Genomic DNA, 72,089 nt, shown 5'->3' with positions numbered 1-72,089 from the left:
TCATGAGAAAGGGACTACAGAAAAACAAAATACCAACAAATATAAAAACAAAACCAAAACTTGGACAAATAGCCAACTCAAAATAAAGACAGATACACTAACAAAAAAGGAAGCAAGATATTTGCATGATAACGATAGTAAACCCGAGAAAATCATTAGAAACACCAGAAATCAAATGCCAAATAAATACAAGGATTATGTAATGCACATGAATGGTGAACCAACAACACCCAATACATACGAGGAAGTGTTAAAACTTCCTCACGAAGAAAAAGAAAAATGGGAATTAGCAATGAAGAAAGAGATGGAAAGTTTACAAGGACTAAATGTATTTACACCTGCATCTGCACCTAAAGATAAGACAATTATTGGTACCAGATGGATATATAAAATTAAGAATTTAGAGGGAGGAAATACTCTATACAAAGCTAGATTGGTTGCACAGGGTTATGCACAGAAATATCCAGAGGACTATACTGACACGTATTCCCCCACTGTAAGAACAGAGAGTGTCAAAACAGCTCTAGTGGTAGCTTCAGCACTCAATCTAGATGTATTCCAATATGACATACAGACTGCGTACCTACACGCAAAATTAGATAAAGAAATATACGTGAGAGCACCTCATAGTCCATACACAAACAAAAATGAGACTTGGTTGTTAAACAAGAGTTTATACGGGCTAAAACAATCTGGTAAACGGTGGTATGATTGTTTAGTAAAAGTACTTAAGACCATGGACTTCAACGCTACCACTGCTGATAATTGTTTCTTTGTCAAGAGGGGTGATGATTACATTGAATTTGTATTGATTTATGTGGATGACATTTTATACATAGGAAAACATAAGGAAAGAAGAGAAACTTTTGTAACTAAACTAAATGAACATTTCTCATTGAAATCTTTAGGCAAGGTAAACAAATACCTTGGTGTCCAAATTAATAAGACAAAAAGGGGATTCAAACTTACCCAGAGAGATAAGATCATAGATCTTTTAAATAAATGCAACTTAAACAATGCCAAACCTTGTGATACCCCTATGCAAACTGACTTTCTAAGGAATTCTGATGAATCTTCTCCCGAGTTCAAGGACAATACATTCTATAGATCAATCATAGGCTCACTCCTTTACATATCTAATTGGACTAGACCGGACATCGCTTTACCACTCAATTTATTATCTAGGCATGTCAGCAAACCAACAATGTACCACTGGGAAGCTGTTAAAAGAATTTTAAGATATTTAAAAGGTACACTAGACTTTTGTTTAATGTTAGAACCTAATGATATTAAAGAACCAAAGCTTACGTGTTATGCAGATGCAGATTGGGCTGGAGACATCTCATGCAGAAAAAGCACATCTGGTTATGTATTTCTCTTAAATGACTGTCCAGTCTACTGGTACACTGGTAAACAAGAACTAGTGGCTACTTCAACAACAGAAGCGGAATATGTTTGTTTATCCAAAGCCGCAAATAATCTTGTATGGTTTAATGATTTAATTTCAGATGTCTGGAAAAAACCTGCTCTGCCTTTTGTTATGCATGAAGACAATAAAGCAGCCATTGAAATATCTAGATCTGATGCCATTGGACAAAGGTCCAGACATATAGATATAAAATTTAAACATGTGAGACAATTATCTCAGGATGGATTTATTAAAGCAGTGCATTGTGACACTTCAGAACAATTAGCTGATATATTAACGAAGCCTTTACCTTCTAAACAACATAGATACTTAACCTCTAAGTTGTATGTTTTGTATTGTACTGAATCTGAATGTAACTGGTGTTGTATAACGAATCGGCATTTAGAGGGGGATTTGTCAGATATAAATGCCTTATTCTCCAATGTGTAAATAGTGTACAGACAGGGTATCAGGGGTTAACTTATTCTTCACTTCTTAATGTATTCATAATTCACCACTCCCACATATAGCTCCACCCATTGTATATATAAGGAGCTACCTACACCATTTCCCCTTTTTCTATCTGTGAATATTCAGTGAATATAGAATGCCTAATGTAAATAAAAGAATATATAGTTAAATCTTTAACTCTTGTTGATCTTATTGAGTCTGATCCTGAAAATATTGCAACAATCTCTTTACCGATTCCTATCAAATTGCAGAAAGGGACAACTCACGGAGGCCAACTCATCGTGGGACTACTCGCCGTGGCCAACCTACCATGGGACAACTGAACAAATGCAAAAGTTAAATTAATTTTGACAGAACCGTGGCCAATAATAATAAAATAAAAAAAGTCAATCCAGAAATACAAGCGTTACAATAATTTCTATGAAAATGTGATCACCAATAATAAAAGGACCTGAATAAAATGGTTAGTATAGCGTTGTCTTAAACCAGGGGTGTCAAACTCAAGGCCCGGAGCTGGATCCAGCCTGTGGGGTGCTTAGATCTGGCCCTCAGGGCTGCCATGGAAACAGCAAAGGACCGGCCTTCAGTGCCTCTGCCAGAGAAAATGGACCTCGGGAGGGCCGCACACAGCCCTCCCGAGCTCTGTTTTCATTGTTAGAGGGTTGCAGGAGGCCATCGCAGCCAAAAATGGAGCTCAGGAGCCCATTTTTGCTGGCAGAGTGCTCAGGCCACTACAGGCACCCCGACACGAGTGACATTGAGCTTACCACGCCCATCCTGGCTGCGGCCACCCCAGCCCCCCAAGGTAAAACACAACTCTGATGTGGCCCTCAATGAAATCGCGTTTGACACCCCTTTTCTAGACCCACCAAACTGATCCTCCCTGACATCAAAGAATGCCCCCCACAAACCCACCTAGACTAACAAATAGAAGCCTCCTCACCACCTTCCAAAGGAAATTGCAATTTAGAGGCACCCCAACCTTCCATTGTCCATTAAATGATTACTTCAACCTTTCTTCTTCTTCACCACGGACTTCCACAGAGCTCCTGTGCGTCTAGATCCTGCCTTAGTTTGTCCAAACTTCCCAGCCAACCAGATTCCCAGGATTTCCTCCTTTGTAGTGTGATGGCTCAATGGTTAAAGACCCTGATAGGGTAAGATGGAAAGCTGACACCCCAGGTTCAAGACCTGAGCATCACATAATGGGGTGAACTCCCGTTATTTGCTCCAGATCCTGCCCAACTAGCAGTTTGAAAGCATGCAAACGTGAATAGATAAATAGGTACCACTTCTGTGGGAAGGTAACAGCGTTCTGTGCACCTTTGGCATATAGCCGTGCTGGCTACATGATCACAGAAAATGTCTTTGGACAACACTGGCTCCCTCAGCCAAGAAACAGAGATGAGCATTGTGCCTTAGAGTTGGACATAACTGGACATGGAAACCTTTGCCTTGTTACCTAGTGCTCAACCTCTAGAAGTATGTTTGCTTTCTCATTGTTAGAGTCCCGCTTTCTTGTAAAACAAACCCCAATGATGGTTGTAATAAGCATGGTTCAACTGCTGATATAAATATCACTTTATATAAATGACCTTGGTGATCATATTATAAGCAACTGCGTTCTCTTTGCTGATGATGTAAAACTATTCAACCCCACTGACAATGCTGCTACTCTACAAAAAGACCTTGGTTATGTGTCAGAATGGACAAACAATTGGCAACTCCAAATCTCAACCAACAAATGCTCTGTCTTACACATTGGCAAAAAATATATATATCAGAACATCAAATACAAGCTGGGCAAGTAGAACATAACAGACGACCCCCACTCTGTCAAAGACCTTGGAGGACTCATCTCAAACGATCTAAGCGCCAGAGCTCACTGTAACAGCATTGCTAAAAAAAACCATTAAGAGTCGTTAATCTAATCTTGTGTAGCTTCTTCTCTGGAAATAGTGAACTGCAAACTAGGGCATACAAAACGTTTGCCAGACCAATTCTTGAGTACAACTCATCTGTCTGGAACCCGCACTGCATATCAGACATTAATACAATCGAACGAGTCCAGAGATATTTCACAAGAAGAGTCCTCCACTCCTCTGCTCGCAACAAAATACCTTATGCCACCAGACTTGAAATTTTGGGCTTAGACAACTTAGAACTTCGCCGTCTTCGGTCTGACCTAAGCATAATACATAAAATCATCTGCTACAATGTCCTACCAACCAAAGACTACTTCAGCTTCAACCAAAACAATACAAGAGCACACAATAGATACAAACTCATGGTAAACCGATCCAAACTCGATTGCAGAAAATAGGACTTCAGAAACAGAGTGGTCAATGCCTGGAATGCACTACCTGACTCTGTGGCTTCTTCCCCAAACTCCCCAAACTTTAACCTTAGACTGTCTACTGTTGACCTCACCCCATTCCTAAGAGGTCCCTAAGGGGGCGTGCATAAGCGCACCAGCGTGCCTACCGTCCCTGTCCTACTGTCCCCATTTATTCATACCCATTTCATGTATTTATAATTATGTTTACACTTGTATCTGTCATAAAATACATGCTTCACGAAAAATACAAAATAAAATAAAATAAATAAAATAAATGAGTATTGTACTTCTACTTCAGGCTGAATTCATACGTGCTATCTAAAGACAACTGCAAGGTAGCCAAGTCTGACATTGTTTCCAAAACGTTTAAGGTGCTGGAATTATCAAGGCAGGCATTGAAAGGTTTAAAGTCAAATGTACTCAAACCAGCTATACGGTGCCACCGGGTTTTGCGTTTAAATAGAAGCTGTTTCCAAACACTTACCACAAAAAATATTCCCTCGGAAATTTTTAAAAAATCTTTTCTCCAAGTCAAGGTACGCCTATTATCACACTGTCAGGCTAAATTATCTTTGCAAATTCCAGACAGATTGATTCAATCTGCATGATTGGATGAATGTGTAAATTGGAATGTTGCCCTTTGTCAGATTTTTGCATTTTTGCAAGCGTTGTGACATAATTTTCAGCTTTAAAAATGTATCGGAGTAGGCTTACAACGTGCTGCTTGAAAGAAAACAAGAGTTGCAAACACATTTTTTTAAGTGCAGGGACCCTTTGGAAGGGAGAGCGGGAATACAAATAAAATGAAAACTAGTCATTAATGAACTACCTAGACGAGTCATTACTACCCAGATGGTAGAGAAGTTTTGTAAAATAGATCAATAAAATAATTAACATGCAACAGAGATGGGTCTTTAGCAATCAGCTTAGAAATTGCACTGCAATGTTTTGGCACAGACATTTTGTGAAATAGATTGATAAAGTAATTAATATGCAACAGGACCAAGGGTTTTAGCAATCAGCATACAATTTTGGGCTGTAGAAATTTTGTGAAATAAATCAATAAAGCAATTAATAGGCAATAGGCCTATTTAGTTATCAGTTTACAAAATGCACTGCGATTTTTGGTAGAGAACTTTTGTGAAATAAACCGATAAAATAATTAACATACAATAGGACTGAGCATTAAACAATCAGCATATAAAATGTATTAAGGCATTGACACTTTAGGTGCAGAGATATCAAATTGTCCATATGTTAGTATGAACAGGGGTACAGACATCTATCTCTGTTTTGGAACATGTAGTCGTCAGGAGAAATGGGTGCACCTGCAGACAATTATATAAAGCTAAGATGTAAAGTAAAGTCTGGAAACTAAAACCATACCTTGTCAATCACATGTACAATCTCTGCATAAGTATAGCTGAACAGCCATTGATCCTTTCCTTACCATCATTTCAATTATAGAAATAACAGACAACAATATGATATTGTCTACCTCATTAATTCACTGTTTGTGGCTGAAAATGACAAGAGGAATATGTGAAAAAATACTGGCGTATTGTTCTTAAGTAGTACTTAAATATTAACATACTTAAGATAATAGGAACTTAAGATAATAGGAACATAATTCTAGAGGATATTTGTCAACAAATATTTGAGGACATTTGTCCATCATGTTTGCCTGTCAAATATGAACACCAGCGTCGTGATTGTTCATTTTTCTAGCCTATCAAATCATTTTTGTTGCCTATCAAATCATAATCAAACCATGACAATGAATCTAAAAGGTTCAAAAGTTTAGTTTCGTCACTGAAAAATCATAATCATAAATCATAATCAAATCATGACAATGAATCTAAAAGGTTCAAAAGTTTAGTTTCATCACTGAAAACAAAACAAAACAGAGGAACAAAATTAGAATTTCAACCATTTGGTGAGGTATATTAGGATGGGACATCAATGTATACATCCCTGTTAATATTCTCTCCTATTTAATCCTATATAATTGAATGCCCCTAGAGAAGGGGTCTCCAACCTTGGCAACTTTAAGAGTTGTGGACTTCAACTCCCAAAATTCCCCAGTCCAACCAACAAACCACTAAGGCCAACACTGACAGGGCAAGCCATTGTAACATAAAAGAGAGTAACCCCACCCCTTAATAGCACTGATGATGTTACCTAATTTGGGTAATGAAATGCCTGCAAGAAATAACCAAGCACCCCTCAAATCACTTTCTTCTATTCCTATAACAACTACATCCAGAACAGAGAGTGGGAAACCTTAGGCCTTAATACATTTCATTTTCACTTTTCCACCACTTTCTTATTCCTGCTTCTCTCTCTATGACCGTCTTGCATTTTACTAGGGTGGCTGTCTATCAGTCAGGAAGTCAGGGAAGAGACAAGATCTTAAACAGATACCCCTTCACAGATACTTTAACAAATGAGACACTCAAATAGCAATAGCATTTAGACTTATATACCGCTTCACAGTGCTTTACAGCCCTCTCTAAGCGGTTGACAGACTCAGCCTATTGCCCCCAACAATCTGAGTCTTCCTTTTATCCACCTCGGAAGGATGGATGGCTGAGTCAACCTTGAGCCTGGTGAGATTTGAACTGCCAAATTGCAGGCACCTGACAGTCAGCAGAAGTCGCCTGCAGTACTGCACTCTAACCACTGTGCCACCTTGGCTCTCTAAATAGAGAAATCATGTGTTTTTCTGTGTCTATGCATGTATATACTTATACAAGTAGTCCTCGAGTTACGACCCCGATCGAGCCCCAAACTTATGATGCGAAGCGAAACATTTGTTAAGTGAGTTTTGCCACCGTTATTAAGCCAATCACTGCATTTGTTAAGTTAGTAACACGGGCGTGAAGTGAATCTGGCTTCCCCATTGACTTTGCTTGTCAGAAAGTCCACAAAAGGGGATCACGTGACCCTGGGGCACTGCAACCATCATAAATACGAGTCAGTTGCCAAGCGTCTGAATTTTGATCACACAATGGTCCTAAGCGTGAAAAATGATCAAAAGTCACTTTTTTTCAGTGCCGTTGTAACTCCGAACTTTCACTAAGTGAACTGTTGTAAGTCGAGGATTACCTGCACACCAGGGGTGGTATTCACTTACCTTCGCTACTGGTTCACAAATGGGAGTGCGCACCCGTGCGCTCACTTCGTTCACGCACACCTCCTCCATACATACGCATGCGCATGGCATCAAAAATGGGACGTGAAGATGTCCAGGCAGGCGGGCGGAGCCTCCCGCAGCCCCCACTACCGGTTTGCCCGAACCGGATATAACCGGCTGAATACCACCATTGCTGCACACAGTATATATAGTAAAATGTGTATGTACATGACAGGAGAACATCCTTCTCTTTTCCCTTGACTTTTGCTAAGGAAACACCGGATGCAGCTTGCCATGATAACTAAATTTATTATTAACTGTGTATTTCATGATGTTAGTGACAATATGTTAATGTGATTTTTCACATCCTCCTGCAGCGAACAGATGGCTCCTTTTACTTTACTTTCCACATCAAGTGTGATTATTTCTGGGTGCCAAAAGCCTCCTGCCGCTCCTCGGTCTCCAGTCTAATTTTTTATGTTGGTAAAACACAGCAGGACTTGTTATCCGTTGGATGGCATCTTAATAAAAGGAGACGTGCCAACATATTGACATCATATTCAAGGGGAATATCCCATCCTTCGTAACCCTTACCCTTCGCTGACTTCCACCTTCCCAACATCTTTTTTGAAAGAAAGAAGGAAAAGACATCCTAACAAAGAGTGGTTCCACCAGTTTCAATCTGCTGCGTTACTGGTTTTAGGACCACTGCCAAACTGGAAACCCGGCCTCCTTTTGTTCTCCTATCGTCGTGGCTCCTCACCCGGGGACCTGCTCCCTCTCTCGTCCTGTGTAATGATAATTAGCCATAACACAATCAGAAGTCAAGTGTAAGCAGGAATACATTAACACAGAGAGAGATCGGAGTTTGAGCGAAATTTCAACAGGAGAGACACAAAGAAAGATACCTTACAATTTTGCTTTCATGGAAAATTCATGGCAAAGCCTTCAAACTGTGAACAATAAAGCTTTTACACGATATCCCCTTTAAAAAAAAAATAAAAAAGATTGTGGGCTAGAATTTTTTCCTCAGGAAGTTATGATTTACCATCTGTTTAAAAAAAAAAAAAGATTTCAAAATACCTAAATGCATCCGGTTTATTACAGCCTTATGTCATGGTCTGGTTTGTTTATTTATTTATTTATTTATTTATTTGTTTGTTTGTTTCAATTTGTATACCGCCCTTCTCCAACAGGACTCAGGGTGGTGAACAGCCAGAATAAAAACAAAACATACAAAATTTAAAAACAGTTTAAAATAATTAAATGTTTTTGGCCGCAGTTTAAAACAAACCCAATTTAAAATCAATTAAATTTAACCCAAAACTGTGGGATCAAGCCAGCCCGGCTAGTTGAAATAAATAAGTTTTCAGGGCCCGACGAAAAATCCGGAGGTCTGATATTGTACGTATCTCTGGGGGGAGGTTGTTCCAGAGGGCGGGCGCCGCCACAGAGAAGGCTCTCCCCCTGGGGGTCGCCAGCGGACGGCACCCTGAGGAGGCCCACTATGTGTGAGCGTACTGGCCGGTGGGAGGCTATTGGTGGCAGAAGGCGGTCTCGTAAATACCCCGGCCCTAAGCCATGGAGCTGGTTAACACAACTATTTATTTATTTATTCGCCTATGTATTTATGTATGTATCAGTGGTGGGTTGCCCCCGGTTCGCACCGGTTCTATAGAACTGGTAGAAAAACCGGAGGGAGGCTCTGCCCACCGACCCCGACATCATCAAAATGCTTCTGCGCTTGCGCAGAAGAGCGTGTGCACGGCCCCGTTGCAAACCGGTAGTAAAGGTAAGTAGAACCCATCCTTGGTATGTATGTTGTATCAAATTATTACATTTATATGCTGTCCATTTTGCTGTTGAAGTGACTCTGGACAGCTTACAAAAAGATAAAAAGATTATCTAAAACAATTACATTTAAACAGGTTTTTATAAATAAACGTTAATAAAATAGCTGGGTTCAGAGGTGGGATTCAACTGGTTCAGATCAGTTTGGGTGTATTGGTAGCTCCGACGATCAGCTGGGAGTGAACCGGTTCGCTCTGACGATTAGGTGGGCCTGCCTCTGTGCTTTACTGACCTATATCTTCTCAGCTGATTCATGTGGCAGAGCGGATTGCTGACCCTCAGCTGTGTTACTCCCCAGACGTAACGCGGAAGGTTAGTTTTATGAAAACTGCGCAATCACCGCAATCACCGAACCAGTTGTTAAACCGGCAGAATCCCACCACTGTACCACATCCTCTCCATTTCCTCCTTCAAGCCCTGGTACTTGCACGCACAGTGTGCGTCAGGCGCGTGCGTGTGCAAAGCACCCCCGCGCATCTGAAACACGCAATCACCTAACCGGTTGTTAAACCGGCAGGATCCCACCATTGGCTGGGTTCCCACAACATCTTAAAGCACAAACTGTCTACTCCATGGTTTACCGCTCAGTAGTAGGTTGCGCAAATCCGTAGCCTTGAACTATGCTTAAATTCAATCACGAGCGGAGCAAAGAAACCAAAATTAAATCCAGAAATCCCTTCTGTGGAAGTTCCCTGGAAATCAGGGAGCACGAATCCCTCTCAGATATATGCATCCGCGAATTTCCAACCTCTAAATTGCAGGCCAAAGAATCCCAAATGACAAAGATTTCTGCTCAAAACTTGCAGAGGAGAATTTAAGGAGAACGCGCAGGAACAAATTAGCCTTGCCATTAATTTACTATTAATTATGTGTCTCCTTTAAAAAAGAAACGTCCCCCGTTGCCATTCTTTATTCAAACACATTATCCCTAAATTCATCATGTCTGTGGTTAGGTTTTTTTTTTTCTTCTTCCTTTTTTTTCTTCCTTCCCCTCCTCTTTACAACAGAATGGCTCATTTTCCAAGCCGAACAATGCAAGGAAGCTTACAGTAACCTTAATGACAGAATTAAACTCTTCATTAGGCATCCTGTTGGTGGCTGCAATATAGTCTGCTCTCCTGGTAATGTCTGCTACCATTTAAAGCAAATTAATTTCTCATTTCTTTGCTGATGGTCATAATTCTCAGCGTGGGACACATTACCGATGACCTTAAGGAGGGACAGTCAACAAACATCATTAGCAAAGCAAGGGGCACCCTCACACATCCACCAGCTAGCAAAAGGCCTCCCCCCCCCCTTTGCCCTCTCTTTAGCTTCTCAAACCTCATTTTCATAATTTAATTTATCCGATACTGGTCAATTATATATAGATCGCTTTTTCCCTTCAGGCCTGCTTGATGGCCTCTGTATACTCTATTATAAAACTGGTTAATTAATAATTCCTTTCTATTGCCACTAAGCAGACCTACACGGTTAAATTAAATGAAGCTCCAGCTTCATTACACAGAACGTTCCAAGACACTGAACCACGGACCTAATTTCACAAGCAACGGATTTCTACTCAGAGGAGTCCCAGATCCATTTTACTACAGCCCTTTACTCCAATTTTAATAGAATGGTCACCTAGGTGAGCAGAAGGAGCTGTTGTCTTGAGAAAGCGCGATCTTCTAAAGCCGGGTTTCTCAACTTTAGCAACTTTAAGTGTGTGGACTTCAATTCCCAGAATCCCACACTGGATGTGGGTGAAGAGGGTGGAGTCAAGAGAGTAAGAAGCCTAGAATCACTACAATCTCACAAATGGTCTAAGCTCAGCCCCTCTTGAATTCTGTTGACTCTTATCGAGTGCCAATTTAGAACTGATTGTTAGTTGACTAGGTGGGCGAGAATAATACATCAGCTTAACTGGAACTTTATGTGTGGTCCCAATGCTTCGTACCTGACATTGACCAGGGAACTCTGGAAATTGAAAAAAATGACTTAAAACCAGTCCTCACACTTATAACCATTGCAGCATCCACATATGTGAGATCTTTGATTTGAAATAATAAAGTATGTCTTTAATTACCCTGTGGTAAGATGGGCAGTCAATACAGTAAATTAGATAGATGATAGATGATAGATAGATAGATAGATAGATAGATAGATAGATAGATAGATAGATAGATAGATAGATAGATAGATAGGCAGGCAGGCAGGCAGGCAGGCAGGCAGGCAGGCAGGCAGGCAGGCAGGATAGATGATAGATAGATAGATAGATAGATAGATAGATAGATAGATAGATAGATAGATAGATAGATAGATAGATAGACAGACAGACAGACAGACAGACAGACAGACAGACAGACAGATGAGAGAGAGAGAGGTGGCTATCTGACTGGCTGGCTGGATAGATGATAGATAGATAGATAGATAGATAGATAGATAGATAGATAGATAGATAGATAGATAGGAGGTGGAGGTAGGGGGAGTGGGAGGGAAGCAGGGAGGGAGGGAAGCAGGGGGAGAGAGTGATGTATTTACTATGTTTACGCTGTCCAGGGTCACATGATCACTATTTGCAACCTTCCCAGCCAGCTTTTGACAAACAAAATCAATGGGGGAAGCCAGATTTGTTTAATGACCATGTGATTCACTTAACAACTGCAATGATTCACATCAGACTTGTGGCAACAACTGAAACTAAAGAACGAAACAGGGACGAACAAGGAAGCAACATCAAGAGGAAAGTCCAAACCCAGTGCCAAAGAGCAACTCAGAATCAGAAGAGGAATCTCAAAGCAGATCAAAGACCAGGAAACAAATCAGAAATCGGAATCCAGGACCAAAATGCTGAAGAATAACCAGGCAAGTATCAATGCGTCTAATCTCCAAAAAGTTCTTGCAAAACCAGCTAGATAGAAATTCTTCTTCATCATACTTCCAGTCTAGAAGGATCTGGGGTTCACAAGAGGCGAACAAAGCCAGAACTGAACTTAAAAAAAGTTAAGTCTATGGAGATTCTCTGTCATCCAGGTCATGGTTGTTCCAAAAGTGCTTTTTCAGGAGGAAATTGGACTTCCTTTGTTTTTCCTTGAAGACATTTCACTTCTTATCCAGGAAGCTTCTTCCGTCACTGAGAAGCGACTCTCGCAGATAGTGCTAATGACCAGATGACTGAAAGGAATATAAATCCTTCCGTTCTCTACCCATTCAATCAGAACTGAAGAAGCTTCTTGGATGAGAAGTGAAACTTCTTCAAGGAAAAACAAAGAAAGTCCAGTTGCCTCTTGAAAAAACACCTTTGGGATTTAAGCAAGAAGTTATCACCTGTCATTCTTATGATCCATCCCATTGGCTAGGCAATCAGGCATTTCCTATCAAAGTGGGTTAGCAAACGTAATTGTTATAAAGAAAATAAAAACTACAGCAAATTGCTATGTAGTCAGAAATCCCAAATTAATTTTGTACATTAGCTACTTTAAAGCAGAACATAGAAGGAGTTACTTCCATTATACATATATATATATAAAATCCAAGTAAGGATTCGGGTCTTTTCCTGTGTAAGATTGAGAGTATCTTGGCGACGTTTCGACGAGGTCCCACTCGTCATCTTCAGACTGGTGTCTTTGGCTTCGTGCTTGTGCGAGCAAAACGTGATCGGAGATGCCGTCTCTCTATAAATACTGGTGGGGAGGTGTGGAGTGCTGGCTTTGTTGTTGTAAGCGGATTGGTTGGCTGTGTTGTTACATCTTGATTAGTAGATGGAGTTGATGTTTGCAGATTAGTCGGCTGTTTCGTAACATCCTGTGTGGGCGAGGTCCTAGCTGTGTGCCCATTAGCCTTTTGTGTTATAACGACCTGGGTAATGGGTTGTGTGGTAGAATCCTGAGCTCTAGTGTTGTGACATCCTGAGTCCTGTGCTGCAACATCCTGGGTAGTTGGCTGTGTTGTAACATCCTGAGCTTTAGTGTTGTAACAGAACTATGGAATCAAAATGAGATGAGCATGCTAATTTGTACCTAAGCAGCTATCTTATTTTATTCATTTATTTATTTATTTTATTCAATTTATATCCCGCCCTTCTCCAAGTGGACTCAGGGCGGTGCACAGCCAGAACTAAAACACATACCAATACAAAGTTTAAAAAAATTTTTTTTAAAGAATTATATGACTTTGGCCCAAAATTTAAAACATTCAAACTATCTGACACCAAAATTTAGAAAAGGATGTGCACTTTAAAAAGAAATATCAGTATTTGAAGCAGTTGTTATCCCAGATTTTAATGCTTTTATAAGGACTCTAGGTATACTTTGAAGCTCTCAAATATATGACTAAGTCATATATTAAGGGCTGACCCAAGGGTTTTAAACCACAATTCAGTCCTGTCTGAAATGAATCCATTCCCTAATTAAGAGTCTTTAACAATTAACATCAGGGAAAATATTCCTGTTTTCACTGCTGACCATAATCTATTAGCCATGTTGCAAGGAGTTCAAGAAAGCAACGGTGATTTCATTTCATTTGTCTCTGCTTTCCTGTAGCCTATTAATCACTTTTTCACAAGATGTCATCCGAGTTAATGGTGTGATCCATTCCACCACCATAGGTGACTGTTTATCTTTCCAATGTCACGAAATAATTCTAACTGTTTAATCTTGGTCAATAATGCAGACTAGAGCACGGATTTTGCTTTCTTGTTGCTCTTCAATAGCAAATATGTTAAAATGTTCCTGGGGAAGGAGGCGGCATGTATGAATTTGTAGGTTGTGGTACACTGTGATATTTTTGGCCAAGATTTGAAGGTACCTGTGTATCTCTGAAAATAAGCCTGGGTCTTATACTAATTTTTGCTCCAAAAGATGCATTAGGGCTTATTTTTCAGTTAGGTTTTATTTTCAGGGAAATACGGTACTAGAATGCATCCATCTGGCTGACGATCTTAACCGGGGCTTATTTTTGGGATAGAGCTTATATTATGAGCATTCTGAAAAATCATGCTAGAGCTTATTTTCCAGTTGGGTCTTATTTTCGGGGAAACAGGGTAATTTGTAAAATTCATGGAGATGGCAGATAAGCATGCAAGGAAGTTTGAGTCTTGGTAAGGCTGACCTAAGAATTTATCTGGCCCAAATAAAGTCAACTAGTGGTTTGTCTGGAAATAAGACCATCTTGGACTATCAGTTAGAAGGTCCAAGACCAAGGTTTCCAGATTACTGGAGAACTTTAATGATGTGAATTTCAGGTCTCAAAAATTTATGCCTTTTAATAAACTATGTCAAACTTGAAAAGTACTACAGTACTATTCTCTTATGTTTTAGTAACATTATTCTAGTGTTACTGAAGGTTATTGCCATAACCTTATAGGTCAGTGATGGCGAATCGACCCAAAAAAGAAGCTGCCCAGTGGGCATACGCATGCCAGAAAATGAACTTCCGGTTTCCAGGATGCCTGCTAGCTAGTTGTTCTGCCCCAGCTACAGGTCCCAAGAAGTGTAGTACACACAGAGCTCCAAAAACTCCATTTAATACAAACAGACCCCTTTCAAAATGCAGGCTTTAACCACAAATGTCCTTATCAGCCTGCTATGAATTACAGAGATTAAACAAAGTCCGACAAGAGTTGGCAATCAGCCCAGAAATCAAGTTGTAACAAAAAAACTCACTCTCAAAATGCTCTGCGTAGGACCAAGCATTGTTTCCAGCAACATTTGCCAGCTGTGTGCGAACTTAAATAGGCTAAGGGAGTGGCCAATTAGCCCCAAGCCCTAATCTCGAGGAGACCTCCTCCTGAGTAGCCACTCCTGCCTTTTGGCAGCCCTGCGTGCTCGAGCATTGAGAAGAGGCTCCTCCACTTCACTCTCTTCACTTGAAGGAGCCTCTGGAGGTTCTGAAGGCCCTGGCTGAGTCTCTGCCTCTGGCACCACATGCTCTTCAGCCTCCTCGCTGTCCGACTCGAGCGCCGGCTGCACAGGCTGCTGGCGCGACACCACACCAGCCTCCTCGTCGTCGGGATCAGCCACAATCTGTGCAGGCCGCCGGCGGGCCACCACACTAGTCTTCTGGTTAATGACATGCATGCGCGCGAGATGATCAGCTGGCTGGCATGCATGCTCACGCCGGAAAATGGAAAACTATCTCTTCCAGTTTCCGGCACTGCCGCATGTACGACGTCCAGCTGATCATCGCATGTACATGCACGCCAGAAACCCAGAAGAGGAACAGTCGATGCTGCGTGTACCAGGCGACATGGCTCCGCGTGCCACTTTGGGCACACGTGCCATAGGTTTGTCATCGCAGTTGTAGGTTATAAGAGATCACATACCCTAAAATAACAGTAGACTTGTGAAATGAAATAATTAACCAATCAATCCCTTAAAAGACCCCAATCTTTCAACTGTTAGCATATCTGAGACACAGAAATTCTTAAGAATAAGATGACCCTGGATTTATCTCTGTTGTTGTTTTTGATCAAGCACATTGTTGCAATGAAACTACTGGGTGAAAGACTGTGTCCATTCAGAACTGGATTATCACCAGCAGTGGGTTTCACATTATGTTGCTACCGGTTCGCCATGCACGCACATGCTCGCTTCGTGAGCACCTGTGCCCAGTTCACATGCATGCCTGTGCCCAGTTTGTGCATGCGCCTGCTCCCAGTTCGCACCTGCACCTGCATCCACTTCGTATGCATACCTGCACCCATTTCACGTGCGTGCCTGCACCCAGTTTGCTCATGTGCCTGCACCCAGTTTGCACGTGCACCTGCGCCCAGTTTGCACGTGCGCCTGCGCCCAGTTCACATGCACACCTGCCTTCCGCACCTACACCTAGCCTTCTGTACATGTGCTTTGCTCACACACGTGCCTTCCGCACATGCGTCCAGCCTCAAAAATGTGCCTAACTACAATGGCATAGAGCTGGGGTGGGTGGGCAGGCAATTTCCGCTACCGGTTCGAGTGAACCGGTCTGAACCGGCTGAATACCACTTCTGATTATCATGTTCAACAGCTGATCTTGTGAAATGAAGAGGTTTTTTTTTTCCCAGGGCATCTGACCATAACATCTGATGGCAAAGCGGTTGGGCATCACAGAGTCATACATTTATCAACCAAACCGTCTCTGAATCCAAGCCCAATAAGTAGGATTTTTTTTTTTTCCCCTGGAACCATCTGTTCAACGATGAGCTCCAGGATCTTCAGAGTAACGTGAGGTGGGGAGGCACACATCCCCCTCAAAATGCAAAAGCTGAGTTTAATTAGGGCTGCTGATAAAGGGCTCACTCTGTATCATTGAGCAAAGAATACTGTGTTTCATTGATCTTCACCGCGTGCTTTGACAGGTTGCATCTGTCCAGCTGTTCTCTGGATCCATTACCAGGTATATAACCTGTTCCGGGGCTACCACCTTTTCAGAGAGAGAAACATTTGGTGCCAGTTCCTCATCTGGAAGGAATAACAAGAGATGGCTGATGACACCATTTTTCGAGGATAGCCAGGGAGCAAGCCAAGGTCTTACTGAATTATCTAATTGCCTGCCTTCTGCAAGGAAGGTAATCATGACCTTCAATGGGTCTCACTGTTTGCCTTCATGTGACAATATTTTATATTTGCATTGGAAAAACAAACCTTCACATTAAATTTTCTGCAGTTTCTCAATAGGCCCATGGAGCATTATACATGCACAAAAAAAAAAAAAAAAAAACAACCAGCACAAGAATCCAGTAGATTAAGTTCCGGGTCTTAGAAGCAACCAGGATGTCATTGATCTTGGACAGGTGAAATACTTCCAGATCAAGTAGCCCCCTCACCCTCTTCTGAATAAGATGAGAAGTATTTTGTCAGGCTATCAAAATCAAGAAAGACATGTTGAGTTACTTCTAAGCAGTACCCTTGATTGTTCCTCACCTGTAGACAGAAATGTTGCCAAACCAAAATAACAATCTCCATCATTAAAGATATACTCTGGGAATGGCTAGGAAGGAGCTTTCTTAACTCTTTTTCTCCCAACCAAACTATCTCTTGGTCCTCTGGAATGAAGCTCCTCCCTCCTCAGAATTCAGACCATATTTTACTACTACATATTTCAAGGCATTATGAGGCTGCTTCATAATTTCAAGAGTATTCACTTACGTATCCTGAGATAGAGAAAGATAGATGATATAGATAGATAGATAGATAGATAGATAGATAGATAGATAGATAGATAGATAGATAATGATAGATAGATAGATAGATAGATAGATAGATAGATAGATAGATAGATGATAGATAGATAGATAGATAGATAGATAGATAGATAGATAATGATAGATAGATAGATAGATAGATAGATAGATAGATAGATAGATAGATAGATAGATAATGATAGATAGATAGATAGATAGATAGATAGATAGATAGATGATAGATAGATAGATGATAGATAGATATAGACAGATATATGATAGTAGATAGATAGATAGATAGATAGATAGATAGATAGATAGATAGATAGAAGATAGATAGATGATAGATAGATATAGACAGATATATGATAGTAGATAGATAGATAGAAGATAGATAGATAGAAGATAGATAATGATAGATAGATAATGATATAGATAGAAGATAGATAATGATAGATGATAGATACTTAAATGATGGATATTGATAGATAGATAGAGAGACAGATATATGATAGATAGATAGATAGATGGATAGATAGGTAGATGATAGATAGATAATGATAGATAGATAGATAGATAATGATAGATAGAAGATAGATAGAAGATAGAAGATAGATAATGATAGATGATAGATACGTAAATGATATAGATATTGATAGATAGATGATAGATAGATAGAAGATAGATAATGATAGATAGATATAGATAGAAGATAGATAGATAGAAGATAGATGATAGATAATGATAGAGATAGATAGATAGATAATGATAGATAGATAGATAATGATAGATAGATAGATGATAGATAGATAGATTGATAGATGATAGATGATAGATGATAGTGATAGATAGATAATGATAGATAGATAGATAGATAGATAGATAGATAGATAGATAGATAGATAGATAGATATAAACAGAGTTATATGATAGATGAGAGAGAGAGAGATGAAGGGAAGAAGGGAGGGAGGGAGGGGGGGGAAGAGAATGATTGACAGATATGTGTGGTAAGTTGGTTACTGGCTGAGCCACTCCTTGAATCCTGCTATTCGTGTTTGTGGTTAAAACTGAAACATGCAGGATTGTTCTACCCTTGAAAGTTCCCAGAGGGCATGACAATTGCAGCCATGTCCTTCCTATCATATTATCTGTGCGTTATATGGCGCTCTCTCTGCTTGTTTGGTAAGCGATACATCCATTTTTGGAGCCAGGAATAGGGCAGGTGACATCTAGGAGTATCAATGAAATTTGCTACCAATTTCTTCTAAAGGAAAACGTTGCAATCCATCAAAATAAAACTCCACCGTGGTGCAATTACCCTAACAAACGCAGCCTGTTGGTATCTACAAGCCTTTAATAGAAAAGTTCACACGTTACTACACATTGGGGCAAATAGTAAAAACCAATGTGTGTATTTTAAGTTCCATAAAAATAAAGCATGCTGAGATTCTCTTTTTCCCCAGGGTATCACTTAGATAAGGTTGTCTAAGAAAAAAAATAATAATAATAAATACGTGATATTTATATGTATATAAAAAAAGGACCAATGTGCGTATATTAAAAAAAGAATATGATAAAAAGATATATCCAGATAACAGCTGCTGGGGATATTTAAAGATGCATGACTTTTAAAAGCTTCTCTTTACAAGTTGACAAATTGTTATAATATTCCAAACATTTCTTTGGAATTCATTTCTCTGGACTGGTCCAAAATCTCCAGGTGGAATGTGCAGCTCTGTGTCCTTCAAGGAGTAAGACCTTGAGGATTATCTGTTCTGCTATTCTCATCTGTTGCTAAAATGTGGCCTCCCTCTATCAATCATTTGGGCCAGGCCAATCCTGCATTTCATCCGCCTGACTCTTTCATTCAATGGGTAAATACCATTTTAACCTTCGGGGACCATCGTGTCGTCTTATATTATTTCTACCCTTTCCTTGCATGATCTGAGCATGCAACTTCATGTCACATGCAGCTCCGACAACCAAAGACATGGAAACCAGCCATGAAGCTGTGCAAATATAGTGAAGTCTCAATCAAGTAATAATAATAATAATAATAATAATAATAATAATAATAATAATAATAATAATAATAATAATAATAATAATAATAATAATAATAATAATAATAATAATAATATTTTATTTCTATACCGCCCTTCTCCCGAAGGACTCAGGGCGGTGTACAGCCTATTTAAAAACACAAAACAAAACAACGATTAAAATTTAAAATCATTAAATAATTAGGCTCCAATTAAAATCCCAGAAATTTAAAATACCCCAAATTAAAATTATTATGTTGATAGCCCGGCCTGGCGGAACAACAGGGTCTTCAGTGCGCAGCGAAACACCCGGAGGTCGGAGATCTTACGTATTTCCGGGGGCAGTTCATTCCACACGGCTGGGGCTCCCACAGAGAAGGCCCTCCCCCTGGGTGTCACCAGCTGACATAACTTGGCCGATGGCACCCTGAGGAGACCCTCTCTGTGGGAGCGGACTGGTCGGTGGGAGGCTGTTGGTGGCAGAAGTCGGTCTCGAAGGTACCCCGGTCCTATTCCATGGAGCGCTTTAAAGGTGGTAACCAATTTTCCAATTCTGTTGAGTCCGGCTCTAGGAGATTTTATGGGTCTGGTCTCTCCACGTTGAGGGGTGGGCTGCTGGGGGTTCACAGCAGTTCGGGAGAACCTCTAGCTAAGATTCTGTGCAGTTCTGAAAACCCCCCAATCCCACTCCTGGTTGGCCTCACCCGCCCTGCCCCTCCCAGGAGTCCCCACGTGGTCCGTTTTGGATGCAGTAAGTACAGGGCACGTGTGGAGGCTCAGGTAAGGCAAAAAATGGGCCTACTGGAAGTTCAGGAAGGCCAGAAACGGTTCTCCAGAGCCTGGGGAGGCTGTTTTCACCCTCCCGGAGGGTGAGTGAAAACAGGCTGTTTTCACTCTCCCTCCGGAGAGCCTCCGGAGCCCAGGGAGGGCAAAAACACACACACACCCCGCCACCGTGGTGCAGGAGGCTGACTAGGCCACATCCACCATGGCCACGCCCACCCAGCAACCGGGCAGAGAAACCCTTGCTAAAATTTTTGAAGCCAACCCCTGAAGCCCCCCCTCCTTTTGAAGAATGAAATATTTTGGGTAATATTAAAAAAAGGGCAGAATATTATATTTCCCTAAATGAGAAATGGGGAAACATTGGGGGGGGGGGTGTTTAGAGACAGAAAGCAGACGCAGTCTCCCTGCCCTCAGCAGATATTTTGTGCCCATTAAGAAAGACTGGGCCATCCTATCTACAAAACAAAAGACCTTCAATGATGGGATTAAGAACAGTATATGAGCCTTCAGGACATAATAGGATTAACCCTCTACGATTTAGCAGAAGACACAGAGCTCACTGCATTGCACAATCTCCTGAGGGCATTTCAGACATTGCATTATTCCAGAGTAGTTCAAACTTCAACCAAACCTAGCTCAGACAAATACCTAAGATTTGTACTTTGCCTATAGAGCCAGCTATGACCCCTACATAACCCTTACATGACCCCATGGGAATCTGACAACAGCCAATAGAATACATGTTCTTGCACAGGAACAGGAAGCTCAAGTGCAAAGCCCAAGAGAAGGTATAAAAACCCGTCACTCTCAACTCCATGTGGTCAGCTGATCCAGGACTGCTGTTGATTCTGTTCATCATTAAACCATATTTCCAATCAGGCGCCATGTTTCCAGTGTCTTTCTCCCAGCTTGGAACTGAACCAGATGGATATTTCTTCCCACAACATCTTCCGATCTTGACTTGGTCTATGTTCCGGCTAGTTTCAGCTTTGATGGTGTCCAGCCACCATGTTCTTTGGTTTCCTTTTACCGCTAACTCTTCCAAGCATAATTGCTTTCTCCAGTGAATTCTCCCATATGACATGGCCAAAATAAGTGACACAGCTTTGTGATTTTTTTTTTCTAGTGATATGTCTGGTGTTACGCACTCCAGTACTAACTTGTTAACTCTCCTTACTAATACGTAATTTCTTTTTTAATGAGCCCATAATCCCTTGCGGGTTGGAGTCTGGGCAATTGAATGTAGCTGAGTGTTTACTGGACGGATGCCCTTCCTGTCACCAATGTGGAGTTATATTCAGCAGATATATTCTCATCGTGCCCAGAGAGAGAAATAGCTGCCTCTACCGAGGATCGAACTCACAGCCTCCTGATTGTGAGGTGAGAGCTCCACCTCTAGGCCAATGCACCACTCACTAATATGTGATATTAGTAAGTAAATAATTCAAGTATAATCAAAACTTAGGACATTTTTAATTTCCCAATTTGGATACCCTAAAAAAAACTCCTTGCATTTAAATCCAAACATCTATTGATCCATGCCTACCGTATCAAAGATGGGTTGCCACTGCTAGAGTCCTTCTGGTAAAGGGACATTACCCTTGAGTTGTAACTACTAGTGGAGGTTTGTGGCAAGTGAGGAGCCAAGCTTCCAGCTGAATTTCCATTTAGTTATTTTTGTTTTAATGTATGTGTGAATCAATTAATCCTGTCATAGAAGGGCATCGTAAACTGTGTGCCAGAGTTAATGAGTCAGACATTATCACATCATTACACCAGCTGGCATAATGTAGCATGTGTTGTTTGTCATAATATACACTGCCATGCTTAACAACCATTAATTGTTTACACGAGCAGTCATTTTTTTTTCTTCAAAGAACCTTCACTGACTGGTTGATATTTTTGAAAGGGAATTACTGTTAAAAAGTGTAAAAGATTCGCAAGAAAATAGTTAGGTTATAGATAGATGATAGATAGATGATAGATAGATAGATAGATAGATAGATAGATAGATAGATAGATAGATAGATAGATAGATAGATAGATAGATGATAGATAGATAGATAGATAGATAGAGACAGACAGACAGACAGACAGATAGATAGATTAGAGATATATATAGAGAGAGGGGGGGAGAGAGAGAGAGATGGATGGATGGATGGAGATAGAGATAGATAGATAGATAGATAGATTAGAGAAAGAGAGAGAGAGAGATGGATGGATGGATAGAGATAGAGATAGATAGATAGATAGATAGATAGATAGATAGATAGATAGATAGATAGATAGATAGATAGATAGATAAGAGAAAGATTAGAGAAAGAGAGAGAGGGGGATGGATGGATGGATGGATAGAGATAGAGATAGATAGATAGATAGATAGAGAGATAGAGAGAGAGATAGAGAGATATAGATGAGAGATGATAGATAGATGATATGATAGATGATAGAGATAGATAGATGATAGATAGATAGATAGATAGATAGATAGATAGATAGATAGATAGATAGATAGATAGATAGATAGATAGATATGGATGGAGATAGAGAGAGATAGAGATAGAGATAGATGATAGATAGATAGATAGATAGATAGATAGATAGATAGATAGATAGATAGATAGATAGATAGATATGGATGGAGAGAGAGAGAGAAAGAGAGAGAGAGAGATTAGATATCTCACTATCAGAAAATGTCTCCTTATTTCTAGGTTGGATCTCTCTTTAACAAACTTCCCATCTATTATTTCTTGTCCTGTACTCTAGTACTTCGGAAATAAATCAGTCCCCTAATCTCTGTGACAGCCCCTGAAGTACTGGAAGGCAGTTATCATGTCCCTAATCATCCTCCTTTCCTCAGGGCCAAACCTGGTTTACTAGCTTTTTTGAAGGGTTTCTCTATTTCTGACAATACTTTTCAGCCATATGGCCTTTTATAGCCCAGGGCGACTGTATCTTGAAGGATGGTAATTGACACAGTTGGAGGAAATTCTGGACGTGACCCACTCCATGAAGATGGGGAGAAAGCAAAGGCCAAAAATGAAATATTTGTAGGAGTGAAATATACATTATGTGTGTTTGTGTGTGTGTGTGTACGATAGCTATTAAGAGCATACATGCATGTCAAGATTGAAGGCAGAAGGAATTCAAATAGAGAAAAATAATGTTGTTCATGAACATGTCAAGCAAAAAAACCAAAAATAAGTATTTCTACTTTGAGAACACTGCCGGAAATTGTAATTAAAAATATTCACCTCAAATGCCTAAGTCACTCTTAGAATGTCCTCAGAGACAACACTACATGATCAGATCTGAATATCTATGTTCATCAGAACCGTGGTGGCGCAGTGGTTAGAGTGCGGTACTGCAGGCTACTTCTGCTGACTGCCAGCTGCCAGCAATTTTGCAGTTCAAATCTCACCAGGCTCAAGGTTGACTCAGCCTTCCATCCTTCCGAGGTGGGTGAAATGAGGACCCAAAATTGTTGGGGGGCAATAGGCTGACTCTGTAAACCGCTTAGAGAGGGCTGTAAAGCACTGTGAAGCGGTATATAAGTCAAAGTGCTATTTCTATTGCTATTATCAATTTAAGGTTTTCTAGAAATAGCCAACAGAAGAGGTGAGGGGGAACAATAAAAAGAGATTTGGGAAATTGAAACAGGTGAACCTTTAATATACATAGAAGCTAGGGGTGGATTCTAATTTTTTTTACTACCGGTTCTGTAGGCGTGGCTTATTTTGTGGGAGTGGCCTGGAAGTCATGTGACTAGGTGGGCGTGGCTAGCTGGTCAGAGTCACTTCTGGAAGGTCCTTGCACTTACGACCAGTCCTCGCACTTACGACCCAACTCATTTGTTTGCTTTTAACACTGATCAGCTGTAGGACGGCCCTTTGAAGCCCCGCGGCAAGAGTTTAAACAGTTTTTTTCCCTCTAGTCATCAGCTGGGACTCAGAAGGCAGCAATAGATTGGGGGTGGGACCAAATAAAAGGTAAGAATAACGGGGGAGGGCGAGGGGGGGAGAACCGGTTTGGTGACGTCATATTGTCACCGCTAACGGCTCGGCCGAACCGGACCGAACCGGGAGGAACCCACCACTGATAGAAGCAGGATAGAATAATTACTAAAGCTTTTGGATTTGAGTGTTAGAAAAGACTCTTAGGAATACCATGGAGTCAGGAGTAAAGAATCAGGATCATCTAATGGTCAACACTAAATTGATGTTAGAGAAGAGTCAGAAGAATTCAAGGGAGATTGGACTGGAATCTCTTGTGGAAGCGCAAGGACTCTAAACTGATGACATGTTTAACTCCGCCCTCCAGTTCTTTATTCTGCTTTATTCCAGCAATAGCCAAGAATATATCATGAGGCAAGCAAGCGAAAGTTCTCACTCGAGGTATGAATGAGCAGGTTCAAATTGTCATACTTGGACATATTATGCAAAAACCCAGTTGACTTAGAAAGTCTAAAGTGCTGGAAAGGGTGGGAATAGATAAGAAGAAAAGAATGTCCCAGTTGCAAGATGGATGGACTCAGTTAAAAACGATGAGTGGGCCACTGGAAGACCTCAAAGATCAAGCTGGTGATCAATTGTTCTGGAGAAAATGTACATGCATGCTAAAAATCCACACCTGCACATAATCGATCAATCAATTTTAACCAATCTTGTCATTTTCAAATATGGATCTGAACTTTCATAGCAACAATGACATCCACTAAAATGTAATATATGTCTTCAGCATACATATTATTGTGCTATCTTGACAAGCTCCCTTTATGATAAAAATGTAACATTTTCTTCTTTATTCTTTCATAAAAAACATACATATAATACTGTAATTAACTGTAGATGTATCCTAACTTCTTAATATCACATAGTTTATGATGCAAGGCACTTATGGACAATCACAAGCAGGGATGAAAACATAGACATACCTGCAATGAAATAAGTAAATTGTATATTCCGGCAAAATACTTAAAAATAACAGATGGATCAGAGGTGGCTTTCAGCAGGTTCTGACCAGTTCTGGAGAACCGGTAGCGGAAATTTTGAGTAGTTCAGAGAACTGGTAGTAAAAATTCTGACTGGCCCTGCCCCCATCTAGTCTCTGCCTCCCGAGTCCCAGCTGATCGGGATGAAATGGGGATTTTGCAGTAACCTTCCCCTGGATTGGGGAGGGAATGGAGATTTTACAGTATCCTTGCCATTTGAAACCCACCACTGAGACAGACGCAAAATGATAGCAATAAATAATATCAAAGTGCATCTTTTTCCCCCCTTTGCTAGTCCAATCTTTTTTTAATGCACTCCACCTAAGTGGCTCAGTGGCTAAGACGCTGAGTTTGTCAGTCAGAAAGGTCAGCGGTTCGAATCCCTCGTATTCGTCTCCTGCGTGAGCTAGATGACCTACAAGATCCCTTCCAACTCTGTTACTGTTACAGTTACTAGGACTGATAAGAGAATTCTAGGTTGTAATCACGACGTGTCTGGAGGGCATAAGATTAAAGAAGATTTCAATTTTTCCTAAAATATGAGCCTGCTATAAACAAAGGAATGTGATTGCTACGATTAATCCTATTATGTTTTCCTCTTGTGGTGCTGTTACTCTCACTACCCGTATGTTAAAAGCTAATGACCTACTTATAAATCACTGGAAAGCAAAGTTTTACGCACACATCCAGAGCAGTCTAAAAGGCTAAGCTGCAAGCTCTGCGTAGCCACAGTGAAGCTTCTGAGAACCAAGATGGATATATTATCATGGGCAAGAAAGTTGCAAGGTTTTATGAATTCTAAAAAAATACTGTGATTCTCCAAAAATAAGACCGGGTCTTATATTAATTTTTAAGAGGTTGTAGAAAAAATGCTTTTAAAAGCCTCTGATGATCCCAGCTGAGCCATGCAATCATCAGATGCTTTTTTTTCTTTTACTTTTAAAAGCATTTTTCGGCCAAAGAGGTTGTAGAAAAAATCCTTTTAAAAGTAAAAAAAGAAGCCTCTGATGAGGTGGGTGGGGTAAGCGAGTGGCGACTGGGCCGGGGACTGGTTCGGGGGCGTGGCCAGCCAATGTTATTACCAGTTCTCCGAACTACCACAAATTTTTATTACCGGTTCTTGCGAACCAGTGCGAACCAGGAGCAACCCACCACTGGTGTCCGGCCTTCCATGCATGTGCTTTGCTCGCGCATGTGTCTTCCGTGCATGCGCCTGGTCTCAAAATCGTGTCTAAATAGGACAGCATAGAACCAGGGTGGGTGGACAGACCCACCTGCGATCTCCGTTACCGGTTCACACAAACCGGGAAGAACCAGCTAAATACCATCTCTGGTTTGACCCCTCCGAAGCTCTGTTTTCACTGGCAGAGGTTTGCAGGAGGCCATCGCGGCCGGAAACAGAGCTCGGGAGCCCATTTTCGGCGGTAGAGGCACCACAGGCTGGTCCCTCACCGTTTATAGTTCCAATGGACCAAATCAAAGCACCCTGCGGGCCTTGAATTTGACACCCGTCAAATTCGGCGGGCCTTGAATTTGACACCCGTGGTATAGAGTCTCCTGCTCAAGCAGGGGGTTGGAATAGAAGACCTCCAAAGTCTCTTCCAATCCTGCTCATAATTTGACCTTATTGGGACACCGTTATTTTTCACTTCTCATTGGGTGTCTGAGAGCTACAGCACAGCCTGAGAGAAACTGTGCAAGCCAGCCAAACGTTCCCTCAGAAACTGGGGCCAGCCTCCCGTAAGTAGGTTGCTTAGAAGGGTGTAATCTTCCTGTCGCACCTGATCTCTCCCACTAAAAACAAGATAAAGAAGGATTTCCTCTCCTCATCTCCCTCCCACCCCCCACCCCTCAGTAAATGAAATTGAATCTTAGAGAAAGCAATATTACTGACCTCTCGCCTCCCATATTGAGGAAACGGTTATTCCTCTTAGATGGACTTACCGCAATTGTCTGAAGGCTTGTTGCAATCTCCGAAAAGTCTAATGAAATTTGTAATCCTGGCCTGCTGGACATGAGCTATACAATTACTTGGAGTATATTTAGAATAAATAATCCATTATGATCAAGCCTAGAATATTCCTGCTAGGTTTCTGATATAAGAAGCGGCTTCCAAGAGCTGGATTATAAATTACTTCGACCCCACAGAAGTTGGGTGCTGGTCGAACTTTGATTGCTCTGTAAGCCTCCATATTTTTTTCCCCCTCTCCCTCCCATCCTGCTGGGACCTTAATAGATAGCTTCTTTGTTTTGCAATTTATCACAGGGGCGGATTACAAATAAACAGAATTAAAAAAAGCTGGGGTTAAAAAAAGAAGCTTCATGTTAATGAATACGTTCTCATTTCGGTCCCATTGCGATGGGACAAAGCCTTCAAATTATTATTTCAGTCCAGGAATGGCTGAGAGCCCACAATGCGACTGCAGTGCTCCAGAGCAAACTATAACACATATACAGCAGTGGTGAAATCCAATTTTTTTTACTACCGGTTCTATGGGCATGGCTTGATGGGCATGGTGTGGCTTGATGGACGTGGCTTGGTGGGCACGGCAGGGGAAGGATACTACAAAATCTCCATTCCCACCCCACTCTGGGGCCAGCCAGAGGTGGTATTTGTCGGTTCTCCGAACTGCTCAAAATTTCCACTACCAGTTCTTCAGAACCTGTCAGAACCTGCTGGATTTCACCCCTGATATACAAGTAGTCCTTGACTTACAACAGTTTGTTTAGTGATTGTTCGAAGTTACAACGGCATTGAAAAAAGGTGAATTTTGACTGTTTTTCAGACTGATTAGAATTGCGGCATCTCCATGGTCACATGATCAAAATTCAGACACGCTTGGCAGCTGATTTATGACTGATGCAATGTCCCGGGTTCATATAATCACCTTTTGTGACCTTCTGACAAGCAAAGTCAATGGGGAAGTTGTCAGAGTTTGTTGCAGCACACGCAATCAGACAATTCAGCAGGATTCAATTTACATATAAGAAACTTCTTTATATACAATACCATACAGCAGAAATCAGCGTACAAAATCAGGAACACAGAAGCAATATTCACAGAAGCAAGTCATTACAGAGTAGAGAGATACAGAGGCAAATATATTGTACAGAGGCTGACATTACAGAGGCCAAACCAATTCTTATATACAGTTCATCAAGTCTAAGCCACGCCCAGACTCCAAACTGTCTCTTATGGTCCCATATAAACAAATACAATGTTTCAGTTTTCAAACAGTCCCTATTGGCTGACCTGTTGCCATGTCTATTCAAACAGTCCCTATTGGTTGACCTGTTGCCATGTCTATTCCAGTCTATGAACATTCATACTCTGACAGAAGTTAGCTTCATTTAACAACCATGTTACTAACTTAACAATTGCGGTGATTCACTTAACGGTGGCAAAAAATGTTCATAAAATGGGGGCAAAACTCACTTAATAAATGTCTTACTCAGCCACCGAAATGGGTTCCTTCCAATGGAATTTCAATGACTTCCATGATCAAGTGAGGAATCTGTTCCCTTTGATCCCATTCCAGAACCTTAATCACGATGCTACATTTGATTCTCAAGGCCAGGAACTTATTTTCAGATTGATTTATTTCTCACGGGGTTGATTGACAACTTGCTCTTCAGCAATGAAGTAGCTTTCCAAAAGTTGTAATGAACATTCATATATGGAGGAGGAGGAGGACAAGGAGGGGAGAGGTAAAGAGAAGAGAAAAGCAGAAAGAAAGAGAAGTAGAAGGATAGGGGGAGGAGGGGGAGGAGGAAGAGGGGATAAAGAGAAGGAGGGGAAGGGGATGAGGAGGAGAAAGAGGAGGAGGAGAGGTAAGGAGAAGGAGAAGAGAAAAGCAGAAAGAAAGGGAAGGAGGGGGGAGGGGGAGGAGGAAGAGGCGGAGGAGAGGTAAGGAGAAGGAGAAAAGAAAAGCAGAAAGAAAGAGAAGAAGGATAGGAGGAGGGGGAGGAAGGATAAAGAGAAGGATGGAAAGGGGAGAGAAGGAGGAGGAAGAGGAGGAGGAGAGATAAGGAGAAGGAGAAAAGAAAAGCAGAAAGAAAGAGAAGAAGCATAGGGGGATGAGGAAGAGGAGGAGGAGCAATAAAGAGAAGGGGAAGAATGGGAAGGGGAGAGAAGGAGGAGGAAGAGGAAGAGGAGAGATAAGGAGAAGGAGAAGAGAAAAGCAGAAAGAAAGAGAAGAAAGATGGGGAGGAGGGAGAGGAGGGAAAGGAGAAGGAGGGGTAAAGAGAAGGGGAAGGATGGGAAGGGGAGAAGGAGGAGGAAAAGGAGGAGGAGAGATAAGGAGACGTAGAAAAGAAAAGCAGAAAGAGAAGAAGGATGGGGAGGAGGAGGAAGAGGAGGAGAGATAAGATATAGAAGAGAAAAGCAGAAAGAAAGAGAAGGATAGGGAAGGAGGAAGAGGAGGAGGATGGGTAAAGAGAAGGGGAAGGATGGGAAGGGGAGAGAAGGAGGAGGAAGAGGAGGAGGATAGGTAAGTAGAAAGAGAAGAGAAAAGCAGAAAGAAAGAGAAGAAGGATAGGGGGAGAAGGAGAAAGTTTCTAAAAATGAGTGATACTTGAATGTTTTAATAATTTTCCAATCTTACTTTTGCATGATTTATTCAGTCCAAATAGAACAGGTTAAAAGGGGGGAGGGAACCTTACGTGCACACCTCATGTGCACCATTCTATAAGTATTTTCTACAAGTTTGCTTTTCTTCGTGTATGTGGTTATGGTGAATAATTTGTTCCTGGAAAGAAACATTCTTACTCATCTCTAGTTTCTTCATTCCTGTGTCTTTTTTTTTTTTTTTTTGCTTTGTTTTAAATTTTGATCCTTATGAGAAAAAGGATGAAGCGCATCACATTCCCATGCTTTGGCTTCTTCCGTATATCTCTCACAATAAAAATCAATATAGGGTTGTTGTTTTTTAAAAAAAATAAAATAATGGGAATCGTTTCTCATCCCCTCTAGCTTAGCTGTTGGGAGATTGCGTTGAGATCTCCCCCGATTATCTCTTCAAGCAGAAAAGTCAGCTCAATTTACCCTTAAAAACACACATAGACACACAAAACGCATCCTCCTCCTTTTCCGCCAAGCGTTTGATTGGGTTGGAACATTTTCAAGAAGGCTCCGAGCGACCCACGTTGGATGGGAGCCAACGAACCTCAGCTGCACATTGTATTATTTTGCAGTAGGATCCCTGGTGCGCTTGTTTATTTTGTTCCCGGCAAAAAAAAAACCCAAAAAACCCCCACAACACCATTTTTTTTTTTTGCGCCACTATTATCTGCACAAGTAGTTTAATGTGTGGAGATGGTTTGAAGGCCACTGAGGAGAAGCCAATCGTGACTTCGATGCTGCTTACATAAGGATGAGGAATATGTACGACGCGCAATCTCTGTATCGTTCACACACCGAAGAACTCCAAGAAGGGGAACAGCTTGTGAAATAAGGGTTAACGCAGCTGGCTGCCAAACTCCATGCGTTCAGTTCTCAAGAGTGCGGCAGAGTATATTGTTTGGTGTAATCACGACACAGATCCGTGTGTGTACGTCTTCAATAATTCATGTTTGCAGCTTGTCTCGCTATGGGGACAGATGTCAGTGAAATCAGTGACAGCCGATCGCGCTGATCTCCTGTATAATCTGCCGAGAGTTGATCCCACAGCCCGCGGCTTCCTCCGAAAGCTGACCTGAGCTCTCACAGAAAGTTGGACAATTCTTTGTGCACGCTTGTGTGCTGAACCTGCAAATAAACATCCACAAACTTCCCGCTGGAACTACATGTGTGCGTCTGCGCCCATCTTTTTTCATTTGTCCACCCCCTTCTCTTTGCTTATTTATTATTTAGAATGGTACTAGGAATAATAATAATAATAATAATAATAATAATAATAATAATAATAATAATAATAATAATAATAATAATAATAATAATAATAATAATAATAATAATAAAATAAATAAAATAAAATAAAATAATAAAAATAAAAATAAAACTTTAGGATTCAGACTGACAGGCACTTGGTCCACAACACACCTGACATAACAATAGTTGAAAAGAAAAAAGTATGGTTCATTGACATTGTAATACCTGGTGATGCACGGATTGAAGATAAGCAGCAAGAAAAAAATCACAAAGTACTGGGACTTGCAAATTGAAGTTGAGCGACTGTGGGAAAAGAAATCGTGTGTTGTCCCGATTGTAATTGGAGCCCTTGGAGCAATACCCAAAGGGCTACCCCGCTATTTAGAAATTCTAAATTTGCCGGACTTGAACATTTTGACTCTACAAAAAACCACCTTACTCGGAACAGCTTACATTCTCCGACGATACCTTAACAGTTCCTAGGTCCTTGGTTAGGACTCGAGCTGCTGAGCTATTAACTAGCCTCAAAGGCTGTGAATCTCACTAAAGATTAAATAATAATAATAATAATAATAATAATAATAATAATAATAATAATAATAATAATAATAATAACAATAATAAACCCGTATCAACCACTAGTACCAGTCAATCGTATTTGTGACACCTTTTTAAATGTTCAGTTGACTGAGTTTCATGTTTAATGAATAAAAGAGATAATAATAATAATAATTTAATGATAATTTTAAAAAACTTTACATGGGCATGGCTTAAGATGGGAACCATCAAGAAAGAAACGGAAGGTTTAATACTGGCTGCTCAAGAACAGGCACTACAAACTGATGCCATGAAAGCAAAGATACAAAAATCCACTGACAATCCAAACTGCCGACTTTGCAACGACAAAGTTGAAACTGTTTCACATTTAATATATGAATGCAGCAAAATCGCACAAACTGATTACAAAGCTAGACATGACCGAGTTGCTAAATTAATCCACTGGTCATTATGTAAAATTTATGATTTACCTGTATCCAAAAAGTCATGGGAACATAAAGTGGAAAAAGTTATAGAAAATGAGAAGATGAAGATCTTGTGGGAGTTTCGAATACAGAGGGATCATCATTTGGAACACAACATGCCAGATATCACAATTGTTGAAAACCGAAACGTACAATTTATTGACATCGCGGTACCAGGAGTTGCCAGAGTTGAAGAAAAAGAACTGGAAAAAATCATGAAATATTGCAACCTGGCCATCGAAACTACACGGCTATGGATGAAACATGTAACAGTGATACCCATTGTCATCGGGGCACTTGGTACCATGTCCAAGAATTTTATAAGATACAACAACAAATTGCAGCTTCCTGCAATAACACCAGCGGAACTGCAAAAGACTGTGCTACTTGGAACATCATACATCTTAAGAAGGTACTTGGTTGATACCTAGGATGCTGGCAGCAACCCGTATCAATCATTAGCACCAGTCAATGGTATTTGTGATGCATTTTTGAATGTTCAGTTGACTGAGTTTCATGTTTAACAAATAAAGTAAATAATAATAATAAAAAACATAATAATATTTTTGGACATGGCTGCACTTGGAGACATGAAATACACCCACTACCAAATCTGACGAGCTACATTTATGACACTCTTCTTATCCACATGTGGTCACTCGTTAGCAGGTCATAACATGTTGGATGATAATAATATGCAACACTCCAAACTTAACAATGGCTGTTAAGAAAGACGAAAAAAATCTGGATAAGTGACTGTTGCAGTACCGATCCATGGCCTGGGGATTGGGGGACACTACTTTAGATATTCGAAGGGCACAGCCATTTATTCATCCATTACAGGTAGTCCTTGACTTACAACAGGGGTGAAATCTACTTAACTTCCTTACCGGTTTGGAAGTGCATGTGCTGCGTGCACGAGCTCGCTTCGCTCATGCGTGTGCGTATCACATGCGTGTGCAGACCCTCTACGCATGCACAAAACCTGCGCATGCGAAGAGGGTAAAAAGCACATTACTTCCTGGTTAAAATCAGGAACTAATGACACTCGGGTGGGTGGGAGGAGCCTTGCGCCACCACCACTACCGGTTCTCCGAACCACCTGCCACAATTGCAACCAGATTGCCTGATCCAGTCCGAACCGGGAGCATTTCACCCTTGACTTACCACCATTCATTTAACAACAGTTTGAAGTATCTGGAGATAACAGAAGAGAAAGACCTGAAGAAAAATACCAAGACCTGCAAATAGCAGTAGAATGACTGTGGCAAAAGGAAGCAAAGGCAACACCTTCCAAGCTTTTGGTCTCATGCTGGGGCCCATCCTCAGAGACCTTCTCTCTTACTAGAATATGTGACAAATTCTGAGGATGGGCTCCAGCACAAGTCCGAAAGATTAAACCACTGTTCCAGTGGTGAAATCCAATTTTTGGGATTTCACCATTACAGGTTCTGAGGGTGTGGCTTGGTGGGCGTGGTGGGCGTGGTGTGGCTTAGTGGGCATGACAGGGGAAGGATACTGCAAAATCCCCATTCCCTCCCCACTCTGGGACCAGCCAGAGGTGGTATTAGCCAGTTCTCTGAACTACTCAAAATTTCCGCTACTGGTTCTCCAGAACCTGTCAGAATCTGCTGGATTTCACCCCTGCACTGTTCCCACTGAACAACCCCAGATTGGATCTTGCAACATTATCCTGGGACATCTATCTTTGCCTTTGCCTATTCGGGAGTACCAATAGTGATAGGTGCCAATCCCCAAATTCTACCTCAAAGGACTGACAGTTATTCTGAAGAGCTGAATATGACCCACAATGAATTATTTTCCCCCCTGGTTTTTTTCCAATCCGGGTCTATTTTATTTATTTTTTTATTTTATTAAAAGTTTTTATTTTATTTTTTTAAATATAAACATTCCATCTTCTCTTAAACAGTGTATTGTCTGGGTACAAATATCTCTGTGCAATAACCGTAAGAAGTTACAACAATATTCACTGCATTGATATTAATTCTCTAATCTTACAGTTATAGTATATTAAACAATTGAGCATAGTGAACTTATTCATTTTCCCTCTTAACCTATCTTCTAATAATATAATAATATTAAGCATAATAATCATAATACTAACAATTACTAAGAGCCTTGGTAGTACAGTGGTCTAAGGCACCCTGTTATTAAGCTGGTTATTAAGACCAGCTGCCTGCAATTACTGCAGGTTCGAATCTCGCCAAGGCTCAAGGTTGACTCAGCCTTCCATCCTTTCTAAGGTAGGTAAATTGAGGACCCAGTTGTGGGGGCAATAAGCTGACTTTGTATAAATATACAAAAGGATGAAGGCTATTGCTGAGCACATTGTAAGCCGCCCTGAGTCTCCGGAGAAGGGCGGCATATAAATCAAATAAAATATATATATATCATATTGTTTACATCTCTATCTTAACATATTTTCTACTCTTCTTTAATCTCCTTTATTTCCAACTTCCATTTTTATTCTCTAACCATTGATAAAATAATTCCCATAACATATAATATTCAGTTTGCTCTTTCTCCTTAATTGCCAGCGGTAATCTGTTCATCTCTGCGCATTCTAATATTTTCCTAATCACTTTCTCATCAGTAGGGATCTCTTCACTTTTCCAGTTTTGTGCAAATACAATTCTAGCTGTGGTTAATACATGAATAATTATATAATATAAGAGCCTTGGTGGCATAGCAGACTAAAGTGCTGTTAAGTAGCACCAGCTGCCTGCAATTACTGCAAATTCGAATCTCACCAGGCTCAAGGTTGACTCAGCCTTCCATCCTTTCGAGGTAGGTAAAATCAGGACCCGGATTGTGGGGGCAATAAGCTGACTTTGTATAAAAAAGAACACCGCTTAGGGGCCCCCGAAAGCCCTACTAAGCAGGTATATACAAAAATATGAAGGCTATTGCTTAACGCATTGTAAGCCACCCTGAGTCTCTGGAGAAGGGCGGCACATAAATCGAATACATAAATAAATAAATAAATAAATAAATAAATAAATAAATAAATAAACAAACAAACAAACAAACAAACAAACAAACAAACAAATATGTGTTCTCTTTACTTATAAGTTTCAGGTAAAATCCCGGGAAAAGAAAGAAGATTATAAATATAAACGTACAATTATGAAATGATGGATTGGGTAAAATGGGAAAGTAATTGAAAAGAAAGTATACACTATTAGAAAATTGGAGTTGCTCGGATTCCAAATAAGGGAAATATTGCACAACAAAGGAGAAAGAAAGGAAAGAGGAGGAGAGGGAGAGAGAGGAATGGAAGAAAGGGGAAGGAGAGGAAGAAAGGATAGGGGACAAGACAGGGGTGGGTTCTACTTACCTTTACTACCGGTTTGCAACGGGGCCGTGTGTACACGCTTGCTTCGCTCGTATGGACTTCTGCACAAGCGCAGAAGCTTCTGTGCATGCGCAGAAGCATTCTGATGATGTCGGGGTTGGTGGGCGGAGCCTCCCGACGGTTTTACTACCGGTTCTATAGGTGCGGACCGGGAGTAACCCACCACTGGGACAAGAGCAGGAGAGAAGGTGAGAAAGGGGGGAAAGAGGGGAGGAGTGGGGGAGAGGAAGGGGAAGTAGAGGAGGAGAGGAGAGGAGGAGGAAGAAAGTAGAAGAAGAGAGGAGGGAGGGAGGGGAAAGAAAGAAGGAGAAGAAGGCTTGTTGTGAAAAGAGGGAAAAAAGAGGGTAGAAGAGCAACCCAAATGTAATTAAAATGTCTTATTGTTATGCTTAGGGTTGCCAGGTCTGCTTCCAAAAAATAGCGGACAAGCGGGGGCGGGGGGGGGTGTTAAGTAGTAAAAATTTTTTAAAAAAATTACAATTAAATTATATATTTTTCTTACAAACATTTTAACATGCCATTTTAGGTCAGTCGACACAAGCTACAATACATTTTAAAAATGTGAACTGTACATAATTTTATAATATATTTTTATTTTAATCTCATCATTAATTTTTTCGGAGAATCGAGTTCAATGGATATTCGATCTTTGTCTCATTCTAATATATGAAAAAAAAGACAAAGCGCGATTCTCCTATCCTTATTCTCTTAGACTGTACAGCTTTAGATTACGTACCATTTCATCATAAAGCTTTTGAATAAAAAAAATGTCTACTATTTTGTGAAAAAAAATAGTGAACATAATGTGAAAAAAGCGGACTGTCCACTCAAATAGTGGACACCTGGCAACCCTAGGCCATGCTTTCATTAGGAAAAAATATGTATATATATATGATAAATTATGGATAAGAGAATGTACATGTACAATATGTGTAAAAGAAATGAAAATAAAAAACTTTTTTTAAAAAAGAATATTCTTGTCGGGTCTATTTTTCTTGATTATCCCAGGCAGTAGCAGCCCAACAGTGACAAAAACGTAATCTAGGATCAACACAGGGTTTGTTTGTTTGTTTGTTTTACCAAAAAAGGAAGGGCCAGAGGAGAGTAGCTATTTTTTTCCTTACGGTTAATTTAGATTGTTTTTGAGGCAACATCATGGATGAGTCAAGCTATCTCATTACACCCACCACACATATTGTTGCCTAACACCGAGTGCCATTTCTCTTCAGAAGGCACATTTGCATAAATATTTCTAATCACGGGCCTGTAAAAAGAGACACGGCGTAATGATTTGCGACCTTTGAGGTAATATATCATCTGAATCCTAACATATGGCATTTACGCCAAATGACAGCAACCTTGGCCGGGCTGAGAAGGCCTGGAGAACATCCAAGGAGTCACAAATCAAGCCAAAAACAATGGAAGGACTATATCAATGCAACCCCAGGTTGATAACCTTCTATTCAACCCTTGTAGCTCAGGAACAGATGGTTTCTCACAAGAGACGGAAACTCTACCAAAAAAAGTAGAGAAATGGTTCATCTAGCGACTCCCGGTGTTCATTCCTCACGGTCTGAACGTCCAACGCAATCAGCTGAAGCAAGTAGAACCTAAACATACCTCCTGTGTCCAGTCAAGAATTGCAGGCAAACCAGTGGTTGGTTTCAAAATTTGTTACTACCGGTTCTCCGAACCACCTGCCACAATTGCAACCAGATCGCCTGATCCAGTCCGAACCGGGAGCATTTCACCCCTGACTTACCACCATTCATTTAACAACAGTTTGAAGTATGTGGAGATAACGGAAGAGAAAGACCTGAAGAAAAATACCAAGACCTGCAAATAGCAGTAGAATGACTGTGGCAAAAGGAAGCAAAGGCAACACCTTCCAAGCTTTTGGTCTCATGCTGGGGCCCATCCTCAGAGACCTTCTCTCTTACTAGAATATGTGACAAATTCTGAGGATGGGCTCCAGCACAAGTCCGAAAGACTAAACCACTGTTCCAGTGGTGAAATCCAATTTTTGGGATTTCACCATTACAGGTTCTGAGGGCGTGGCTTGGTGGGCGTGGTGTGGCTTGGTGGGTGTGGCAGGAAAAGGATACTGTAAAATCTCCATTCCCTCCCCACTCCAGGGGAAGGTTACTGCAAAATAACCTTCTAACCTAATAACCTAATAGCCTCGGTGGTGCAGCGGACTAAAGTGCTGTTAAGTGCTAGCACTTAGCTGCCAGCTGCCTGCAATTAGTGCAAGTTCGAATCTCACCAGGGTCAAAGTTGACTCAACCTTCCATCCTTTCGAGGTAGGTAAATTGAGGACCCGGATTGTGGGGGCAATAAGCCAACTTTGTATAGAACAACACCGCTTGGGGGGGGCGAAAGCCCTAATAAGCAGGTATATACAAAAAAGTATACAGGCTATTGCTATAATGCATTGTAAGCCGCTCTGAGTCTACGGAGAAGGGCGGCATAGAAATTGGACTAATAAATAAATAAATAAATAAAATCCTCATTTCCTCCTGATCAGCTGGGACTTGGAAGGCAGAGAATAGATGGGGGCGCGGCCAGTCAGAGTTGGCATTTACCGGTTCTCCAAACTACTCAAAATTTCCACTACCGGTTCTCCAGAACTGGTCAGAACCTCCTGAAACCCACCTCTGTACCATATGCACCAATGTATTTTCAGGCATCCCCTTCCTACTGTGCTTCATACACTTGGTAGTACAGTGGTTTAATGCACCCTGTTATTAACACAGCTGCCTGCAATTTCTGCAGGGTCAAATCTTACCAGGCTCAAGGTTGACTCAGCCTTCCATCCTTTCTAAGGTAGGTTAAATGAGGACCCAGTTTGTGGGGGCTATAAGCTGACTTTGTATAAATATACAAAAGTATGAAGGCTATTGCTTAACGCATTGTAAGCCGCCCTGAGTCTCCGGAGAAGGGCGGCATATAAATCAAATTAAATATATATATACAACGCAACATATCCAGTAAATAATATATTGGGAGAAAGATCCCAAAGGTGCTTTTTTCCCAAAAGGCAACTGGATTTTCTTGGTTTTATTTTCCTTTGAAAACAGGTCATTTCTCATCCAAGACACTTCTTCAGTTCTTCAGAAGCTTTTTGGATGAGAAACGAAACATTTTGGAAAGGAAAAATTAAGGAAGTCCAGTTGTCTTTCGGGGGGGAAAAAGCACCTTTGGGACAACCATGACCTGGATGATTCAGAATCTCCATAGACATTTGGAGACATAAGAAGAACAGAATTTAACCAGCGAGGAAATGTAACTTTGCACAGGAAGGTGAAAAGCAAATAGCTACCAGCAGTGGTGAAATCTAAATTTTTTTCCTACCAGTTCTGTGGGCATGGCTTGGTGGGCGTGGCTTGGTGGGGGGGGGGTCATGTGACTGGGTGGGCGTGGCTATGTAGTCATGTGACTGGTGGGTCAAAAGACAGAAACTCACTTTAACAATGTCCTGCTGCAGCAGGGGGTTGGGCTAGATGATCTCCAGGTCCCTTACAGCCCTGGATTCCTGTGCTTTTTCAAGGTATCCTCTGAAGCTGTGTCTAGTGCCAGGTTTGTGGTCCTTCTCTTACTCTCCTTTTTCTCTCCCTCCCTCCCTCCCTTTCTTTCTCCCTTCCCTCCCTCCTTTTTTCTTTCTTTCTTTCTCCCTTTCTTTCTCCCATCCCTCCCTCTTTCTTTCTTTCTTTCTTCCTTTCTCCCTTCCCTCCCTTTCTTTCTCCCATCCCTCCCTCTTTCTTTCTTTCTTTCTTTCTTTCTTTCTTTCCTCCCTTTCTCCCATTCATCCCTCCTCTTTCTTCCTTCCTTCCTTCCTTCCTTCCTTCCTTCCTTCCTTCCTTCCTTCCTTCCTTCCTTCCTTCCTTTCTTTCTTTCTTTCTTTCTTTCTTTCTTTCTTTCTTTCTTTCTTCTTTCTTTCTCCCTTTCCTCCCTTTCTTTCTCCCATTCCTCCCTCCTCTTCTTTCTTTCTTTCTTTCTTTCTTTCTTTCTTTCTTTCTTTCTTTCTTTCTTTCTTTCTTTCTTTCTTTCTTTCTTTCTCAGCACCCACCCCACCCCCTGTTTTTGGCCAAGCAGGCCTCAGGGAAGCTTCCTGGGAGCAAAACGGACCCCCAATAGGTAGTTAAAAAATGCTTTAAAAAGTAAAAAAAAAAAAAAAACAGTTCCGAGGATCACACAGCACAGTTGATTGTCACAGCTGATTGTTGGAACCTTTTTTTCACTTTTTTAAAGCATTTTTTTACTACTTATTGCCTGAACAGGTAGTTAAAAAATGTTTTAAAAAAGTAAAAAAAAATGTTCAGATGATCCGTTGTGCCATGCGATCATCGGAACTTTTTTTTTTTTACTTTTTAAAGCATTTTTTTACTACCAGTTCGGGCGAACCAGTAGCATATTCACTACCGGTTCAGGAGAACTGCCCCGAACCGGTAGCATTTCACCCCTGGCCACCAGACTATGTCTAGAAACCAGTTATTAGAGATAATTGTATATAACAAGTCCAAAAAAAAAAACTATTTGATTGATTGGTTGATTTAGGAACCTTTCAGCTCCGGACCAACCCTAGGCAGCTCCCAGCATAAGAACAAGATTAAAATATAAATCTAACAAGAAAACAGAAAACAAGAATATTGATAGCACTTAGACTTATATACCGTTTTACAGTGCTTTACAGCAGGGGTGAAATCCAGCAGGTTCTGACAGGTTCTGGAGAACCGGTAGCGGAAATTTTGAGCAGTTCAGAGAACCGGCAAATACCACCTCTGGCTGGCCCCAGAGTGGGATGGGAATGGAGATTTTGCAATATACTTCCCCCAGGAGTGGGGGGGTAATGGAGATTTTGCAGTATCCTTCCCCCAGGAGTAGGGGGGGAGGAATGGAGATTTTGCAGTATCCTTCCCCTGCCACTCCCACCAAGCCACACCACGCCCACCAAGCCACGCCCATAGAACCGGTAGTAAAAAAAATTGGATTTCACCACTGCTTTACAGACCCCCCCCTCTCTAAGTGGTTTACAGAGTCAGCCTATTGCCTACAACAATCTGGGCCCTCATTTTATTGACCTCGGAAGGATGGAAGGCTGAGTCAACCTTGAAGGTGGAGCCATGGGGAGCCTGTTAGACAATACCCACTTCAAATGCTCAGAGCATTGTTCTTAGGGGTTCAGAGTATTTCAGCTATATGAGCTCAACCCTTCTTCCAGCAGAGGTCAACCCTATAATGACTCCATTGCGGTTGGGGAAAAGCTCAGCAGATTTGCCCACAGCTACCAAATGACTTCGTGGCAGAAGAAAGATTTCAGCAATGAATTTCATGGCTTGCAGTTCACTGCCACAGCTGTCTAAGGTCAATCACTGTGAGTCCAACAGAGAAAGAGGCAGCTGGTTGGGCAAGGCCAAAAGGCAAAGGGCCGGCAAACAGATGTCCTTCCAACATACAAGAGTGTGGAACGGATGACTTTTCTGCTATGAGTTTTCAACACTTGGTTGCTGGCTATTGTGGTTTATTTCAGAACCGTCCTTTTATTCCCAGTGATTTTTGCTTCCCAGGTTTCCTCTGGTCATTAATTACACACATAGCTCCTGCCATTTATATTAAACGGGGGAACTGTTTTGAGAGGTCCAGGTGTCTAGAAGCAACTTGCTCACCTTACAGGTTGGGATTGGGGTTTGTTCTGTCCCCGTCTCACACACGCACACAAACAGTCAGCCAGGAGTTAAATAAAACTTGCAGACAATAAATTCTTTCGATAACAGGATTGGCAGCAACCCAGTAGCTGCTTGCCAAGAACTTTACTCACAGAGAACCAAAACAAATACACAAAGCCACAGAATTGTCAAGTCCAGTCCGTATTAAATCCAAGGCAGGCAGATAACGTAGTTTCAGAGATACAATGCAACTCGCTAGTTGTTTAGTTTTGTCCGTCACAGAACCTGAATGGCCACCACACCCCCTTTTATCCCCTGTGGGGTGTGGTTCAGTGACTCAGCTTAATCTCTGGCACGCCTCCTTTTCTGCTGCATGCGCTTGTCTCTCCGACGCTGGTGTGGATCCAGCCAAGACTTATCTCCGTCACTGTCCAACTGCGACTGTTCAGAAATACCTGGCTCCTGGCCAATCTCTTCTCCTTCGGGAGACACCTGAGGCATTGCCAGAGAGGAGGGTCCTGGAGAGGGAGGCCTGGCCAACTCCTCTCCTTCACCTTCGGAGTCTTCTCCCTCCGATAAGACGGGCTCGGGGGTCGGAGTCACAACAGGGTTGTGGAATTCATGCCAAGAGTCCTGGTGGCATAGTGGTTAGAATGCAGTACTGCAGGCTACTTCTGTTGACTGCCGGCTGCCTGCAATTTGACAGTTCGAATCCCACCAGGCTCAAGGTTGACTCTGCCTTCCATCCTTCCGAGGTGGGTAAAATGAGGACCCAGATTGTTGGGGGCAAGAAACTGACTCTGTAAACCACTTAGAGAGGGGCTGTAAAGCACTATAAAGCAGTGTATAACTCTTATTGCTATTGCTATCTCCCGGAGGAGTTCTTTGGTGAGCCCATGACCAGTCCGTTGGAGAAGACTCTTGAGAGTCCCTCGGACTGCAAGGCGATCCAATCAGTCAAAGCCTAAAGGAAATCAACCCCAACTGTTCTGCACAGATAATGAAGATGAAGCTCAAATGCTTCGGCCACCAAAGGAGAAGAGCGGACTCCTTGCAAAAGACCCTGATGTTGGGAAAGATTGAAGGCAAAAGGAGAAGGGGGCAGCAGAGGATGAGATGGTTAGATAGCATCATCAACGCAGTGAGCATGAGTTTGGGTAGATTCAGGAAGACAACGGAGGCAGTGGTGGGATGCAACCAGTTTAACAACCAGCTTGGTGAGCCCTGCTTTGCGCGTGCACACACTTAACGTGCTTGCACGTAGCGTTCAAAATATAGCAATTTGAAACTCAGCTGCTTACCTTCTAAGGCAGCCCCGGTAAGTAGAACAGCGGAGGTGCAGAAATTAGCTGTGTTGTGCGAATCAGCTGAGCCACAAAGAAAGAAATATAGGACAGGAAAGGGCGGGGGTGGGTAGGCAGGGCCAGCTGATCGTCGAAACTATAGGTTCGCTCGAACCGGTCCAAACCGGCTGAATACTACCTCTGAATGGAGGACAGGGGAGGCTGACATGCTATGGTCCATGGGGTCCCGAAGAGTCAGACACAACTTAGCAACTGAACAAGAGCATGGCAGGTCATTTGTTACAAAGCCAATTGCCCTTGCATACATGATTTACTTATGTTCCCATTGCAAATCCTGCCTCCTTCTCTTAGAGACAGACACAGACAGACACAGACTTCAGAGGATAATTAGAACGGCAGAAAAAACAATGGCTACCAACCTGCTTTCCATGGAGGACCTGTATACTGCACGAGTCAAAAAGAGGGCTGTGAAAATATTTACAGACCCTTCGCATCCTGGACACAAATTGTTTCAACTCCTACCCTCAAAACGACGCTTATAGGGCACTGCACACCAGAACAACTAGACATAGGAGCATTTTTTTCCCCAAACGCCATCACTCTGCTGAACAAATAATTCCCTCAACTCTGTCAAACTATTCACTAAGTCTGCACTACTATTAATCTTCTCATCGTTCCCACCACCCATCTCCTTCCACTTATGACTGTATGACTATAACTTTGTTGCTTGTATCCTTACGATTTGTATTGATATTGTTTCCTGATTGCTTATTTGTTCCCCGTGACTATCATTAAGTGTTGTACCTTATGATTCTTGATGAACGTATCTTTTCTTTTATGTACACTGAGAGCGTATGCACCAAGACAAATTCCTTGTGTGTCCAATCACACTTGGCCAATAAAGAATTCTGTTCTGTTCTGTTCTGTTCTGTTCTGTTCTGTTCTGTTCTGTTCTGTTCTATTCTATTCTATTCTATTCTATTCTATTCTATTCTATTCTATTCTATTCTACTCCCTATTATTTTCTATTCTATTTCCTATTATTTCCTATTCTATTCTATTCTATTCTATTCTATTCTGTTCTGTTCTGTTCTGTTCTGTTCTGTTCTGTTCTGTTCTGTTCTGTTCTGTTCTATTCTATTCTATTCTATTCTTTATTTTTGTGATTCCAACAGCATTTTTTTTTCCTTTTGTGGATAAATCAGAACGAGTGGGAGGGAGGGAGGGAGCCTGCAAATTCTTCCCATAGAACCCAGTTCAGTCAGACACAATAGCTCCATCATGCAGCAATTTATTCAGAACGAGGGCTTTGAATATTCAGCAGAGCTCCAGGCTAGCGATTCTGTTACGAGTTAAGTTTTCTTGTCTTTCAGGAAGCCCTTGACAAAGGTCACAAACAATTTGCTCATTCCTCTTATTAAAATAAAGATGGAAAGCGCTGATGATAGCTCTGCCCAGCAGCTAACTTCATCATCTGTAGCCCTTCCAACATATGCTTGTGAGATAATGAAAAATATAGCATTAAATACAGTGGCAGATTGAATCTCGTTTCAGGGTAAATATAGTAAGTCATTTTTTTCCCCCCTCCTCTCCTCATTTCCTCCGAACCTGTTTAGCATTAGGCTGTTAATATCGTGGCTGAGACAAGACAATGCCCGTTGCATAATACATTGCATTCCAGACCAGATTCTCCTGCCTGGACGTGAGGAAAACAGAAACATTATATTGTGTGTAAGAGATTCTCAGTCATGCAGGTCATGGTTGTCCCAAAGGAGCTTTTTCAAAAGGCAACTCGGACTTTTCTTTTTCTTTCTCTTGAAGACATTTCCATTCTCATCCAAGAAGCTTCTTCAGCTCTGAGTGAATGTTGGGGAATTGGAAGGATTGATATTCCGTGCAGTCATCTGGTCATTAGTACTCTCTCTGAGAGTTATTGAGGCCACTTGAGGGGGGGGGGTTATCAGAGCTCTCAGGGCAGTGGTGAAATGTAAAATGTGTTACTACCGGTTCTGTGGGCGTGGCTTGGTGGGGGGTAATGTGACTGGGTGGGCGTGGCCAACTTTTTTTTTTTAACTTTTAAAAAGCATTTTTTCTACAACCTCTTCAGCCGAAGAGGTTGTAAAAAATGCCTTTAAAAGGCTCTGACGATCAGGCAAGTCAGCTGGGATGGTCAGGCGGGAGGTGACGAGGGCATGAGTGACCGTGCGTAACGAGTCCTGATCCAGAAAGGGACGCAACTGGCGAATCAGGCGAACCTGATGAAAAATCCTCCCGGTCACGGCCGTCAAGTGCTCTTCTAAAGACAGCCGTGAATCCAGGAGGACGCCCAAGTTGCGAGCCCTCTCCGTGGGGGCCAATGATTCGCCCCCAATAGTCAGTGATGGCGTCAACTGACTATATCGGGACGTCGGAAACCACAGCCACTCGGTCTTGGATGGGTTGAGCCTGAGCCTGTTCCTCCCCATCCAGATCCGTACAGCCTCCAGGCACCGGGACATCACTTCAAGGGCATCATTGGGGTGATCCGGGGTGGAGATGTACAGCTGGGTGTCATCAGCGTACTGATGGTACTCCACCCCGAAACCACGGATGATCTCGCCCAGCGGCTTCACATAAATGTTGAACAGGAGAGGCGAGAGGACCGACCCTTGCGGCACCCCACATATGAGGGGCCTCGGGGTCGACCTCTGTCCCCCTGTCAACACAGACTGCGACCGGTCAGAGAGAAAGGAGGAGAACCACCGCAACACAGTGCCTCCCACCCCTAACTCTTCCAACCGGTGCAGCATGATACCATGGTCGATGGTATCAAAAGCCGCTGAGAGATCTAACAGGACCAGGACAGAGGAGCACCCCCTGTCCCGAGCCCTCCAGAGATCATCAACCAACGCGACCAATGCCGTTTCCATGCTGTACCCAGGCCTGAAGCCCAACTAGATACGTCGTTTCATCCAGGTGCTGGGGGAGCTGTTGCGCAACCACACTCTCAACAACCTTCGCCACAAAACGAAGGTTGGAGACCGGACGATAATTTACCAACATTGCCAGGTCCAGGGAAGGCTTCTTGAGGAGAGGCCTCACCACCGCCTCTTTCAAGGCGGCAGGAAAGACACCCTCACCCAACGAAGCATTTATAATCCCCTGGAACCAGCCTTGTGTCACCTCCCGAGAAGCCAGCACTAACCAGGAGGGACACGGGTCCAATAAACAAGTGGTCGCGTTGAGTCTACCCAGAATCCTGTCCACGTCCTCAGGGGTCACAGGATCAAACTCATCCCAGATAACATTCTCAAGACCTGCCCCAGTCCCTCCCCCTGAGACTACCCAGTCGGAGTCCAGATCCTCCCGAATCTGAGTGATTTTGTCATACAGATATTGAACAAAATCCTCGGCTCTACCCTCCAAGGGGTCCTCCCGCGCTTCCTGGTGGAGCAGGGAGCGGGTCACCCTAAACAGGGCGGCCGGGCGATTATCTGATGACGCAATAAGAGCAGCAAAATAGCTACATTTCGCTGCTTTTATCGCCACTAGGTAATTCCTAATATGAGATCTTACCAGTGTCCGGTCAGATTCAGAAAGACTGGCCCTCCAACTAAAAAATGGTAAAAAAAAGATGTTGAGAGACTCTAGAAAGAGTGCAGAGAAGAGCAACAGAGATGATTAGGGGACCGGAGGCTAAAACATATGAAGAACGGTTGCTGGAACTGGATATGTCTAGTCTTATGAAAAGAAGGACTAGGGGTGACATGATAACAGTGTTCTGATATCTCAGGGGCTGCCACAAAGAAGAGGGAGTCAAACTATTCTCCAAAGCATCTGAGGGTAGAACAAGAAGCAATGGGTGGAAACTAATCAAGGAGAGAAGCAACTTAGAACTAAGGAGAAATTTCCTGACAGTTAGAACAATTAATCAGTGGAAAGACTTGCCTCCAGCAGTTGTAAATGCTCCAACACTGGAAGTTTTTAAGAAGAGATTGTCTGAAATGGTGTAGAGTTTCCTGCCTAAGCAGGGGGCTGGACTAGAAGACCTCCAAGGTCCCTTCCAACTCTGTTATTCTGTTCTAATCTATTTTGAGATGACACCCAAAGTGTCTGTTATTATTAGTGCTATCTTTCCTTTCTTTTGCCACAGTCGTTGTACCATTATTTACTGGTCTTTGCATTTTGTGTATTTTCTCCTGTTCTTTCTCTTGTAAGCTGGTATCTCCAGATAAGTCAAGCTGTTGTTAAATGTATGGTTGTAAGTCAAGGACTACCTGTAATGGGTGAGTAAATGGCTGTGCCCTTCTAATATGTAAAGCAGGGTCCCCCAATCCCCAGGCCACAGACCGGTACCAGTACTTCAGGGGTGGGTTCTACTTACCTTTACTACCGGTTTGTAATGGGATCGCGTGCGCGCCTTGCTTCTGCGCATGAACAGAAGCTTCTGCACATGCGCAGATTGCTAATGACGACATCCGGGGCGGTGGGCAGAGCCTCCCGCCAGTTTTACTACCGGTTCTTGTGAACCGGTCCAAACTGGGGGAAACCCACCACTGCAGTACTTGTAGTACTGCAACATTCACTTATTCAGACTTTTTCCGTCTTTCTTATCAGCCATTGTTAAGTTTGGGGTGTTGCATATTATTATTATTATCATCCAACATGTTATGACTTGCTAATCAGTGACCACATATGGATAAGAAGAGTGTCACAAATGTAGCTTGCCAGATTTGGCAGTGGGAGTACTTCGTGGACAGTAAATTAGTCATTTAAGAGAGTGAGAAAGAGAAATATTTTCATACGTAATGCCAAATTATGATAATTACAATAATAGAAACACCACATTTCACTTCCCAGAATCTTTGCAAAACAGAATGGCAAGCAAATTCAGTTCCCCTATAGACAGGTAATAGCCACTGGCCTCCTTCCTCTGAAATTGCTTATCTGGATCCATTGGACTATATTGTTGCTTCTGTAAACATTTCTAAAGTTCCATTATCTTACCGTTGTGTTTCACATTTGTTTCCCAGAGATTAATAGCGGAAGAAATATTAATGATAACTTCATTCATTCATTCATTCATTCATTGGTTCGATTTATATGCCGACCTTTTCCGGAGACTCAGGGCGGCTTACAATGCGTTAAGTAATAGCCTTCATACTTTTGTATATACCTGCTTAGTAGGGCTTTTGCCCCCCCTTAAGCGGGGTTCCTTTTTTATACAAAGTCAGCTTATTGCCCCCACAAACTGGGTCCTCATTTTACCTACCTCGAAAGGATGGAAGGCTGAGTCAACCTTGAGCCTGGTGAGATTTGAACTTGCAGTAATTGCAGGCAGCTGGTGTTACTTAACAGCACTTTAGTCTGCTGTGCCACGAAGGCTCTTTATCACTTACAATGAAGCGCGTTATAAGGCATAATATAGTTATTCTGCTTGTGTACTACTGAATCAATAAAGTAGTGGCTTACAACCATAATAATAACTTCTACAGTACAAAAAAAAAAATTAAGAAAACTATAAGCAACCTACAACTATAGTATAATATAGGGTTTGCTACCTGATCAGGGGGTTAGACTAGAAGACCTCCAAGGCCCCTTCCAACTCTGTTATTCTATTCTATTCTATTCTATTCTATTCTATTCTATTCTATTCTATTCTATTCTATTCTATTCTATTCTATTCTCTCATAGACCTCTCATGGACTATGAATGCTAACATGCTTGTGAAGAAGGCACAGAAGAGGCTGTACTTCCTGAGAACACTCAGGAAGATAAATCTATCTCAGCATCTACTTCTGTCCTACTATCACAGTAGGACAGAAGTAGACACAGGACACAGAGAGTGTCCTGATATACGGCATTCTTGCATGGTATGGGAGCAGCTCTGTAGCGGACAAAAAATGCTCTACTGAGAATCATTAAAACTGCCCAGAATATCATTGGACTCCAGCTACCAGCCCTGGACGACATCTTCTCATCTCGCTGTTTGAGGAAGTTGCATAACATTCTCAGAGACTCTCCCCATCCTGCTTACAATCTTTTTGGACTGTTGCCTTCTGGCAGAAGATACAGAACAATTAAAACTCGGACCACACGTTTTCTGAATAGTTTTTATCCCAGAGCTATAATTGCACTCAACAATGAACTAAAGGGCCACCATCAGTGAGCTGTTGGACAGCATTACTTGGTCTGTTGTGTGGATGTTTGGGTGGTTTAGGGGTGGGGAATTGTGGTGGGTGGGAGTGTGTTTGGGGATTTTTATGTGTGTTGGACCTGGTCTTTAGGTGTTAAGTGAATTTTGTTGTATGGGTATACTGTGTATACACGTACAATGACAATAAAGTTATTATTATTATTCTATTCTATTCTATTCTATTCTATTCTATTCTATTCTATTCTATTCTATTCTATTCTATTCTATTCTATTCCATTCCATTCCATTCCATTCCATTCCATTCCATTCTATTCTAATTATAAAATAATAACAACAATTAATAGCATTATACAATCAAAATCAAAACAACAGTTAAGCAATGTTCAGTTTTTCAAGTCAACAATTTTCTTCTAAGCAATTTCTAGAATATTAAATTGGACAAACAAGTCTTAATTCCAAGTGGAATTTTCTATAAGGTCAAAGCTTATATCATAAGTAAAAGAAAACATACTTTGATTTGCACTTTTATCAATTTTGTTGTAGGGATAGTCCTCAATTTACAACAATTCATTTAGTGACCGTTTGAAGTTATGACGGCATTGAAAAAAGTGACTTATGGCCATTTTTCACACGCCCATTATAGCATCCCCAGGGTCACATGATCACAATTGAGACCCTTGGCAAGTGATTCATGTTTATGATGATTGCGGTGTCCCGTGGTCATGCGATCCCATTTTGCGACCTTCTGACAAGCCAAGTGATTGGGCAAACCAGATTTACTTACCAATCATGTTACTAACTTAACAATTGCAGCAATTCACTTAACAATTCTGGCAAGGAAGACCTTAAAATGGGGCTTAAAACTCACTTTTAACAAATGTCTCAGCCACAGAAACGTTGGGTTCAATTGTGGCCATAAATCGAGGATTACCCATATAAAAAAATAGAAATTATTCCTCAACCCAACAGCATAGCCTTGGTCGCGCAGTGGTTAGAGTGCAGTACTGCAGGCTACTTCTGCTGCCTGCTGGCTGCCTGCAATTTGGCAGTTCAAATCCCACCAGGAGATTTTGGTTATTGCTTGGGAAGGAAGGAAGGAAGGAAGGAAGGAAGGAAGGAAGGGAGGGAGGGAGGGAGGGAGGGAGGGAGGGAGGGGAAGAGGAGGGAGGCGAGGGAAGGAATGGAAATGAGAAGGAAGGAAGGAAGCCACAGTGGCACAGTGGTTAGAATGTAGTATTGTTTGTTTGTTTGTTTGTTTTTATTAAATTTATATACCGCCCTATTCCCGAAGGACTCAGGGCGGTGAACAGGCACAAAATAAAATACATAGATACAAAAGTTAAAAGACATAATTAAAACCAGATTAAATAATTTAGCCCGAGACAATTAAAAATCCCAATAATTTAAAACAGATTAAAATTTCGATTTAAAAGAATTTTAAAACAGGGGAGAAAATTAGGCCAGGCCGGCTTGCTGGAATAGGAGAGTCTTAAGAGCACGGCAGAAAGTGCGCAGATCTGGGATCCTCCGTATCTCTGGGGGGAGATCGTTCCAGATAGTGGTCACCCCCACAGAGAAGGCCCTCCCCCTGGCGACCGCCAGTCGACATTGTTTAGCTGACGGCACCTGGAGGAGCCCCTCTCTATGAGAACGTACTGGCCGGTGGGAGGCTGCTTGTGGTAGTAGGCGGTCCTGTAAATAACCAGGTCCTAAGCCATGGAGCGCTCTAAAGGTGGTGACCAAAACCTTGAAGCGCACCCGGAAGACCACCGGGAGCCAGTGCAGCTCGCGCAGGAGAGGTGTCACACGGGAGCGCCATGTTGCTCCCATAACCACCCGCACAGCCACACTCTGCGCCAGTTGGAGCCTCCGGGGCTCCTCAAGGAGAGCCCCATGTATTGCAGGTTAACTCTGCTCACTGCCAACAGTTTGATCTTGACCATGAGTTGATTCAGCCTTCCATCCTTCTGAGGTTGGTAAAACGGGGACCCAGATTGTTGGGGGCAATAAGCTGACTCTGTAAACCGCTTAGAGGGGGCTGTGAAGCACTGTAAAGCGGTATATAAGTCAAAGTGCTATTGCTATTGCTATAGCTTTAAGCCTGATTTTACAAGCTACTCATGTCTTGTCTGTGGTTGGTGACTTATTTGGTCTCTCTCTCTCCCGCCTCCCTCCCTTTAGTTCATTCACAACTCTTCTGGGCTCAATCGTGAAACCTCAAACATATTTCACAGGGTTGGCTGCGATAAACAGGCCAAGCCAGGGTGCCAGAGGAAATGTCTGAGCTTTCTTCCCTAATAAAATGCACATATATTACATCATTTCCAACAATGGAACTAAGCCTAAAGCCTTGGAAAGCCAAGAGTGAGCAGAATAGTGTGTTTCGGCAGCTGTTGGCACCTCTGCAGAGAAGGATCTCAGAGATGTTCAGCCTAACCTGGAAACTTTAGAAAGGGAGGGAAAAATAGACTTGCAAAAATAAATAAATAATAAATCCGGTTCACTTCCACTCTGGTGCCAATGGGGAAATGCCAAAGTGCTACTAGCTGTTCCCTGATCCCACATATGCTTAGTCTGAGGGATAGGAAATGGCTCAGCTGCAACGATAGCTCTGAGATCTAATTAACTGCAAGCAATTCAGCCATTATGGCTTGTCTAGCTTTTGTTTATCCTTTGTGGAGAGACAGAAAAAGAGAGGGGAGGGGAGGAAAGGAAGGAAGGAAGGAAGGAAGGAAGGAAGGAAGGAAGGAAGGAAGGAAGGAAGGAAGGAAGGAAGGAAAGAAAGAAAGAAGGAAGGAAATGGCTTTCTGTAAAAAGCCACACCTGAAAATTAGGAGGACAAGGAGAAAGAGGAGGAGAAAGAGGAGGAGGAGGAAGAGAAAGAAGAAGAGGAGGAGGAGGAGGAGAGGAGAAAGAAAAAGAGAAAAAGGTGGAGGAGAAGAGAGGAGAGGAGAGAGGAGCAGGAAGAGAAGAATGAAAAAGAGAAAGATGAGAAAGAGGTGGAGGAGAAGAGAGGACCAGGAAGAGGAGGAGAAAGAGAAAGCGGAGAAAGAGGTGGAAGAGAAGAGAGGAGAGGAGAGGAGAGAGAAGCAGTAAGAGGAGGAGGGGAGGAGCAGGAGGAGAAGAATGAAAAAGAGAAAGAGACAGCAGAGAAAGAGGTGGAGGAGAAGAGAGGAGAGGAGAGAGGAACAGGAGGAGAAGAAGAAAGAAGAGGAGAAAGAGGAGAGAGGAGAAGGAGGAGGAGGAGGAGTTAGAGGAGAGGAAAGAATTTTCAGTGTTATGAAGGATGACAATTGTCAGACTTCTCTAAACTGGTTAGTGAAGAAATTATAAGAATAGCCTTACAAGGATATCCAAACTCTAGTAAGTATGTTTATGGCAGGAAAATTATTGAAGCCACTAGATAAAAGACAAAAATCCAGTGGCAGCTGAGTACCAAATGCAATTATAGTGAAATTGAAGTTCAAATTCTTATACTTCTTTCTCCCACTCCTGGGATGCAGTGCTTAGTAATGGAAATTCGGGGCTTAATTGCAGTAAATCGAGGATCACCTGTATTTAAAATATATTAATGGGAAACTACAACATTGCAAAACCACATGGCAACTTTCGGCATCATTTTTGTAGGCAAGAAAGTCCCTGGGACTATTTAAGTGTGGGAATGAAATATGGGTAGTCCTCGATTTACAATGGTTCATTTAGTGACCATCCAAAGTTACATCACTGAAAAACATGACTTATGACTGTTTTTCACACTTATGACTGTTGTAACATCCCCATGCTCACATGAATTACATTCGGATGCTTGACAAGTGACTCACATTTATGACGCTTGAAATGTCCCAGGGTCATGTGTTCCCCTTTTGCGACCATGGGGAAACCAGATTCACTTAACAACCGTGTGACTCATTTAACAGGCAGTGATTCACTTAACAAATGTGGCAAGAAAAATCGTAACACGGGGCAAAACTCATGGAACAAGTTTCTCACTTAACAACATAAATTTTGGGCTCAATTGTGGTCTTAAGTTGAAGATTACCTGTAGCTTCAGCGGGGAAGTTCTCTGGCTAAATCCTAAACTCTAAAATACAGATGCCAGCAAAAAAAGAAGAAAAAAAAAGGATTTTGTTCCTGATGTCCAGAACGCAAGCATTTATAAAAGTTGCAAGCAGGTTTTTAAAAAATCACAATATCTTAGTGAAGTCAATTTTCAATCCTGAAGAACCCCTAACCTGTTTATCTTCCTGTTGGGCCACTATAACGCTTTCCTTGTTAAACGTTCCTGTGAACCCTTCATTGCAAGAGATTGCTCTTAATTGTAAATGACAACTAATTATTGCTGAGACATTCCCGTGGAATATGGAGCGAAGTCAGGAACTGACAAATCTGTTAAATTCCAAGTATAACCATAGCCCAGATATGCCAGAAGACATTGATTTCAAAGAAGGTAGCATGGGGCTTATTTTTAAAAAAATAAAAAATAAATAAAATAAAAATGCTATTTATGGCATTTTGGAAGATGGAGAAGGGTAATAGGTTTGTTAACAGTAATCCAGGAAAAATAGAAGATTTTGCTTGCTGTCCAACTCTATGAAGTCTTGACCAAGGGACTAAGTCATATCTTCGATCCATCAAGTCAAGTGCAGTTGGCACTTATTAGGAGGAATAACCTCGGGCATACAAGAGTCCCTTGTATTATCAATGGTAAAAATCTCTTTCCAGTTGAGTTCAGCTCCTGGTGATTTCATGGACAAATAAATGTAATTTTCCAGGCAATAAAATGAAAATATTTTACCAATGCCTTTTGGGGGAAGAGGTGTTCTTTTCTTACCTCAAATTCTCGATCTAGTTTATACATTGATAATCTGTCTTCATGGATTAAACAGCTTGGTCTCTCTTAGCATCTGACCCCAGCGAAGATCAGCAAGGGGTTATCACCTGCTTAGATAACACACATTCATGGAACTTCCTTGGTAGCATTATAGCAATAGCACTTAGACTTACAGCATATACCGCTTCACGATTAACAGATTATAAACAGATTATCAGAGTTGGAAGGGACCTTATTTTAGTGCATGTGCTCAAAAGCCCGATTGAGCTTATTATCAGGGGATGTCTTATTTTCGGGGAAACAGGGTAGCAGTCTTCCAGTATTTGAGGGGCTGTCACAGAGAGGAGGGGGGGGTCAACCTATTCTCCAAAACACCTGAAGGCCAGAAGAAGGAATAATGGATGGAAACTGATCAAGGAGAGATTCAACCTGGAAATAAGGAGAAATTTTCTGCCAGTGAGAACAATCAACCAGTGGAACAGAAGTTGCCTTCGGACGTTGTGGGAGCTTCATCACTGGAGGCTTTCAAGGGGACCAGAAGGACGTTTTTGCCCTCCCCAGGCTCCTAGAGAGGCTCTGGAGCCTGGGGAGAGCAAAAAACGGGCCTACCGGCCCATCGCGTGCCAAAAGCATGGGGATCGTGGGGGGTCGCGCATGCATGTGCGGGGGATAGGGCACATATAATTATGGGTGTGGGCACATGCGCGCGCAACCCCCTCCCCCTGTGCTCCCCCTGCTTTTGGCACATGATGGCAAAAAGGTTAGCCATCACTGCTCTATACCATATGAGACAAGTGGCTGCCAAGCTTCTTCTTAAAAATCTCCAGTGATAAAGCAGTCACAACTTCTGAAGGTAAGTTATTCCACTGGCTCATTGTTCTCCCTCTTGGGAAATTTCTCCTCAGTTCTAGGTTGCTTCTCTCCTTGGTTAGTTTTCAGTCATTGTTTCTTGTCTTGCCTTTTGGTGGTTTGGAAAACAGCTTGACCCCCTCGTCTTTGTAGGAGCCCCTCAAATATTGGAACAGTCCTATCATGTCTCCCAGGCCTTCTTTTCATTAGACTAGACATATCTATAACCTTTCTTCATACCTTTTAGCTATACTATGTACAAGACTATGCCTCCTTCTCCCTAACCGTAGGACCAGCTCTGCGGTGTCTCAAGAAAAGGTCTGAGATTTATGGTAGGTCTTGAGTTTGACATCCCTGTTCTATAGTATGGCTGGGGAATTCTGAGAGTTAAAGTCCACATATTTATTTTTATTTATTTATTTATTGAATTTCTATACCGCCCTACTCCCGAAGGACTCAGGGCGGTGCACAGCCATGAAATAAAACACATAGATATACAAAATTTAAAATCGAATAAAATGAATTAAATAAATTTGGCTGAATTAATACCCAATTTAAAATACCCATATTTTAAAATCCATTAAAAATTTAGAATTTACACTTATCTTACAGTTACTGAGAGAAAACTGCTTTAGACCAGGAGTCTTCAAACTTGGCAACTTTAAGACTTGTGGACTTCAACTCCCAGAATTCCCCAGGCACCCATTGTCAACTCGCGAAGCATCCCTGGCCTGCTCTCAAGTTGCCATAGGCAAGGGGGATGGGAAACCGATGAAGCAACATGGCAGCCAAAAACAAAAGCACATTCCAGACATATCTCTTTCAAGGCTGTCTCCCAGAGTTACCCACAGCGGCTGGAGGGGAGTGATCTCTACAACCTGCGGAATTGCTCCATTGGCGAATATGACTGATGACACACCTGGGGGGACGGGGAAACAGGGTCATGATTGGGGCGTAAATTACGTGGGGTCAGAGTTGGCTTCACTTGGAACCTGCTGACATGAAGCTCCTAATAAATAACTGGATTTCTTTTGAAGGTTGGCTCAAGGCTCATGATTTAATTAGGGCATCCGTCCGAACCCTGACACCCATGCTGTCCGGGGAATACTAGGAGTTGAAATCCACAACTCTTAAAAGTTGCTAAATTTGGAGATCCCTGCTTTAGACAGGTCCTTCCCACTGTTGCAAACTTCTTTCTTTCTTCAGATATTAGCTCCAAAACTTGCAAATCTTTATCTTTCCATTTCTTGTCAAGGATAAGGTAATCAAACCCTTTAGATGTGATTTTCTAGCACATTATTATCTTTTATTGGTACTCATTCTCCATTTAAGCCCAGATGAATGTTGTTTTGCTCCTTGGTTTGTAAGGTCTTCTACTGTTTTTATGGTAGTTTTTATTTTAAAACAAAACTATGCGTTTCACTAGTTTTATGACGTTGATTTCCATGTGTTTTTATAGACTTTATTTTCTTATTAGCTATCTTGGGATCTTTGTATAAACAGAGACAAAATAAAATAAAACCATATAAACCTATAAACCACACAATTAAAACAAATGGAAAAGAGAGTAAATGGAATAAATATCAGGCCATGAAAATTCATTCTCAGGGTGAGGTTCCAGTTTTGATCAAGGACAGCTATTGAGGCAATAAAATCTGTTTCTGCTGGATTCTCAGGGTGAGCTCACAGTAAAAGAAAATGTTAATAAAGGAAATAAACAGCTCTACTTTTTCTGAATTATGAATACTAATCAAATGATGGCCTCCTCAAGGATAGATGGCAGCAACAGTAGCTCTGAGCCTAAACGGATCATTCAGCTATTGAGAGACAAAATGATGGTCTGAAGACAAGATCAGAATACAGAATAACAAGAGTTATTCACAAATTTGGATCAAAATTGGATCAAAATTTAGATGCTTGGCAACTGGCATCTACTTAATTACAGATGCAGTCACCAATTGCAGCCTTCCCTTATGGCTTCCAACAAACAAAGTCAATGGGGGGGGAGCCAGATTTAATTAATGACCATATGACTCACTTAACAACTGCAGTGATTCACTTAATAAGTGAACAACTCAATAACAACTCAATAGTTGTTGAGTTTTGCACCATTTAATGAACTGGTTCGGTGACGTCATATCGTCACCGCTACTGGCTCTGCCGAACTGGACCGAACCGGGAGGAACCCACCACTGCTACAGATGGAGGGTGACAAAGCTTTAAAGCAAAGTCTGGAAGGATTTTTAGGAAGTTAGCACCCACCCCTCTCCTAGAAGAATAAAATATTCTAGGAAATATTAAAAAGGCAGAATATTATGTTTCCCTGGATGAGAAAAGGAGAAACATACTCTTGGAAAGCAGCCCCCACCTTTGTTAATAGCCCCAGAAAGACCTATCTACAAGACAAAAGGCTGGGCCAGCTTATCTACAAAACAAAAGACCTTCCCCCTCAGGATATGATAGGATTAGCCCTCGCTCAAGATCCAAATCGGGACAAAGCCATTAACCCATAATAGGAATTGCCCAAAGCCCCTCCATTACATCACCCAGCAAGATTCAACCAAGCCTGGGACTCAAGACAACCTACAAAGTTACCCCTGCATGGCCCCATGGGAGTCTGACAACCAATCAGAATACATTTCTTTCACAGGAACAGGAAGCAAGTTCAAAGCCCAAGAGAGGGTATAAATCTTCTCTCTCTCTCTCTCTCACCCATGTGCTCGATTGCCCAGGACCTCAAAACCATGTGGTTCTGCCCACCATTAAACCATCTTTCCAATCAGCCTCCATGTTTCCAGTGTCTTTCTCCCCACTTGGAACTGAAGCCAGATGGACATTTCTTCCAACAGATTCCAATCCAAATTTAAGTGGGGTGCACCCAAAGGAATTGCAAAATTCTTCTATTTGTCAACGCCACAGAAAAGCTTCTCCGCAGAACATTTTGAAGGAAGCCTCGCTCCCCACTTTTTATTTTCCTTTTCTTGCGGCAGGGATGCGATGCATTAATCATAAAAAAAAAAAAATGAGACTGTAATCTTGAAGAAATCATCTTGACCAGCATTTAATGACTAGTCTGGTAGTTAACAACCTGAGGCAGAGCCTGGAGCTATTAAAGCTCTGAAGGGAAGAGGCCATAATTAACTGGATTCAGCTGAGGCCTAGTTTTTGAGGAACTAGCAAAAAAAACCAATATCAAAGGACACCATCTCTTTGTAGGTTTTTCAATCCACAATAGTTCTTAGGCTAAGCCTGGCTTATAAAAGAAAAATGCTCCCTAGGGGTTTGCCAACTGACCAACACAAGCCAGCTTCTCCTGCTCTTGTGCTTTTGAAAATAAATTGATGTGCTCAGCGCTGAAGTATGTCCATCTGCACACTGGTTTCTTTTTCTGTAATCAAATATTTTGAAATATCAAACTCTTGCCTCTGAGGTGGGTTTTTTTCCCGCAAAACTGATGGGCTAATTCAGGCCTTGAATGGATAATATGTTGAGGTCAGATGACAGGCACTGTTGGATTTGAGGGTTAAAGTAATTGGTAACTTAATAGTATCCTTAACAAGCTTTAAACTGCAAGCAAAGTCAATGGGGGAAGCCAGATTTGCTTAAAAACCCACATGGTTCATTAACAGCGGCAGAGATTCACTTAACAGCCGTGGCAAAAAGGGTCCTAAAAATTGGATGTGACTCTGTTAATAACCGCCTTTCTTAGCAATGGAAATTCTGGTCTCAGTTGTGATTGTGTCGACAGTAATGGTTGCCCCCGGTTCTATAGAACTGGTAGTAAAACCAGTGGAAGGCTCCGCCCACTGACCCCGACATCATCAGAACGCTTCTGTGCATGCGCGAAGCGAGCACACACACGCGGCCCCGTTGCGAACCGGTAGTAAAGGTAAGTAGAACCCACCCCTGGTCGTGGACTATTTATAGTGTCCACTTAAGTGTTTCCTGGTGTAGTAACTCCAGGTGTATGAAGTGGGTTTTTCTCTGCATTGTGTCTCATTCTCTGGGTGATAATATGTCTTTTTCAATCAGTTCTGTGGCCTAACTTAATGATAGAAATTCTGTTTTTTTATATATATCAAGCACCACACAGCGCAAACAAAGAATACAGTCACCATGTGCTTTACTGCTCAACTATAACAGGAAACAGGAAACTCTACTTAGAACAAAAGGGCATAGAGTATACACCATAGATCCAAACTTGTAAATACTGCCATCTACTGGCTGAATATTACTGTAGTTGTTGCATAGAAATACATTCCAACAATGAATTCCAACACTTAATTCTTAATACCATTGATTACATTTTTTAACTTTAATTCAGTTCAATACAGGTAGTCCTCGACTTACAACAGTGCATTTAGTGACTGTTTCAGTGACAATGGTACTGAAAAAACCATTTTTCACACTTACGACCATTGCAGCATCCCCATGGTCACATGATCAAAATTCAGATGCTTGGCAACTGATTCATATTTATGATGGTTTCATAACCGTCAATTTTTACGACCTGACAAGCAAAGTCAATGAGGAAACCAGAATCCCTAACTACCACATTACTAACTTAACAACTGCAATGATTCACTTAACAACTGTGGCAAGAAAGATTGTAAAATGGGGCAAAACTCACTTAACAAATGTCTCACTTAACCACAGAAATTTTGGGCTCAATTGTGGTCGTGAGTTGAGGCCTACCTGTAGTATTTATTCAGTCAATGACAGGCAATTTTTTTTTAAAAAAAGCAAAGTGAAGCAAATAAATATAATAATGCACAGCAATAATAACCATACACAAACAACCAAGAGAATAAATTAAAAAATATAACATTCACTCCTCCATTCTTTCATTTCTTGAAATAAAAGAAACCACAGAGCTGGAAATTTAGACCAGGAAAGGATTTCACATTTTTCCCCGTCTCATTTCCACACCTATTTTCCTCATGAAGTTGTTAGACCCGCAAAGCCTGTCCAAATTTAATATCAAGTACCATCCACCCCACCCAAAACGGCAGACAATTGCCAAGAAAATAAATCTAAAGCCATAGAGAGAGAACCGAGTAGGGCAGGGAAAGGAGGGGGGGGCGGAAGCATCATTACGCAGATCTGGAGATAATGAAGATTATACCTCAATATTGGGATTACAATGTTACTTGTTGATTTCAATAAAAGTAGATAGAGACCTTTTTTATATCAGGGACACGGCTAAGCTATCAGAATGAAGTAATCTCTCCGGGGAATTATTCATCCGACCAACTCGGCATCATTATTATTATCATTATTTTGAGGGGGGGGGGTGGAATGGCTGGTGAACTGGAAAACTCCAGGATAGCCTGGATTTAATTTGTAATCTTAATTTTCATATCAATTGGCACAGGGGAGAGGATGAAATGGGGGGGGGAGAGGGATAAGAAGTAAAGGGGGGGCTCTATTCTCCCCTAGCAACATGGAAACAATGAGAAGAGAGAAAAGATGGAAGATTGTCATTCCAAGCACATAATAGCCTACCCGGCCAGCCTCCCCTTCCGATCCATCTGCCTTCTGCCTAACATCGATCTATCATTACCCCCCTCCCACATTCAAAATATATATTTAACAGCCCTACAAGAGCTGGAAAGAGATAATATTAGCACATTTTTCGTGTCTCTCTATCTCCTTGGAGGGTGACCTACTATAAATCTCAGGCCTTTTCTTGAGACACTGCAGAGCTAGTCCTACGGTTAGGGAGAAGGAAGCACAGTCTTGTACATAGTATAGCTAAAAAGGTATGAAGAAATGTTACCGGAATTGGATAATGAAAAGAATTTAGAATAACAGAGTTGGAAGGGACCTTGGAGGTCTTCTAGTCCAACCTCCTGCTTAGGCAGGAAACCCTACACCACTTCAGACAAATGGTTGTCCAACATCTTCTTAAAAACTTCCATGTTGGAGCATTCACAACTTCTGGAGGCAAGTTTTTCCACCGATTAATTGTTCTAAATTTCTCCTTAGTTCTAAGTTGCTTTTCTCCTTGATTAGTTTCCACCCTTTGCTTCTTGTCCTGCCCTCAGGTGCTTTGGAGAATAGCTTGACTCCCTCTTCTTGGTGGCAGCCCCTGAGATATTGGAACACTGCTATCATGTCTCCCCTAGTCCTTCTTTTCATTAAACTAGACATACCCAGTTCCTGCAGCCGTTCTTCATATGTTTTAGCCTCTGGTCCCCTAATCATCTTTGTTGCTCTTCTCTGCACTCTTTCTAGAGTCCCAAGAAGGATTAGAGGGGGGACATGATAGCACTGTTCCAATATTTGAGGGGCTCCTACAAAGACAAGGGTTGGGGGGGTCAAGCTATTTTCCAAACCACCAAAAGTCAAGACAAGAAACAATTGGAAACTTACCACAGAGAGAAGCAACCTAGAACTGAGGAGAAATTTCCTAACAGTGAGAGCAATCAACCAATGGAATAACTTACCGTCAGAAGTTGTGGGTGCTCCATCACTGAAGGCTTTCAAAAAGAGAATGGGCAACCATTTGTTTGAAATGATATAAAGTGTCCTGCAGGAGGCTGGACTAGAAGATCTCCAAGGTCCCTTCAAACTCTATTATTCTATGTTCATCTCCCTCAGGCCATTTTAAGTGTTATGAAAGGGCAGCCTGTGCCTAATTATTTAGTTTATAGTGGTCCTACCTGGGAAGAAATATTTTTGAATTTATTTATTTCTTAAAAAGACTAATCTGGCTGCCCAACTCACTCAAGGTGACCCCAGATTGCTTACAAAGAAAGACGCTTTTTAAATGCTTCATGGGTGAGAATATCATGGTTGAATAACAATGGATAGGTGTATACTTATTGAGTGTAGCTCCTGGGAAGTAAACATTCCCTTCATATATATATATATATATAAGGGCATACAAGGGCATTGTGAAAAAGTGACTTCTATTGTTTTTCACACTTACGACCATTGCAGCATCCCCATGGGCACATGATCAAAATTCAGATATTTGGCAATTGACTCATATTTATGATGGTGGCAGTGTCCCAGGGTCATGTTTTGTGACCTTCTGACAAGCCAAGTCAATGGAAAAACCAGATTCACTTAACAAGCGTTCCTAATTTAACAACGACAGTGATTCACTTCACTTAAGAAATGTCTCGCTTAGCAACAGAAATTTTGGGCTCAACTTTGGTCCTAGGTCAAGGACAACCTCTCCTAGTAAAATCACCACCAGCATTAAAATTTCTCTGAAAAAGGATGGACCCACTGAAATTAAGGTGCTTCTGGACTAACCAGAAGCTGGTACTGAAACTCCCAATTAATGTTCCCATTTAATTCTACCTCTATATCTACCCTGTTTCCCCAAAAATAAGACCTCCCCTGATAATAAGCCCAATCAGGCTTTTGAGTGCATGTGCTAAAATAAACCTCCCCCTGAAAATAAGCCCTCCCCGAAAATATTTAAAGGCAGAGCTGGAAATCAGGTAAGACGGCAAGAGGAGCCCCATCTTGCTCCATGCACCCCAAAATAATAAGACTTCCCTGAAAATAAGGCCAAGCGCTTATTTCAGGGTTCAAAAAAATATATAAGACAGGGTCTTATTTTCGGGGAAACACGGTAGTTGGTACCTCTCTAATCTCTGTATCTATCTTTCTAGTATCAGATCTGATTCAAGGGTGAAAAATGGTGGAAGAAATCAATGGGGGAAAAATTAGGACTACATATGGAACATATCTTCTGCACATTTAGACACACACACATAAAATAATCCTGAGCCATAAAAACATGGTTTATGAACTAGAATGTCTTTCTTCACATGTTGTGCTCAGCCAAGTCCAGAACCACCATTATTAGTGTATTGTATAGGAAAAGGGATGGCAGACTCTGGGGGTGGAGTGAAAAGGGGGATTAGCCTAGAATCCCTATATAGCCACAAGACCTAAGTCCAAGTCGTTTGACCTGTATCTATTTCTAAACACTACTATTTCTGCCGACTACTAATTGAGAAGATTCCTTAGCAATAAATCAGTTTAATTGAACCTTCACGTGTGAATCTGGTCTTTTGCACCTGAACTAACCTGCTACCTTTAGTAACCTTGGAAAAATTTATCCTGTTATTAGTTGTTGGAGTAAGATACAATTACCCATCTGGTTAACTAGGTGAAATAACAAGGGCCGATAGCTTGGTCTTATCCTATTGGAGCCCAACAAACATAAGCATATGACCTTCTTCTGGCAATCATGCTTTTATCAAAATAGTGACAAGGGTTGTTAGAAGCATATGGCATGAAGTAAGATTTTTGGGTGTTGAAAAAAAAAAAAACCACCTCTCAGACCCTAAAATAGCATCTTGAATTCCAAGTCATATGATTCATTGCAATTGGCGGCTACTAAATATTCCTTCCAGCAGTTGTCTTATTTTTAGAAGCAACATCCTTTCTTACAGGTTTTATACTTCGACTGTCTATTCCTCCAGATTTTGATGGAAATTGCAGGTCTTTTCCATGGAATCTCCCAATGTTACGATAATTCTGGAATTTCCGTTGCCTTTTCTATAGGGGTGGGTTTCTAAAAATTTAGCAAGGGGTTCTCTGACCAGTTGCTGGGTGGGCATGGCCATGGTGGGTGTGGCCTAGTCAGCCTCCTGCACCACGGTGGGGATGGGTGGGACATTTTTGCCCTCCCCGGACTATAGAGGCTTTCCTCGAGCCTCTGGGAGGATGAAAACAGCCTCCCCAGGCTCCGGAGGCCCTCTGGAGGCCAGAAACGGTAGGGAAACTTCCGGTAGGCCTGTTTTTTGCCCTCCCTGAGCCTCCACGCACACCCTGCACTTACCTGCATCCAAAACAGGCCGCGTGGGGATTCCTGGGAGGGGCAGGAGGGGCCAGCCAAGAGTGGGATTTGGGGGTTCTCCGAACTGCACAGAATCTTAGCTAGAGTTTCTCCTGAACCCCTGAGAACCCCCAGCAGTCCACCCCTGCTTTTCTCTCTACAAAGATAAGAGTTCTGGGGTTTTGTTGTGGTTGTTGTTGTTTTGCCCGTGTCAGGATGTATGTGTTTTGTCATAAATCCCCAGATTGGAAAATAAAAAGCAGAATCTTTCTCACTGTCTTTCCTCTCACGGTTATGAAGATTGAAGGAGACCACTGCTACTATTATCATTCCTCAAGGAAAGGCCTCTTATCTTACACCCCACTGGATTTATGGGTGCAAAACAAGGAGAGTAAAGCATCGTTTGTATAAATAACACAGAGTCAAACAACGATCAGGGATGACAAAGTGCTCCTGAGTTGACACATTAAATCAATCGGTGAGATTCGGCAAATGAAAAACGGACAGGAGATCTCTTCAAACCATCCTCACTAGACCAGACTATCATTTTAAGTCCTTGGTGGCACAGCAGTCATAATATGTGCTTCCTGGATTTCCCCATACCTGGCAAAACAACATTTTCAAGGAGAAAATTAAAATGCCGAGAAGATTTATCTTTACCTATGCAGGTGTCCTGTGAACCCCAAAGTCCCATATCTGTGAGAAGGAAGGAAGGAGGAATTCAAATCAATAAAAGACAGTTTGTTATTTCGGAGAAAAACAAGACACAAGAAGAATATCAGAATATCCCAAAGGTGCTTTTTCAGGAGGCAACTGGACTTTGAAAAAGCCAGTTGGGACAACCATGTCCTGAATGACTGAGAATCTCTACAGACTAATATCAGAATATAATCAGTGTCAGAATCAGGGGTGAAATCCAGCAGGTTCTGACAGGTTCTGGAGAACCAGTAGCAGAAATTTTGAGAAGGTCAGAGAACTGGTAGCAGAAATTTTGAGAGGTTCAGAGAACTGATAGCAGAAATTTTGAGAGGTTCAGAGAACCGGTAGCGGAAATTTTGAGTAGTTGAGAGAACCGGCAAATACCAGCTCTGGCTGGCTCCAGGGTTGGGGTGGGAATGGAGATTTTGCAATATCCTTCCCCCAGGAGTGGGGTGGGAATGGGGATTTTGCAGTATCCTTCCCCTGCCACGCCCACCAAGCCATGCCCACCAAGCCACACCACACCATGCCCACCAAGCCACACCCACAGAACCAGTAGTAAAAAAATTTGGATTTCACCACTGGTCAGAATCTAAATGCATACATATCTTTATCGGAAAAAAACCCACATTGTCCAATCAAAAATCTGGTTTTGGCATGCCAACTTCTCTGTAACCCTTCTCTGAGCTTGGTTATTTGCTTATAGACTTTTCTTTTCTTGGATTTATCCATGGTTTGCCTACCAGGGATTGAAAAGCTCCATAAATCGTGTGCTGGTGGGTGTTCCACATTGGCTGTTGTGACACATATTTTGAGTAACAGGGAGCCGCAGCAGAGGGGTGAAAGAGCCACATGTGGCTCCAGAGCCACAGGTTGCTGACCCCTGGACTAGACACATAAACTATGGGATCTATGGTTGAATTACCAGGGTTATTCAAATGAATATAAGTTAATTCCATTCTATCTCTAAACACGAATCTGATCTACTAATGGTCAAAGCAAATTGGCGGTAAATAAGAGTTAATCAGGGGTGGGATTCTACCGGTTTGGACCGGTTCAGGCGAACCAGTAGCTCCGACGAGCAGCTGGGAGAGAACTGGTTCGCTCCGACAATCAGGTCGGCCCACCCACCCGCCCCTGCGCTTTACTTACCGTTATCTTCTCAGATGATTGGCATGGCAGAGCAGATTGCTGGGCCTCAGCTGTGTTACTCCCAAGTGGTAATATAGAAGGTTAGTATTTGTAAAACTGCGCATGTGCACGCAGCGATCATCGAACCGGTTGTTAAATCGGCAGCATCCCACCACAGGAGTCAATGGAATTCAAGGAGGCCTGGACTTAGATCTCTTGTGAGTACAAAATGATTCCAAACTGATGACGCATTTGACCCCCCCACCTTGGGCTGAAGTAATCTCCTATATATTGGTTCCTATCGAATTAAGAAACCTTCTACCTATTTATGCCAGCTTGTCAGAAGCTAGGTAGCCTTCCTTTTTTTTTTTTATTCTTTTCTTCCTTTAATGTTCAAAGCAGTGGTGAAATGTAAAATTTGTTACTACCGGTTCTCTGGGCGTGGCTTGGTGATGGTGGGGTAATGTGACTGGGTGAGCGTGGCCAACTTTTTTTTTTTTTTTACTTTTAAAACCATTTTTTCTACAACTTCTTCGGCCGAAGAGGTTGTAAAAATGCTTTTAAAAGCCTCTGCCGATCAGGCAACTCAGCTGGGATCGTCAGAGCCTTTTAAAAGCATTTTTTCTTCGGCCGAAGAGGTTGTTTAAAAAATGTTTTTAAAAGCCTCTGACGATCCCAGCTGAATTGCCTGATCAGCAGAGGTTCTTTTTTCTTTTAAAAACATTTTTTTCTACAACCTCTTCAGTGGATGATGAGCGCACAATCATCAGAGGCTTTTTTCTTTTACTTATAAAAGCATTTTTTTGGCCGAAGAGGTTGTAGAAAAAATGCTTTTAAATTTTTTTTTAAAAAAGCCTCTGATGATTGCGTGGCTCAGCTGGGCATGGGGGGGGCAGGGATGTTTGCTACCGGTTCTCTGAACCACCCACCACTATCGCTACCGGATCGGACGATCCGGTCTGAACCGAGAGCATTTCACCCCTGGTTCAAAGTCATGAAGATATTAGAATTAGAATTATTTCTACCCTTTCCCCACACAATAGTTGTTTTTAAATCACAAAGCACAAATTAATCCTGGCTTTTAAAAGATATAAGCAACACAGAATCTTGTCAAACTTTCCACACATGCCAGGGAGCAGAATCAAAAGCAAGACTCATATAATCTTGTAAAATGACAGAAATTTCGGATCAAAGTTGAGCAGGTAAATCAAACCTGAAATGAATGGATTAGAACAGGAAGATTGCTGTAACATTCTTTCTTTCTTTTTTATTAGAGAGACAGAAGCAGATTTTACTCAAACATGCTCTCTAATTCCCATCTGGAAAGACATTATTCTGGGAATGAAACAGGTCTGTGGAGAATTTTTTTAATGACAGCTGCAAAGTTGAAAATCTACAACTGGAACAGGCTTAATTTGTCATTCGGCAAAAGTGCTTTGTGTGCATTTGTGATTGTGCTGTTGAAAAGAGGATTCAGCCTGTTTTCAATTGATCGGGATAACACTTTTTTTTTTTTTAATTTGATTTATATGCTGCCCTTCTCCGGAGACTCAGGGCGGCTTACAATGCGTTAAGCAATAGCCTTCATCCTTTTGTATATTTTATACAAAGTCAGCTTATTGCCCCCACAAACTGGGTCCTCATTTCACCTACCTTAGAAAGGATGGAAGGCTGAGTCAACCTTGAGCTTTGGAGAGATTCGAACCAGCAGAAATTGCAGGCAGCTGTGTTAATAACAGGGTGCACTAAACCACTGTACTATCAAGGCCATGCCTCCTGCTTTGAACACCCCGGAACCCAAATCAATGGCTACGTATTCAAATAACACCCAAAATTGATTGGTTGGAACATAAATATAGGTTTTATGTCCAAATCCACCAAATTAATATAACATTGAGATTACAAAAACATTGATTTTTCATTATAGATGACATTCGGCTCTAGGAGAGCATGGGAAAAAAACAGTCTAAGGCAGTAGTAGATTTCAATCTTCGCTACCGGTTCGGAACTGTGAGCTCGCACATGTGCATGCTCACTTTGCTCGCTCACAGCGCTTCTGCACATGTGCAGGACCTTCTGCGCATGTGGAGAGCATCCGTGATGACGTCCAGGTGGGTGGGCGGAGCCTCCCACCGCCACCGCTACCAGTTTGCCTGAACCAGGGTGAACTGGTAGAAACCCACCGCTGGTCTTAGGTTCTCATCTTAAACAGATGCATTAAAAGTTGGGATCGGCCATGAATTTTGGTGAGAATGGACTGGTGGGACATATAAAACATCACGGAGAAGCACATACTTTCAAAGGCATTCTGAAGAATCAAAACACCTAGCGCATGGGTCTCTCTGCAGTTCCAGTACAGGATCACATTATTTAAAAATTATTATTTATTTATTAAAGAAATGTATATAACTGCCCAGATGTCTCCAGGTCACTTACAAAATAAAAAAAAATCCACCATATAATAAAACCCATTAAAGGAAATTTATATATAATAAGGAAGGGAAAAAGATGAAAGGAAAGGGAAGTGGAGAGATGAAGGGAGAGAGGGAAGTGGAGTGGAGTGAGGCAGAGGAGAGGAGGAGAAAAGCCGAGGGAAGAGGAGAAGGAAGGAGACGGAAGAAGAGGGAAGTAGAGAGGGGAAAGGAGAGAAGGAAATGGATGAGAGGAGAGGAGTAGGAGAGAGGGAAGTGGAGTAGAGGAGAGAGAAGATGCAAAGGTGCTGCTAAATGCAAAATTATTATTTTTTTCAAAAGTTGAAGATGAATATCTGTTCAGAAATAAACAGCGCCAACTGGTTCAACCAGAGATATGTTTATGTTTATTAATGTCTAATAAAATTTACCGTAGTTCCTAATTTGCAGCCTTCACCCGACAGGGATCATGCTGTATAATTTATGCTCATATATATAAAAAAATTCTTTACTAACTTGGACCTCATAAATTTGATCATTTCATAATTTAGAGTTAAATTTCTTCTTTTAATGAAAGAGAAGTTAATGTGACAGTTATTAATACTATTTTAGTGTGTTTAAAATTACCGCATTATGATAAAACAGTATTTAAGGGTTTGGTTTTTTTTTTTTTAAAAAAAAAAGTATATTTCAGCTCAAAATGAAATCTTAACGGCTTTAATTTTTGTGAGTCTGACACTGAATTTCAAAGCATTGTAGTGTCAATTGGAAAAATGATTCCCATGAAGATGAATCATAATGGAACTCAGAACTGGAAAACCCTGAAGAGCAAAGTCTGATGAATGTGTGAATCTGCCCAAATTATAGTCAAGTATTTCTATAATCGTGACATATGTTGTCTTCATAGTCCATAAAACCAGAATCTACATTACACATCTGTGATTAAGGCTCAAGTATAGGTAGTCCTCAACTTACCATCACAATTGAACCCAAAATTTCTGTTCCTTAGAGAGACCGTTGTTAAGTGACTTTTGCCCCATTTTATGACCTTTCTTGCCACAGTTGTTAAGTGAATCACTGCATTTGTCAAGTTAGTAATACAGTTGTTAAGTGACTTGGGCTTCCCCTCTGTCTTTGATTGTCAGAATGTCACTGAAGGTCAGGGATGGGTTAGAGAAACCTCTGCTACCGGTTTGCAACAGGAGCGTGTATGCATGCACAAATAGTTCATGATGATGTCCAGGCGGGTGGGCAGAGCCTCCCACTCCCGTTACTACCGGTTCGCAAGTACCGGACCGAACCGGAATCAACCCACCACTGCTAAGGGTGAACCACACTTGCAATTTTGCATCCAGTTTTGGTCGCCACGATATAAAAAAAGATGTTGAGACTCTAGAAAGAGTGCAGAGAAGAGCAACAAAGAGGATTAGGGGACCGGAGGCTAAAACAGATGAGGAATGTCTACGGAGATTCTCAGTCATCCAGGTTGTCCCAAAGGTGCTTTTTCAAGAGGCCACTGGACTTTCTGTTTTTTCTTTGAAGATGTTTCACTTCTCATCCAAGAAGCTTCTTCAGCTCTGACTGGATGGTGGGGAATGGAAGGTTTTATACTCCTTGCAGACAGCTGGTCATTTTTTTTTTTTAATTTTATTTATATGCCACCCTTCTCCGAAGACTCAGGGCGGCTTACAATGTGCTCAGCAATAGCCTTCATCCTTTTGTATATTTATACAAAGTCAGCTTATTGCCCCCACAACTGGCTCCTCAATTTACCTACCTTAGAAAGGATGGAAGGCTGAGTCAACCTTGAGCCTTGGCGAGATTCGAACCCTGCAGTAATTGCAGGCAGCTGGTCTTAATAACCAGCTTAATAACAGGGTGCCTTAAACCCCTGTACTACCAAGGCTCTTTGCATTCTTTTACAGAGTCGTTGAGACCACTTGGAAGTTTGTCTGTGCCCTCAGGGTCACCTGAGTAGTGCATATAAGGAGGAATGGTTGCAGGAACTGGATATGTCTAGTTTAATGAAAAGAAGGACTAGGGGAGACATGATAGCAGTCTTCCAATATTTGAGGGGCTGCCACAAAGAAGAGTGGGGTCAACCTATTCTCCAAAGCACCTGAAGGCAGGACAAGAAGCAATGGTTGGAAACGAATCAAGGAGAAAACCAATCTAGACCTAAGGATAAATTTCACGACTGTGAGAACAATGAATCAGTGTAACAACTTTTAGCAACAGAGTGGTCAACGCCTAGAATGCTCTACCCGGCTCCGTTGTTAACAGCCTCAAATCCTCACAGCTTCAACCTCAAACTGTCTACTGTGGACCTCACCCCATTCCTAAGAGGTCCGTAAAGGGGGCGTGCATAAGCACACCAGCGTGCCTTCCGTCCCTGTCTTACTGTCCCCATTTATCTGTACTTACTTCCTGTTCTGACCCAGGCCCACGTAGTTAGTATTAAATACAAAACAGTTCCAAAAAACAAACAGATTTTATTAAAACAGCTGAGAATTAACTCATTCTCAGCGTATTCCAAATGAAATGAAAGCAAAGTCCTCAAAACACCATTCTTCAGTTTATCTCTGACCTTGGGATAATTAGGCAAACTGCCAAAGGCTTTTCTTGGCAACAGTTCAGGAACAGAAGACGCTGACAAGAAAGAAATACATCCAAACACGAAGCAAATCTCTCAACGGTTGTTTTCCGGTAAAGAGGCCAAGAGCCATTGCTGGTCTTTTAAGCCTTATGGGAGGGGCCAATCATCTCTTGGACCTACTCCCGAGTCATCCTCTCTGCTTTAGCTGCTCCTGCCTTCTGGCAGCTCTTCTCATACGTGCACTAGGAACAGGCTCCTCCTGTTCCTCTGCCTCTCTACTGTCAGCCTCTAGAGGCTCTGAAGTCTGTGCATCACTCCCTAATGGCCCTGGCCCCATCTCTGCCTCCGATGCAGAGCCCTCATCCGGGCCTTCCCCAGCCTCCAGGACTGGCCCATGTTCTTCCTCAGCCTCATCGCTGTCCGACTCTGCTGCCAGCTCCGCAGGCTGCTGGCGGACCACAACACTTCCTTTGTTTATGTTTATGTTTATACCTATACCTGCTATCTTATACATGTTTGACAAACAAATAAATAAATAAAATAAACTTGCCTCCAGAAGTTGTAGATGCTTCAACACTGGAAGTTTTTAAGAAGAGATTGGACAACCATTTGTCTGAAAATAGTATAGGCTTTCTTGCTTGAGCAAAGATTGGACTAGAAGATCTCCAAGGTGCCTTCCAACTCTGTTATTCTGTTAACTTACAATGTGATTTTTGGAAGGAATCCTTCTATTATTCCAAAGAATGGACAGACATTCTCCCACTCAAGTTCTCTGCAAGGCCTTGCCTGGTCTACATGGACTGTCCTTTGGCTTCACCAAGATCAGGGGTGTCAAACTCAAAGCCCAGGGATGAGATCTGGAAACAGCAAAGGACCGGCCCACGGTGCCTCTGCCGGTGAAAACGGAGCTCGGGAGGGTTGCAGGAAGCCATTGCAGTCAAAAATGGAGCTCGTAAGGGCCACGAGTGGCACTCCCAAGCTTTGTTATCTCTGGCAGAAAGTTGCAGAAGGCCATCGCAGCTGAAAATGGAGCTCGCAAGGGCCACAGGGGGCACTCCCAAGCTTCATTTTCACTGGCAGAGTGTTGCAGGAGGCTGTTGCAGCCGAAAACGGAGCTCGGGAGCCTGGTTTTGCTGGCAGAGTGCTCAGGTCATCACAGGCGCCGTGACATGAGTGATGTCGAGCTGGCCACGCCCACCCTGGCCACGCCCACCCCGGCTCCCCAAGGTCAAACACAACCCTGATGTGGCCCTCAATGAAATTGAATTTGACACCCCTGACCAAGTTCATAAAGTTTTTTTTTACCGCAAAGCTCTGAACGATCCATATGTCTTTTCGGTGCACCAGGCGCTAGGCCAGAAGCAGAGTAGCATAAGGGTATTTGAAGGTGATGCGTGCTGTCATTTGATGAACAGAAATGGAAGGGTGGGAGGCGCTCTGGCAGCCGAAGCCTTGGCCTTGATAACTTGTGATGGTGACCAGGTGGGGTGTGTTATCTTAATAGTCTGGAGCTCTTGTGAATTATTTGCTGATAGATGTAAACAGCTGTTATTCTTGGTAATGGAAAGCAATTAGAAACATCTGTACTCTTGGCTATGAGTAATGCGCACTTCCCTCATGGCTCCCAAGTGCCAATTGGAAATAATAACTACATCATCAGAATGGGGCTGGCAAATATAACCTGCATTCTGGACCAATGATTAGTAGTGAGCTGTGAAGAACAAGAGGTGAAGAGCAGAAGGAAGAGATGGCCCCTGTCCTAGAAGAGCAGAAACTTCCAAAATGTTCCAGAAAAACCCCCAACTCCAAATAAAAACTCTGAAGCAAGCATCTTACAAAGTTCTATTTACTAGAATAGGTAAACTGGCACATCTGGGAAAACCTGAATCTGAGAGGTCTGGGTTTTCCCTCAGTAAATCAAAACTCCCAAAACCATCCCCTCACTCGTCAGTCGATCACATGCTCCAATCACCATCTGTCCCATCTCGAGACAGCACTCCAACCACTTCTTCTCCAGATGCAGGATCGGCCTGACCTTGACCGACAGGAAGAATGCTATTTTGTCTACAGACAACCCCTCTACTAAATCCCCCCTCCTACTTTCCCACACAGGAGAAAGTGGCAGCAGCATGGAAGCTTCCGGCTTAATATGGCTTCCAAAGCTGACAGGCATCCCCCCACCCTGCAGAAAAAACCACACCCTGAAAAATAAGTTCCAAAGGTGCTTT

Source organism: Pantherophis guttatus, chromosome 8, assembly GCF_059756535.1.
Source record: "Pantherophis guttatus breed Tessera chromosome 8, ASM5975653v1, whole genome shotgun sequence".
NCBI classification, from domain to species: domain Eukaryota; kingdom Metazoa; phylum Chordata; class Lepidosauria; order Squamata; family Colubridae; genus Pantherophis; species Pantherophis guttatus.
The sequence above is the reverse complement of the archived record's forward strand: the minus strand, read 5'-3'. Positions refer to the sequence as shown.